General features: G+C 30.4%; 3 protein-coding genes across 6 annotated transcripts; 2 read left to right on the plus strand and 1 right to left on the minus strand.

Moving 5' to 3' along the window:
- Nucleotides 1-7079: 7079 nt before the first annotated feature.
- LOC122510545 lies at nt 7080-20604 on the minus strand. Its single transcript, XM_043625296.1, has 3 exons — nt 20336-20604; nt 19955-20056; nt 7080-8194 (listed from the first exon to the last, which is right to left on the minus strand). The coding sequence occupies exons 1-3, from the start codon at nt 20477-20479 to the stop codon at nt 7850-7852; spliced, it is 591 nt and encodes a 196-aa protein (XP_043481231.1). The 5' UTR covers nt 20480-20604; the 3' UTR covers nt 7080-7849.
- A 23270-nt stretch (nt 20605-43874) lies between these two features.
- On the plus strand, nt 43875-48093 carry LOC122510544. 3 transcript variants are annotated; one of them, XM_043625293.1, is made up of 3 exons: nt 43875-43971; nt 44070-44383; nt 44890-48093. In XM_043625293.1, the coding sequence occupies exon 3, from the start codon at nt 44936-44938 to the stop codon at nt 47402-47404; it is 2469 nt and encodes an 822-aa protein (XP_043481228.1). In that variant the 5' UTR covers nt 43875-43971; nt 44070-44383; nt 44890-44935; the 3' UTR covers nt 47405-48093. The 3 variants fall into 3 exon arrangements, with proteins under 3 accessions (XP_043481228.1, XP_043481229.1, XP_043481227.1); XM_043625294.1 differs by having other exon boundaries at nt 44895-48093; XM_043625292.1 differs by having other exon boundaries at nt 44070-48093.
- Nucleotides 48094-49475: 1382 nt separating this feature from the next.
- On the plus strand, nt 49476-53363 carry LOC122510547. 2 transcript variants are annotated; one of them, XM_043625298.1, is made up of 5 exons: nt 49476-49726; nt 49804-50510; nt 51701-51798; nt 51991-52926; nt 53235-53363. In XM_043625298.1, the coding sequence occupies exon 4, from the start codon at nt 51992-51994 to the stop codon at nt 52913-52915; it is 924 nt and encodes a 307-aa protein (XP_043481233.1). In that variant the 5' UTR covers nt 49476-49726; nt 49804-50510; nt 51701-51798; nt 51991; the 3' UTR covers nt 52916-52926; nt 53235-53363. The 2 variants fall into 2 exon arrangements, with proteins under 2 accessions (XP_043481233.1, XP_043481234.1); XM_043625299.1 differs by lacking the exons at nt 49476-49726; nt 49804-50510; nt 53235-53363 and having other exon boundaries at nt 51597-51798; nt 51991-53001.
- The last annotated feature ends 18726 nt before the right edge of the window (nt 53364-72089 follow it).

A 72089-nucleotide genomic window follows, 5' to 3' on the forward strand; every position in this document is an offset into this window, starting at 1 on the left:
GCGCGAACACGTGGTCAAGGCAAACTCTTTCACAACACAGAATAGAATATAATTAACGTTGGCCCCAGGGAGTAAGACTAAGGAGACTGAACTAATGCTATGGAAGTGAAACCATATTGAAACTATACGTAAGACTGAAAATTATGGTTTTCGCGCATGCGCACATGCAATATATTTGTCTCTGTCTTTCTCAGTAACTCAGATGCGACTGAGAAAATCATTATAAGCTACAAGTTGAGAAGGTTATGTTTAATGTTTGTGAATGTTGTGCGTTTCAGGAAATATTATTAATAATAACTATTAGTAAATTGAAAAAAAAATTAATTTAATGAATATAAATGTGCATACAAAAATATATACTAAAGAGTGTATATTTTTCAGTGATAAGTAATATATTAATAATATAATGAAATATTTATAAATGTTCAGAATCAATTTTTTTGGTATATAACTACAAAGTGTTTTATTCTTTGTCGAAACAATTGAACAATTCCTAAATAAATAATATTTACGAATTTGTAATTTACTTTAATTATATACTTTATAAATAAACAGCTTTAAATGTCACATAAAAGTTATCAATAAGTTAATTTATTCGTTTGTCGATCATTGTAATATGATGTTTTGCATCCTGGTATGCAACAAACCATAATTTTGAAATTTTATTTTAGGAATCATATGTCAAAACATAACCATAACCTATTGATAAGTTTTTGTTCTCTCACTTGCTTATATTTTACGATATAAAGAGAGAGAGCAATATGCGCATGTACTGCGCATGCGCGCGGAGCATAAGTTTTGTCATTCTGCGAGTATAGTTCCCCTACAGAAAAAGGTTTCATTTTTGAGAGACTTCACACAGTCAGTTCAGTCTCCTTAGTCTTACTCCCTGGTTGGCCCATACTGGCATTGCGCCTGTATATTTGGCCATGACCTGGTGTGTTTCACAACACAGCTGCAGGCAAACACTTTGCGCAGACGCAAGTATATCCTCATGGAGGCATATCCGTTTAAAGGCCTAAGCACAATAGATTAGAAAAGGACAGAGATATATTTGTGTCCTTGTCTATCTCATGCGTCTCGTTCGCGAACGACTTTCGCGAACCTATTGTGCGTTGGACTTTAGGGATGGGTAAGTCGACTCCGATTCTTATGAAGAATCGATTCTCGACGGCCTAAAGTCGATTTTTTAGAATCGAATCTTAAACAGGGATGGGTGCGTATAATACATGATGTATAATACGTGGTTTAAAGGCCTTTCTCCAATAGGTTTTAAAAAGTGTGCGAAGGACTGCGTCTGCGTCGGTTGCTATAGCAACACATGCTAAAATCAACGCAACGCAGTCATTCGCACACTTTTTAAAACCTATTGGAGAAAGGCCTTTATACATGTATAATAAATACTACGTATATTACGTCCTAGGTTTTCTACATTATGTATATTACATGTGATGACGTAACTCAGTAACTGAAAGGTGGTATTTTAAAATTTCTTTGTTTTTAAATTAAAAAAATTTTTATCGTTTTGTTAATAGTAAAATAAAATGTTTATTAATTAAAATCTTTACATATTTAATTTCTTTTATTTAGAAATTTAATCATAGCCGTCACAGTAATATATGTATATGATGTATATATAAGCATACAAAACGTATATTCACTGGTGTCATAGTAGTGCAAAACTTTTTTTATCAATTAAAATTTTGTTTTAAATTTAAATATAGGAATAATGGGAATATAAATAATAAATAACAAACATTTGAGGTTATGGTAAAGAGGGTAAATATGTCAAAATAAGTCTGCCATCATGATTATGTATTTTACCTAGTTTTATACAGTTTTATACGTATAATACGTCGAAAATGTATTATACGTATAAAACCTCGAGTGACGCGTCAAAACCCATCCCTGTTCTTAAATAGTAAAAGTCGATTAGGGATTCGATTCTTTGTAGAGAATCGAACATAGACGTACATATGTCGCTGATTGTCTTTGCCGATAGAAAAGTTTCAAAAAATTGGACGTCAACGAATCAAATATATTAACTCTAATGAAAATTAAAATTTTTTCAAAAGATCATACAAGGCGCTTCTTTAAATTATATTTTTCATTATTATAAAAAATATTATTTATATTATATTAATTTTATTAAAGTCAAGAGACTTACCCATCCTTAAAGGCCTAAGCACAACTACTTCGCGAATGTCGTTCGCGAACGCAATGCATGGGTTAGAAAAGGACAGAGATATATTTGTGTCCTTTTCTAACTCATGCTTTAGGCCGCAGTCCCATGGCAGCGTTTTGCGTTGCGTTGTAATGAGAGAGAATGCAGCAAACGTATATTTGCGTCTTTTTTTCTCCCATTACGACGCAACGCAAAACGCTGTCATGGGACTCCACCCTTACATTCGCGAACGACGTTCGCGAAGTAGTTGTGCGTTGGCCTTAATCCGTTTATGCTCGCGCGCGGAGGCTTATATAGTACTTATATAGTACGAAAGGACTTTATTAAGGATTAATAAAATAATTTTATATATAACTAATTTCTACTGAATGTTATTGACTTATTTATTCGTAATTATATTGACTTTCTTGTGTTGATATATTAATAAAACAAACGTGCTAGAATTTTCTGTACGTACAGCATACATAGTGGCATGAATCCAAATTTTTGTGGTCTAAACAATTTTTAACTCAGTATCTTTTAATAATTACAATAATTATTAATTGAGTTAGTAGAACATAATTTATATTAGACAGTTTTTGGTGAAATTCGGAATCATGGAAATTGAAAATTTTATAATTTCTTGTAATTGCGCATATTATTAATTAATCTAATTATATTATCTTATATATGCCTTTTTTCCCATTGGTAAAATTTTTATTTGGTGTATTTATATAGTATATAGATATGTTTGGAGAACTTTATTTTTCTTGAAAGCTATTATTTATGTTTTTCTAAACTAATTTTTAAACATTTTTTTTCATTGTGTGAGATTTTAAATATTAATTAAATAATTAGCACCAAGAGTCTTTAGTTTCTAGGTTTTTACTTCTCAAGATCTTGTAGTGCGAATTAATTAATTTCTCAAAAAATGAGGAATTATTCAATTTTATTTATATGTGTATCTATATATATAATGATCACAAATGTTATTTATTATAATCGTTAAATTGTAATCTTATACAATTGTGGGTATATTAATGCTTTAATTATTATATTATGTTTATCAACTTTATCTTTTGTTGATAATAAAATACAATTAGTTATTTTATTTTTTTAACGATATGCAAAAAAGTATTGGTAGCAAGAATAATTGTTCAATTATTTGGAAAAAGTTCAACAACATTTGTTTTCTTCTCTAATAATATTTAAGAATCGTTATTCTAAAATTAAATTTATTAGTCATTGATATTTAGTAGCTAAAACTAATTTTTCGAATTTGAATAAATAACTACAGACATTTTTTTAACGAACTTTGTTAAGGGTTACATCATTGATCACTTTGTAATTATTGTTCTTGGATTGCATTCAAATTGTCTTGGCGTAGGGGAGAATAGGTGCAGTTGTTACAATTTTGATAAAATCAGTTACAGTGATTAGAGCTTAACTCCAATTTGTTTGGTCATACAATTAAATCAAAGGTATATTATCTAGTTTTAAAAGGCCATAATTGATTTAGCTGCTCTATATCTCCCTACTAAAAATAAAATCAGGAATCGTCATGAATGGTCAGAATTTCTGAACATTCCTGAACAGTCTCACCACTTCTGACGTTTTCGAACGTTTCTCACCATTCCTAACCAAATACTTTCCAAGCTCCTCCCACTTTACTCCCACCATTTTCGAAGCTGTGACCATTTCTGAAATTCCTGACCATTTCTGAAATTCTTGACTATTTCTGAAATGTGTTAACACATAACCTATAAAAATTTTGGTACATCTTTCTAATTTTGGTAAAGTCTCATGAAAATTTATATATACATATAAAATCTTTCAAATTTATTTTTTACATTTCAGAATACATTATTCTATTATAAAAATTGTTCTTTTAACTTAACAAAAGCTCTCATTTTTCAAATTGGTATAATTATTGAATTAATTATACAGCAAAAGTAGGTAAATAAATCAAAACATTCGGACCATTCTTTTAACATTATTTAATATATTTATTTAATGTATATTTATAATATATTAATTTAATATATGTATATTTACTTGTAATTATTTAATATAGTTAATTAATAATAAATTTTGTTTCATAATATTAGTAATTTACTATACCAGTCAGTACTTATTATGAGAAGTATTTGCATTATAATTGAAATACATACAGTTATATTTAAATTATTATTAATCATTAATAGAATAATTTCTTACTATAATGATTATTAATAATTTAAATTTAAAATATATAAAAATTTCAATATTGCATTAATAATTCATTATTATTATAAATTATAATGTTAAATTAAATTAATATTAAATACTAAATTCATTTTAAATGCAGATATAATAATAATTATTATTAATCTGTATTCGTATTATAGTTTATGAAACATTCCAAATTGTAAAGTTAAGACTTAATTTATTATTGTTCCGTATGTAAACAAACTGATATTAATTAATAAAATATATTTTTTAAAATTAATTTGTTGCAACTTTTTGGATATTGTTTAAATAAATAAAACAGAAGTGGCTTAAAAATATGGTCAAAAATGAGATACAAATGGTCTCAAATAGTCACCAATTATGGGCGGGGTCAACAAAGAGGAGGGGATAGTAGCAAACTTGTGACCACTTTAAACTTCCTCCTGATCAGTTGTGATAGATTTCTGACGAGATCCATTCAGAATCGTAAGAAAACTGGATTAAAGTGGTCAGGCGGCCTGACCATTTGTCTGACCATTCCTGATTTTATTTTTAGTAGGGCTATTATTTAATCAACTAGAAGCATTTGAGTGACAGCGTGTAAATTGTAACAACTGCACAAAGTGAATGTCGGTTGTTGCAATACCAAGAATCATCTATAACATTTCTAAATTAAATACAAATAATTTTTTATATCAATTTTTATTATTTAATCATAATTTTTGGCTCAACGTAATACAGTACGTGACAGTTCCATAGAGATGGCAGCACTAATATTGTTTCTGTGACGCGCCGAGTCTGATTCGCGCGGTAAAACTCTCAAAATTCAAATTTCAATTGTGAATTTAATATACTTTAGAGTTAATTTTTAGAATTAAATTCTAAGCGGAATCCTCGACGATGAATGTTCGTTTTCCACAACAAAGAGCTAGGAAGCTCAACTCCCGCGGTGAAATATTTGATCTACTGTTTTATCAAATGAAAATGCAAGTTAAAATTAAGGATGATTTGTTTAAAATGAAACTTCTAAGTTCTTATAAATTTATCTTTATTATTATTATCTCAAAGTTAACGTTCTTCCAATTCCGAAGTCGAACAGTATCTGACTTCTCGTTTTCCTCCGAGACCCTACGGTCCCATCCTGGGGGCCTCCGCCCCCATCCCCGAGTGCCAGGAAGGAAGGCGAAAGTACGCCTCCTTTACTCTAATTCGTTAAAAAGAGGAAAAACCCAAAAAGGCGGAAAAAGAAGGTGTTTCAGATTTTTTCTAACTAGTCCATGCAGCAGGGATGACGAAACAAAAGCATCCCCTTTTTATTACTCAGGCAAAAAGGGTCTTGAAATTTTATGGTAACCAGATGAGCGATTTACTCGAATTTCTTTAAGAAGCAATATAACCATAAAAGTGAATTTCTAAAACGTGACAATTAAATAAAACGTGTATTTATTTTTGGTGTTATACCCAAAAATATTCCCAAAAATAATCCCAAAAATATTTATTGGGAAGGATTAAGTTTCGTCACTGCATATGCTCCATTGTATCAGAGTTTATGATTTTTTCCACTTAAAGTTTTACTGTGGGAAAGTAATTTTTTGTCGATTTACCCATGTTGCTTGCCAATATATTTTAGTTAAGGAAAACCCAATAATTTAAATGTTTTATGTTAAATTATTATTTGAATCAAACCGCGCATTCAGTGCTGCCTCTATAGAGAGAGGAGCGTATCACACACATACGTCACAGTTTCGAAATGAAAAAAATTTTAAAAAGTTTTTTTTTATTAATTTTGAAGTCGAATTTAGAAGAAACATGAGAGTTTTCATAAATAATGAGTGTGATTACATTTTTGACAAATATTTTACATTTCAAACGAATCTGCTGAATTTTGGAAAAAATATCCGTTGTCATCAACAGGTACATTTTTTACAAATAATCACTTTATTTTAAAAGAGTATACATTAAATGTGGACAACCAAGGCAGTTTGTTAAAGCTTAATCCTCATAGAAATTGATATTAAAAAATTTACCTACTTTGTTAAGTATAAAGGTCTATTAATTATTTAAAAAATATCAAGCAGAGAAAAATTTACTTTTAGTCTCCAAAAACCAATGTACCTAATTTTTTAATTGTAAAACTTGCATATAATTTTTAAACATATTGCAACAAGTTCATACAAAAAAACTAAACATTTTTCCCTTTGGAGCCCCGTCTCTATAATTTACTGTTTTTGAGATATTCCATTTGTAACAACTGCACAGAGTAACAACAGCACCTGGTCTCCCCTATTTTATAGATTTTTTTAATTATTTAATATCACCATATTTGAAAAAAATTTTATTTGATTCAAATAAACGATTTTTTGTCTGTTATCAAATAAATTATTTCTTGTAGTAAATCATTTTTATTTCAGTCAATTAAATAGTTCAATTCATGTTTGCTTCAAATACTGAAATTATTTCTGTTCAAATACAATTTATTTGATTTCAATAAAAATTATTTGATTATAGTAAATATTTGGAAAGTAAAATAAATATAATTATTTCATAGTAGACAAGTAGTCGATTATTTAAATCAAATAAATTTTTTTACAGTGTATTATATTTTACATATAGGAAAGGATTGTGATTTTCCTTTCTTGTTAACTTGTGTATATATACGAAAATATTCATTCAGCGTACGCAAAAAATATTCTTATGCAACAATATCTATTTTTATAACATTACACACATATTATATAGCGAATTTAAATAATCACGCGAAACGATTTAGGAAACTTGTCATAATTGTCATTCAATATAGCAAACAGTAAGAGAAATCTTAATAATCTTCTGTTATAATACTGTTTTTTAAATTTTTGCATCTGGTTAACTACAGTATTTTTAATTTTTTATAAAAGGTTGAAGCGAAAGGTTGAAAATATTTCACTGTAACAATATTTTACCTGAATCAGCGATAAGTTTCTCTAGAATAGCGAAAGTCTTAACTGATACACTTATAAAAATTTCGCTAATTTGTATAGTTGTTTGAAATAAAACTGTTTTTGCTTGTTAAGCAAAAAAAAATTTGTTAAATTGAATTTTCCAAATTTCATGAAAATAAAAAAAAAATTATTGAATTAATGCAGATAATGTGGCATCGATTTTCTTCTGCTAATTAAGTAAAATAATTTTAGAAGAACAAATAGTATACACTGACCATTTTGGTGGAAGGCTACAGAACTTTACTTTTGGGTTGCTGCGGTACAATTTTGGGTGCGTGACAGTCCAAAAGTTGTTTAGCTGCAAACCAAAGGCGGCATCCCCACTACTTCGGTGAGCTGCTTACCAACATTTTGGACAGTCACGCTCCCAAAATTGTATCACAGCGCACCAGAATCATAGTCACATACGTTGTTCCGCTACAGTTCCAAATGTCTCTCAGTGTAGAAATGTAAAAAAAATTGTATTCGCATTCTTACTTGTCAATGAAACTGCTATTTATTTCAGAATTTTTTTCATTTGTTTCGTCTGATGTTGCATACAAAATTGGGCATTTTCCGCTTTATTGATGAGGGAATCTAATTTATCAATGTGTGATCCAATTTTCTGATTGATATCAATTTTTTTCTGTGACATTGAACTTATTCTTCCACCCTCCCCTAAAGTTGGATCATCTTCAGGATTTTGAGCCGTTGTTTTAGTTTTGTGATTCTTTTCATCGTCTCCTTCCCTTTCCTCTGAATTGCTTGTTTCTTTGTTGGATTTACGAGTTTTGTGCTCAGGTGTGCCTGGTTGTGATTTTGAGCGAACTTTTAATAGTGTCCCCAAACTTCCACACACTGTCTATAATTTAAATTTAGTTTGTATATAATGGGGCAAAATTTCTCAAGATAAAGGTACCAATTTTAAATATATATAAAGATTGTCAAAACAGTGGATATTTGAAAATTTGTTGCTATTGTACAACAGCATTAAACAAACTTTTGATCTCTACACAGAATGCAAGTAATTTCGTAACAATCTTGCAACGAGTTTACCGAGTAAATTTGCTGCAAGCTTTAAATGTCCAATCTATACGAAGCAAGAAGCAAAAATTTACGTTTTCAACTTTCTTAAAATAAGTGGTACGAATCCGACCCCCCATTTTTTGGGGAAAATCACAATAATAAATGAGATATCAAATTATGATAGTAATTTAAAATAAAAATCAACAGTCTGTAATGAACTGTTAAATTATTTTGACTTAATTTAAATACATTTTAGGGCCTTTTTCTAAACATAAAAGAATTAATCATTGGTAACTTTACTCTAAGATTATTTATGTCCAAAAGTTATGTTGAATAGTTCAACTTGAATTAATATTATTACTTTATTTAAATAAATTTTAAGGCCTTTTTTCAAATGGTAATAAATAATTGTTAAAAATTGTTAAACAGTGTCTAAATTTCCAATGTAATAGAAATTGTTTCTATTACAGGTTTTGCCTGTTTCAATTTTCGTCCCATTTCTAATAAAATACAGTCGACATTAAGAAATTAAATTATTTTCACGTTTTATTCAAATGTAAGTTTTCCAAATGAGAAATGATGTCTTTAGTCAAATTATTTAAACTATAAAACTAAAAAAAAAATTTGCAGTCTCTCATTTGGAACTTTTATTGCTCCCCAATTGTCGGCACTGACAGTTGATCACGTGAGCTGACGTCATCTTGCAATGATGAGAGGGTGCCGCCATACAAGCGCTTGCAATATTGAGAGTCTACGAATTCCGAATACATATTGCAAAAACGAGACATGACTGTATATACAAATTTCGTTATTAATTTTTGTCGTCCTTGTACTTAAATACTTCAAAAGATGACGAAAAGTGCACCTTTTCTCAATTCAGTCAGTGTGTGATATGCTTCAAGCTTTAGTTATTTTCGGTTTTGTGCTTAACCCTTTCAGTCCCAGTGGTCGATATATCGACCACCTTTTAAGCCACCGATTTTATTAACATAACTTAAAGGAAAACTTAAAATAATTGCATACTTCTTATTTTTATGCTTCTACAAATAGGGTTTAGTAGTTTTTTTTAACAAATTAATCTATATTATTTATGTTTTTTTGTTATTAACAAACTTATACACGGAAACGCATTATTTCAGGTTAAAATTGACTGTAATCAAATTAAATCAGTAACATATACTTTAAATTATGTTTGTTTTCTAAATTCTCGGGGTTTGCTGAATATTAATCTAAAATTAGATATGCAAATTCAAAATTATGTATCCAATATTACGGACAAAAATTAAAAATTAAACAAAATTTGCTTGAAAATTGTCTCTCGGGGGTTTATGGGGTCGCTGATTACGAATCTAAAGTCAGTTTTTTTAAAATGTCAAAATAGTGGATCCATAAATCCATATGGCGGACATAAAAAGATACGAATTTGGAAACACCCTCCTTTTTTTAAAGTTAGAAAAACTAACTTCAGATTCGTAATCAGTGATCCCAAAAACCCCCGAGTGACAACTTTCAAGTAAAATCAAATAATTTTTAATTTTATAGTCCGCCATATTGAATCCGCCATTTTGAATTTTGAAAAACTGACTCCAGATTTGTAATCAGCGACCCCAAAAACTACCGAGTGACAATTTTCAAGTAAATTTGTGTTATTTTTAAATTTTGTCGGCCATATTGGATCTGCAATTTTGATTTTTGAAAAACTGACTCCAGATTTGTAATCAGCGACCCCATAAAACCCCCGAGTGACAACTTTCAAGTAAAATCAAATAATTTTTAATTTTATAGTCCGCCATATTGACTCCGCCATTATGAATTTTCAAAATTTTGAAAATCTGATTCCAGATTCGTAATCAGCGATCCCAAAAACCATAGGTACTATACCTATTGTAGATATTTTTCAATTGTCCTAATTATGGGACTTAAAGGGTTAAAGGACTTCAGCTAAATATCAATCCTTTCGCCGAAAGTAAAGTAAACGGGACTCGACAAATATATTGTAAACTTAAGACTGAACTTCTGTGAAATTTCCGATTTTCCTCACATTTTCCTCACTTAGATTTTAACACGTGCCTCGTGTCTGAAATTTTAATTGATTCTTTATGTTTAATTGATAAAACTAAAGATAACTCCCTGTGGAATTCTGGAGTGAGTGTTAGTGAATTTTTCTGTGATTTGTTTTCCCATCGATTCCCTATAAGTGAAAAAAAAGATAAAGTAACCAATTCAAATAGAAAATTTGCATATGGAGGATTTTTGGTGACGCTGAATTAATTCCCAAAAGTGAACACACCGTGGTGCTAAAATCGTGAAGATCAAGAGAAATTGTTCTAAGTACCTCACAGTGCGCAAGATCAGTTTACCCTTCTATCAAAATTGTCAACGTCCCAAGACTTGAAGTAAGCCCCAAAAATGGATGGAGGGGCAGTGTTGGACCCCACCACTTTGAAGGTGTCAATCCTTAAAGAGGTAGCAAGAAAGTTAGGGGTAGCGACTTATGGAACAAAGGCGGAAATAATCAGAAGACTACAGGAGGCCGATCCAGTTGACCAGTGTTATGAACATGCTGTTCGACTCTTGAACAACAGTCATGAGACAGAGTATGATGATGAAGAAGATAGAAACAACGGAGATGCTTTAATTAATACTATTGAAGCAGGGGGGTCGACTATTACGGAAAAAAACACTCATTTCAGAATAAAGGGATAACTCGAATGATCGAGATAGATACCCACATAGCACAATAGTATGAGGTAAGGTTATGTTGAGTACTAATCGTAAGGCTCATAAGGTTACACGATATTGCTGTGGTAGACCTGAGGTGAACTAAAAACTTCCGCCATGGAGGTAAGGTTACATGTTAGGGTGTGGTAAGTATATATGATAAGGCTATGGTAACCTTACACGTTAAGGTTGAGATAACCTTACACGTTAAGGTTGATGTAACCTTACACGTTAAGGTTGAGGTAATCTTACACGTTAAGGTTGAGGTAACGTTACATGTTAAGGTTGAGGTAAGGTTATATGTCAAGGTTAAGGTAAGGTAATTAATAAGTTGTAAGGTTAAGGTAAGGTTGTGATAAGTTTACCAGTTATGGAAAATATTGACAAAATAATTAATAATATAATAAATAAATATTAAATTAAAAAGTTAAGTTTGTTACCTACTCTTCTCTATTTTGGAAACCTGACATGAAGCAGAAAATTTTGAAAACAAATTTGGGGGGACTGGGATTCGAACCCGGGATCGACGCGCATAAACCAATCATTCTAACTAACTGAGCTAAGTACAGAACTGTCAGAAGGAAAATCAATTTTGCCTTTAAGGTGAACCAAGAATATGATTAACTCCTTAAAGGAAAATTAATTTTCTTGCTACCAGTTCTCCACTTAGCTCAGTTAGTTAGGATGTTAGGTTTATGCGCGTCGATCCCGGGTTCGAATCCCAGTCCCCCCAAATTTGTTTTCAAAATTTTCTGCTTCTTGCCAGGTTTCCAAAATAGAGAAGAGCAACAAACTTAACTTTCTAATTTAATATTTATTTATTATATTATTAATTATTTTGTCAATATTTTCCATAACTGGTAAACTTATCACAACCTTACCTTAACCTTACCTCAACCTTACAACTTAATAATTACCTTACCTCAACCTTGACATATAACCTTAACTCAACCTTAACGTGTAAGGATACCTCAACCATAACGTGTAAGGTTACATCAACCTTAACGTGTAAGGTTACCCCTATTGAAAATCCCCATATGGGAAACCACATGGGAAACCACATGGGATCCTATGTCAAAAACCATGTAAAACCCTACTTTCATGAAGGAAACCACGTGGTTTACCATGTGGTTTCCCATGTCAAACCATATGGGAAATTGAGACAGGATTTTAGTTAGGAATAGACATGGGGAATTTGAACAGTTCATCTATGCATAAAACCATATCAAATCCCACATGTTTTTCCCAGTCAAATCCTAAACCGAATCCCATGTGAAAAACAGTATCATTTATTTATAATTATTTTCCCAAGTCAATCCCCAAGTGAAAAACAGTATCATTTATTTATAATGATTTTCCCATGTCAAATCCTAAACCAAATCCCATGTGAAAAACATTATCCGCCTTATTGAATATCCCTACATGGGAATCCACTTGGGATTTTACAAGGGATTTCACATAGGATTTTATATGGGAATTGACATAGCATTTCATGCAAGATTTCACCTAGGATTTAATGAGATATCACATAGTATTTTATTAAAGATCCAATGAAGAAATTTTCAAAGGATTAAAAATTATTTAATAAAAAATTAAATAATAAATAGTATTAGTGTTACAAATCATCAAAAAAGTAAAAAAACGATCATTTGAAACACGTCCTCTCTGCTACAGGTTCTCAGCTTTTATATACTTCCAGAATCGTCTCAACAGCGAGAGAAGTCACTTTCGCCACCTAGCGGTGAAAGTATAGGAGCGACAGTAATCTTTAACATTACTAAGGAAACCATGTGGAATACCACGTAGGATTCCATGTGGTTTCCTACGTGGGGATTTACATGGGATTTTACTTAGGAATTCATTTGGGAATTTATTTCTACTTAAATTCCTAAGTAAAATCCCATGTAAATCCCCACGTAGGAAACCACATGGAATCCTACGTGGTATTCCACATGGTTTCCTTAGTAATGTTAAAGATTACTGTCGCTCCTATACTTTCACCGCTAGGTGGCGAAAGTGACTTCTCTCGCTGTTGAGACGATTCTGGAAGTATATAAAAGCTGAGAACCTGTAGCAGAGAGGACGTGTTTCAAATGATCGTTTTTTTACTTTTTTGATGACTTGTAACACTAATACTATTTATTATTTAATTTTTTATTAAATAATTTTTAATCGTTTGTAAATTTCTTTATTGGATCTTTATTAAAATACTATGTGATATCTCATTAAATCCTAGGTGAAATATTGCATGAAATGCTATGTCAATTCCCATATAAAATCCTATGTGAAATCCCTTGTAAAATCCCAAGTGGATTCCCATGTAGGGATATTCAATAAGGCGGATAATGTTTTTCACATGGGATTTGGTTTAGGATTTGACATGGGAAAATCATTATAAATAAATGATACTGTTTTTCACTTGGGGATTGACTTGGAAAAACAATTATAAATAAATGATACTGTTTTTCACATGGGATTCGGTTTAGGATTTGACTGGGAAAAACATGTGGGATTTGATATGGTTTTATGCATAGATGAACTGTTCAAATTCCCCATGTCTATTCCTAACTAAAATCCTGTCTCAATTTCCCATATGGTTTGACATGGGAAACCACATGGTAAACCACGTGGTTTCCTTCATGAAAGTAGGGTTTTACATGGTTTTTGACATAGGATCCCATGTGGTTTCCCATATGGGGATTTTTAATAGGGACATCAACCTTAACGTGTAAGGTTACCATAGCCTTATCATATATACTTACCACACTCTAACATGTAACCTTACCTCCATGGCGGAAGTTTTTTGTTCACCTCAGGTCTACCACAGCAATATCGTGTAACCTTATGAGCCTTACGATTAGTACTCAACATAACCTTACCTCATACTATTGTGTTATGTGGGTAGAATATGGAACGAGAAATTGATCTACTGAATCGGGAACGCAACTTACTGTCAAGGGAACTGGAGCTCGCCAGACGTGAATTGGCACTCGCACGAGATGAATCTTCTCGGTCAGAGATACCTCAACTCGTGCGTCATGTCAGTGTTAATTCTCTTAAGGACCTTATAAGCGATATCGAAGAGCAATACTTACTTCTCTGTAGAACTTACGAATTGGACGACGCTCACAAGAGACTCCTCATGGGAACCAAGCTTAAAGGAAAAGCCTTAAAATGGCTTCATTCGAGAGTGGAATTTATAAATATACCAATGAAGAATCTGCTTATGGAGATGTCAGCCATGTTTGACAATCGACGGAGTCGATTGCTTCTTCGAAAAAAATTGAGAGTAGGACATGGAAGCCTTCTTAAACTTTTAACAACTACTTTCATGAGAAGTTGATTCTCGCCAATGCAGTACCCATAGATAAAGATGATCTAACAAAATATATTATTGATGGGGCCGATTTTTGGGAAAATTAAATATTAATTATCAAAAAATTAGGGTCAATTTTTAAAATAGTAAAAAATAAAATTTACCATTGGAAAGAGGACGAAAAAACCTTTCAGAAACATATTCTACAAAATTTTTCCCAATACAAATATGTTCAGAAAAAATTCACAAATTAGCCGGTGTTAACAAAATTGGTAAAATTGACCCCCCCTCTACCCCCTCAAAATTTTCGAAAAAGTTCAACTTGATAGAACAACTGAATCTAATGTTTTTGTAGCGTAATGTCCCTTTCGACGTGAAGAATCACACTCATATAAGCAAATAAGCACACCCCACACGAATTTTCATAAAACAGACAACTTTAACCCTTCTCAGGGTAGTTAGGAAGTTTAAGGGGGGAAGAAGAAGATAAATTTATTTTTTGTATTGTTTTTCAGTTTCAGTGCCTCACAAAACAGAGGATCAGACACCGCACTCGAATTTTCGTGAAAATGCGAATTTCAACCCACACCCTGGGGGTGTTAAGGGGGCTTTAGGGGGTTAAGGGAGGGAAGAATTGGTTTTTGGTAGTCCTTTTTGGTTTCAGCGACCCAGAAAACGTAGGTTTAGACAGCACTCGACTTTTCGTGAAAAATCGAATTTCATCCCCCACCCTGGGGGTGCTGAGGGAGGGAAGAATTTGTTTTTGGTAGTCTTTTTTGGTTTTAGCGACCCAAAAGACATAGGAATAAACACTCTACTCGACTTTTTTTTAAACTGAAATTCCAACCCCAAGGAGCAGGTGTAAGGGGGTGGTAGTGGGAAAATGGCCGATGAAAAAAAATTTTCATGGTCATATTCGGTTTCAGCGATCCCAAAAACATGGGGATAGGGGGGTGTGACCTCTGGGTTTTGACTTTTTTTTGTGTGCCTGTATGCTTTTAATCCACAAAGATTTATATAGTTTATAATTTTTTTTTGGAACGTAACGCAATATTGTTATAACAAAATTTGAATTTAAACAATAAATAAATAAATTTCTTTCATTCAAATGTTAAAAAATTTGCAAAAATAAATCGCCCCGTATTTCAAAGATTTTAAATATCATTCTATTTTTTAATCCTTACCCGAGTCGAACTTTTAGACCTGCTTACCTCCTGGTAAGTATAATTTAACCCTAACCTGCACCAAAGAAACCCTTGGTGTTCTTTTTCCTCCTGCGTAAGTTCTATTTAACTCTGACAACTCCTTTTTAAGTCCTAATTGAACCTTAAACTCTGTATTGCTTCTACTACATTCTTACAATAGCAAATGTTACGCGCGGAACGAGATATTCAACTTATTATTGTTATGGAAATTACAAATTTTTTTATTTTGAAAATTTTACGAAAGAATTCAATTATTTTCTAAAACGTTTATAACTCCTTCCGAAAAATTCAATTATTTTTATAAATAGTAAAATTCTCCGCAAGAATTCAATTCATTTTATAAATACAGTCGAACCTGGATAAGTGAACATGCACTTTTTTATTATTATATTGTTTATTTACTCTCCCTGCATCCGCAGGGTTCGAGACTCCCAAAAACATACATTAATCAACTTAGTCTATTTTTACAAATATTCTTACAACTGAAATACAACTCATACAACTTAACCTATCGCAACTTAACATATCCTCAACTTAACCTACTCGCATCTCTCTCAACCTCTCAATTCGCCAGTGCCGGGCTTCCGTTTCCAGATCCTTTTATGCCCATGCTGGATCGTCTCATCTCGCCCACCCCTCTTTTTTACTTTAACCCTATTTCCACCTTCAACCAATCCATTCGATACCATACTCTCTCCATTTACTCTATCATGCTCCTTATGCTTCAATCACTCCACCCGTATCCTCCCTCACACAATACCTTACACCATCCACCCAAATACAATATTTACTCATTTTACCTGCTTCCCATTCACTCTCTCAATCCACGCTCTTTCTCTCAATAACCACATCATTCTTCTCTCTCTCCAGCTTCTATCCTCATCTATTCTTATCACACTTCCTTTCAGTCTTCCTTTAACACTTATCACATCCATTTTCTCTTTCTCACTACCCAACTCCACCAGCCATAACTTTGGTACACCATTCTCACCCATTCCTATCGCTTTCACTGTTTTAACACTTACACTGACTCCCACCCGCGCCAACACTTTTTCCACCTCTCTCTTACCCTCAAACACCTCTACATTCATGCCTCTGATCACTACATTCTTTTTCCTTTTTTTCTGCTCCACTACATCCACTCGTCTTAATAAATCTCCCATTTTCCACTTCAACCTGTCATAATCACTTCCATCAACTTTCTCTATTCCATTCGCTTCCCTTACAAATTTTTCTAATCCATTCATTCTTCTCCACATACTCTCCTTTTCCTTTTTCCATTTACTATCCCATTCATTCCACATTTCCTGCAATTTCTCCAACCTCTCTTCAATATCCACTATCTCTTTGTCCCTTGATTTCCCATCCTCACATATATCCATCAAATTTCCCTTCACTCTCTTAGCTCCTTCATCCATCGCATTCTTCAACATCCATACTAATTCTAACAAATCCATACAATCCTCACACGTCATCTTTTTTCCATTCTTTCCTATTCCTCGCGCCTCTTTCTCCCTCTCACTTCCACTACTTGAGTCAGACTCAGCCATTCCAGAAACCTACCTTATCACTCAAAATTTTCTACTGTCTCTCTCTCCTCTCTCACTTCATGCAACCTAACCTCACAATACACACTTCTCTTTTTTACTTTTTTTATCACTCACACAGTCACTGCTCTATGCAAACACACTTTTCCTTTACACTATCGTAAAATCCACTACACGCTTAACACTCTACACTACCCACCCTTCCCCAGTGAGAAATTTCTCACCGGTCCAATATCGGTCCAATATTGGGAGCCAAGAGACCGATCATCGGTCCAATAAAGGCTTCCAATATTGGACCAATATGGGCTGATGCTTGGGATGTAACGGCATCGCCAATCATCGGTTGTCAATATTGGTCCAATATTGGCCGAATATTGGCAACCAAGAGAAAAAAATTTTTTTAAATAAATTTTTTTTAATTAAATAATAATAATAAAAAATTAATGTTTATAATTTTTGTTTAATATATTTATTTGTTTAATTATTTATTTTTAATAATTCATGTAAATAATAAATAATTTATTATTTATAAATTATAATTATTTAAAAATGCAGCAGCTATTAGAAAATAGCATTCTGCAAAAAAATTCTATCATTGAAAAATCAATGATAGGCGAGAGAAATCCGCGTCTTTAAATAGATTCGCAGATGATAGACAAGAGATATCCGCGTCATTAAACGGATTCGCAGATATACTCTGGTCTCGCGACGAATCTCTCGATACTTATATACACTGGAGTCGCCGTGTCAGTTGCGAGAACGGTTACAGCGTCCCTCTTGCGGCAGAGATAAGAATTGTCACGTAAACTGCTAAATCGCTTTACCGACCGCCTTATTATACCCGCAGTTTACGTGACAATTCTTATCTCCGCCGAAAGAGGGACGCTGTAACCGTTCTCGCAACTGACACGGCGACTCGAGTGTATATAAGTATCGAGAGATTCGTCGCGAGACCAGAGTATATCTGCGAATCCGTTTAATGACGCGGATATCTCTTGTCTATCATCTGCGAATCTATTTAAAGACGCGGATTTCTCTCGCCTATCATTGATTTTTCAATGATAGAATTTTTTTGCAGAATGCTATTTTCTAATAGCTGCTGCATTTTTAAATAATTATAATTTATAAATAATAAATTATTTATTATTTACATGAATTATTAAAAATAAATAATTAAACAAATAAATATATTAAACAAAAATTATAAACATTAATTTTTTATTATTATTATTTAATTAAAAAAAATTTATTTAAAAAAATTTTTTTCTCTTGGTTGCCAATATTCGGCCAATATTGGACCAATATTGACAACCGATGATTGCCGATGCCGTTACATCCCAAGCATCAGCCCATATTGGTCCAATATTGGGAGTCAATCGGCGCCCAGCACGGCAACCAATATTGGACCGATATTGGACCGATTAAAGTCTATTGGCAATTTCTCACTGGGTCTTTTCATCACCAAAATTTGTTTGAAAACTCTTTACTCTTTTTAAACGCGTGTATACCGAAACGGTTCCGGAAGCCACTTTTTTATTATTAATTTATAAATATTATTTTTAACTGAAATGTTTTGACATTTTTTTAAATAATAAAAATATTAATTTATGAATATTTATAGGTTATTATTATATTATTAATATTGTTCATATTATTATTAAACAATTTATATATTTGATGTATTAGTGTCAATAAATGCTTTATTGAATCACTCAACAAGTCACTGAAAATAAAGCGTCTGTGTTCAGTTAGGTTCCGTAGCATAGTGGTTAGGGCGTTAGTTTCGTAGGTCGCAGGGTCAAGTCTCGCGTGCGTTAGATTTTATTTATTTCGAAGGTTTGCGTTTATTCCGATTTTTCTATATTGTATAGGTATAAGTATGCAATTTAATGATTATATACACCGTTAAATAATTTAATTAACAAATATTTAATTTAAATTTTTTTTTTATTTATATATGAACTCTCTAAATCTGAATATGTGAAAATTCACATATTTGTACGTTATAAGTCGTCTTCTCGATCAATAAGTGCATATACACTTATAATAAGTGAAATTTCACTCAGAATAAGTGAAAAATTCACTTATTTATAAGTGTATATGCACTTATTGATCGAGAGGACGACTTATAACGTACAATAAGTGAAATTTCACATATTCAGATTTAGAGAGAAGGGATATGTATTAATACCCACATATATATACTAACATTATTTATGAATTCGCTATTGGTCACGATTAAATTAAAAAAATGTAAAATCATTAAATAATAATGTCATTTATTAATAATTAAACTTATTATAAAAATTAGTTAAAAATGATCTCAAATATGCAATGAGCAGTTTTTCCAGGGTTTTGGGAGAGGGAAGAATTCTGTAAGTAAGGGTTAAGCAGTATTTAATAAGGTTCTAGGAACACCTGCTTTCCCCCTTTTACCATCTAAATTTGTCGCTAACCAGGGGTTTGCAGGAGGTAATCAGAGTTAACTTGCAATGCAAATAAACTCTGTTTTCATCCTATTACGTCCTTAAAAACCCTCAGTTTTAAGGATGTAAGCAGGTCTAAAAGTTCGACTTCTTGTCACCTATTTTTAGAAAATATCTCACCTTTTCACCTATATTTCAAAGAAAAAATTTACTGTCATTCCTGTTTACTTTAAGACTAAAGAAAAGAAAAAATGTCAGGAATATTTTTAATTTTAAAAAAGGGTTAAATTTTGAAGATTTCAAATATTTTTTGTCAGAAATTATTTAAAATATTAAAATTTTTTGTGATATTACTTTGACATTTAGTAATATAGAAATTACCTTGAACCTGTTGATTTTTTTCTGTGTGGCTGAAAGAATACTATTTAATTCATCTAATCCACCGCCTACTCGTTTCGTACTCTCATCCGTTTCATCCAATTCCTGATTTCAAAAATTCATATGCAAAAAAAGAGAGAAAAACGATATTTAATGAAATAATATGTACTTATAAATTTAAAAAAAATTTTTTGTCAATAATATTTGTTTAAAAATGAAATTGAAACATTGATTTCAAATCTAAAAAATTTTATAATTTATAAGAGATGATGAAAATCTTGAATTATTTGGTTATTTGTTTTTATCGATTTTAAATTTTAAATGATTATTTTTGGGTAATTTTTTCAGTTGCAGAAGGGTATTGATAAAAATTGAATAATTTACATGTGCTTTTGCAATATCTGAATTTTCTTCTTGTTCGTTATTTCTTTTTTGAGCCTCTTCACTATTGGCCCATTCTTCTTGAGATGGGGTTGGTAATCCTAGTAATTCGGCTCTTTGACATGCATATTGATAATCTTCGGACATGTTCTTTATTTCACTAATTGATAATTATATCTAAAAATTAAATTCTAAGGGAGAATTTTGTTTAGAGACGAAAATAATTTAATCACACTTGATGAATTTCTTTGAATTAGCACTACACGACGATTGCAAAAAGAATCCATATTGAAGTCACTTTTGCGCAAACTCTAGTTGAAAACGTGCTTACGCACAGATTCAATACCGATAATCTTCTTAATTGAGCTGATATGGTGAAATTTATATGATTTCTGACACTAGTGAAAACCTATTAAAATAGGAAAAAACATTTCATGCAGATTTTTAAATTTTCTATTTATTAAGAATTTTTAAAATTTTTTTTCATTTGTACGTCTTTTTTACTACTTTTTGAGATTAAAAAACTTTCACGAATTAAAAAAAAATTTTATTAACTTCAAAAAACATGTAAATATGTTTTTATTATTCACTTAATTTGAAAAATTATTTGTATTTCTCTGTTGAATTTATATAGTATATTACATAATATCTTCAGGTACAAAAAAAAAAATCTTTTAATAAAAATAAATTACTTCAAAATTAAATTGATCTTAGTAATGATTCTTTCAGAAAATTTATCATCAAATATTAAATTAAAATAGTTAATACTTAATACAGACTAAAGCACAAGAGGGGGAGGGATATAAAAGGCTTTACACGCGGTACTAGTATAGTACGAATACAGTAACCGTACGATAAACTAAATTACAAAAACCTTCAGTACACCATACTATTATCGTGCTCGTATTATAAGAGCATAAGCATACTGGTACGACATACTAGTACAGTACCAGTACGACTAATACGCCATAGTCGTATTGTACATGCATCGTACTAGTACGCTGGTTATCTGTATATATATATATAGGGAAGAGTGGTCCTAAGTTGGCCGTGGGCCTAAGTTGGCCACCCTGCATTTCTCAGAGATGGTATACTGGACGAATCTATAATTTTGTGGTATGATAAATTAATAAACCATGATATAATTTATGGACCTAATTATAATCTAAGATTCTTCTACGGATTATGAGGACAATAATATTGTTTAAGATCAAAAAAATTTAATTTTTCTTGTTTTTTCGAAAGCAGCTACAAGAGATAAATAATTAAAAATTTGTAAATAAGTGTGTGCGCTAGTTCCTTTATTTAATGTTGTAATAAGAGGTTCTGTTGATTTTTTAATTAAATTTTTTTTATTAGGGTAAGGGAGGGTGGTCCCATACCGACCCCCTAAAGTGCAAAGGCTAAAAATGTGCCAAAAATGTGTTTCTTTGTCTTCGTCAAAATTTTTTTGAGTAAAGGAACTATTTTTCAATGTTTTCTGACGATTGCCGAGGTTTCTGATTGTCATTAATAAAAGATCTAAAGAAAAAGCGAAAATTTACGTTTTTAACTTTTTCAAAATGGGTGGTCCGAAACCGACCCCCCATTTCTTTGGGGGAAATCTCAAGAATAATCAAGATATCAAATTCTGATAGTAATTAAAATAAAATTCAACAGTCTTTAATGAACTGTTAAATTATTTTTACTTCATTTAAATACATTTTTGGACCTTTTTCTGAACAAAAAGGAAAATAAATGAATCATTAGTAACTTTACTCTGAGATTATTTATGTCTTTAAGTTATGTTGACATAGTTAAACTTGAATTAATATTATTACTTTATTTAAATAAATTTTAAGGCCTTTTTTAAAATGATAATAAATATAAATTGTCAAACAGTGTCTAAATTTCCAATATAATAGCAGCAATGGTTTTGCCTGTTTTAATTTTCGCCCTATTTCTAGTAAAATCTATACGAATTTTGTTATTAATTTTTTTTTCGTTTTTGTATTTAACTGCTTCCAAAGATGTCGAAAAGTACACCTTTTCTTAATTCATATCGCCTTGTCAAGAACATTTTACAACTGACAATGAATAAAATATTTAACCAAAAGAGAATTAAAGTTAAGTAATAAGTGCTGTGATTGTTAGTAAAATATTTTATAAATTCCTAAAAAATAAAAGTAAATATGCAAAACCTATCCCCACTTCATGTAAACAATAAGGAAGAAGAGAATAAACAATTACAATGTAAAAATATGGGGGTCGGGTTGGGACCACCCCTTGGGGGTCGGTTTCGGACCACCCCCACTATTTTCACAAAATATTTTGCCAATCACTTATATCAATGGAATCAATTTAATTTGAATGTTGTGCGTTGAAGTTAAGGTCATACACAATCAAAATTAATTTCGTAAAAATTTTCCTGTATTCAAAAAACACTGTTAGCTCGAATTCCGTATAGGTCAAAAATTAATTTAAACAATGCTAAAAACTAATATTGCTTGAATCTTCAAAATGAAATCAAACGCATTGATAAAACCTGTGGCCCAGTTGTTGGTGTTGTGAAAGTGTTCGACTGATGGTACTGACGAATTTTTTAGTGGTACCATCTTCAAGAAACATAGGGGGGTCGGTATGATACGAAGGGTCGGTATGAGACCACCCTCCCCTAATAATTTGAAACTTGTAAAAATCTACAGTAGTCCTAAGTTGGCCACCTATTGTTTTTGTTTGTTTTTATTTCTTTTACTTCTTTTTTGTGTTTTTTTTTGAGAAAGACGTAAAAACATTAGAAAAGACATAGTACAAAAACGCCTGTCTCCACAGCCATCCACCACTGCAAATAAATGAAATAAAATAATGCTTCATTTTCTAAACAAAAATAGTTAAATAATGCGTTTTTATTCTCCTAAATGTATCAAATTTGTAAAATTTCTGCGTAATTCAAAAGAATATGCATTTCTTCCTTATACACAAGCAAAAAAAGTGGTGGCCAACTTAGGACCGCTATTTCTGAAATGTCCAAAAATGCAGCTTTTAACTATTTATTGTATTAAGACTACAAAAGCCATTCTATAACGTTCTAAATACCACAAAATTATAGCAAAACGATCTCTGAACACTAATATATACTTGCCGAGGTGATTAAATTTCATTTTGTTACTATTTTCGACCAATTTGCTTAGGCGGTCAACTTAGGACCACTCTCCCCTATATATATATATATATATATATATATATATATATATATATATATATATATATATATATATATATATATATATATATATATATATATATACTAGGGGGGCTTCGCCCCCCTGCGCGTCAACCCCCTATCTCTATTTTTATATTTATTTTAATTTTTATAAATTTAAAGTAATTTTTTCTTAATATCAATGCATCTTAATAAATTGCATACAATACATGACAAAATACACATAGATAGATATATATACATAGATATACACATAGACCTTTTTTATCTATATGTCAAAAATTAGATTAAACTTTGACATATATTTTGACCCATTTTAACCTATAGGTTAAAAAGACGTTAAATTTTAAATAGATTTTGACGTATCGTAGATACGTTTATTGTCCTTTATTGTCCCTTTTTAAGTTGTAGTTAAATAAAAGTCAAATTACACATAGATTATGACGTAACTAAATGAGGGAGTAAAAATAAAACGTCAAAATTAGGTCAAAATTATAGGTGTAAGAGCAAACACAATTTTAAAATTACCTTACATTGTTAGGTCAGATGCCAAACTTCACCTCATCATTAAGTCTGTGCGCAGAAATTGTTTGACAAATTTTGACGTCTATGTCAAAGCTGCCCTCAAACTTGACCTAAATTTTGAGGGTAGCGGGAATTCTTTGTCAAATTTTGATGTGTAGGTCAAAACTGCCCTCAAAATTGACCTAAATTTTGAGGGTAGCGGAAATTGTTTGTCAAACTTTCACGTCTAGCTCAAAACTGCCCTCAAAATTGACCTAAATTTTGAGGGTAGCGGGAATTCTTTGTCAATTTTTGATGCGTAGGTCAAAACTGCCCTTAAAATTCACCTAAATTTTGAGGGTAGCGGAAATTGTTTGTCAAATTTTGACGTCTAGGTCAAAACTGCCCTCAAAATTGAATTCTTTGTCAAATTTTGACGCCTAGGTCAAAACTGCCCTCAAAATTGACCTATATTAACCACGGTGAGCTTGGATTGACTTGAACCCAAAAGTCCGCCCACCTTACCGTTTTCTTTTGGAATGACTTTGGTTATGTCTTCTGATTATTTTAAGACCAAAATGAAAATATTTGGTGGAAGGAAACTAAAATTATATTGATTTTTTTGCTTTTTTGTTGGTTATTCTGTGTTATTTTTTTTTAAAAGATTAAACTAAATTTTTTATGCAAAAGATATAGTTTGTATAAATTTTTTTTAAAAAAGTAGTTTTTTTAATCTACTGCGCATGCGTTTTGAAATATCTCGAAAATTGCAACGGCATTGGATTCTTTGGAAAATTTCCCATCGACTAGTACTTTTCCGAATTTTTTTTAGGCCAAAATTGACATTTTTTCAAGCAAAAATGGATTTTTTAATTTTAGTTTTTAAAAATGTCACTTTTCATGAAATTGAAGATTGTGAGTGATCTTTATGAGATACGCACTTAAAATTTTGGCTAGATCACAATTTTTGAAGGTAGAATACGCCTAAAAACTTTGAGACAAATCGATAACTTGTCACGTACAACTGTTTGATTTACCCGTGGAATCCCCCATGAAAATTACAGAATTTTGATTATTTGAATCTTTGTTTCCTTGATTACTTATAATTGTTTATTTTCGCTTTTGTTTTTTAACATGCCAGTGATCCATAGTTTTTCAGATAAGTTTTTGTATTAATTAAAATGCGAAAGGCAGGAACACATAATAAAAATCGTTCAAAAGTTTGATTATTGTGTTTTGGAAGGTCAAAAATTATTATGCGAGTGCAAGGAAAGTTAAATAATTACTTTAAGAAGATGTATGACTACAACCCTTGTGATAAAAGGTTACCTAATACTTTGTGCACGAATTGTCAAATAAAACTATGTAAAGTCAAAAGTGGTAGAGAAATCAATCTCAAATTATAATTTTCTTCTATTCTTAAACCACTCAACAAAATTAATACTCGTTTGAACAGCAAAGCTTTGAGTCTCTGTTATGTTTGCCAACATGTAAGGAATTCTGTACCCATAAATATTCGATCTTCGAGTTCAAAAATTGTTACTTCCAAGGGATTTCTTACAGATATAACAAAAAAAGCAATTTCAGGTAAGATATTTTATAACTTTTGTGTAAATTTATTACTTTCTACATCTGTACACCTGACTTCCGAAACTCTTTAAAATTTTCATTAAAATCTAATTTTAGGAAAAATCAATACTTTTTCAGAAAAACGTTGCTATTACTGTTTTTCATCAATTGGCAAATGATACTGATAGCATTAGAACTAATTGTTTCTTTAACTCCAAAAAATCACGCAGTATTATTCTATTATGTACTTGAATTCTGTTCAAAAGTACAAACCGGCCTCAGATTTTACAGTGAGCAATTGAGTCTGTATATTCTGACTTTAGAACCATTTGAAAAAAGTATAAAGTTTCCAATGATCTTTCGGATTATCCAAACCGACTCTTAAGAGCTGTATGTGAATACAATAATTTACATATCCTATGATACAGGATATAGGAATTTGAAAAAAATAATTTTACAAATAATAGGCTCAAAAGTCAAAAGTTTGATTTTTCCATTAAATATAAACTTAAACGAGTCATATTAAAACGTTTAACAGTTTTACATAAGATTTAATGTACTCTAATTCATATGTGGGTGATTTTATTGTTAAAAGGAATAATAGACAAGCTAATTTAAGAAAACTGAGAAAAATCCGTCTTTTCCCCTCAATTTTCAACAAATTTAATAATTTTAAATGTTTAAATATATTATATATTGTAGAGGGTGCTTTATTGATGCCAAAATATTTTTTTTGCATAAAAACAATTTAGATTAACCTTTTTAAAAAAATAAATAACACAAAATAACCAACAAAAAAGGAAAAAATCAATATAATTTTAGTTTCCTTCCACCAATTATTTTCATTTTAGTCTTAAAATAATCCGAAGACATTACCAAAGTCATTCCAAAAGAAAACGGTAAGGTGGGCGGACTTTTGGGTTGAAGTCAATCCAAGCTCACCGTGTAACGTAATGTGAGGCCGTTATTTATCCTCTTTTTGACCTACAGGTCAAAAAATAGGTCAAATTAGACATAGATTTTGACGTAATGTGAGGCCGTTATCCTCTTTTTGACCTATAGGTAAAAAAAATTGGTCAATTTTGACATAAGTTTTGACGGCCCCTTTGGGATAGGGCGCCCTTACAGGATCTTGAAACAGCGGCGGCGGCGATATCTTTTTGTAATATAGTAATATATATATACATATATTCTGTTTTCCCTGTGACCTATGAGTAGGGAGGAGGTTTTGAGGTTATTTTTGCCATGTGACCTGCGAGTAGGAAGGGGGTTTTGAGGTTATGTTTGCCATGTGACCTGTGAGTGGGAAGGGGGTTTTGAGGTTATGTTTGCCCTTTAACCTGTGAGTGGGAAGGGGGTTATGAGGTTATGTTTTCCCTGTGACCTATGAATAGGGGGGGGGGTTTGAGGTTATGTTTGCCAAGGAACCTGTGAGTAGGAAGGGGGTTTTAAGGTTATGTTTGCCCTTTGACCTTTGAATCTTGAAACAGCGGCGGCGGCGGCGATATCTTTTTATAAGATAGACAGATATATAGGGGGGGGTGTTAAAGCAAATGTCAACGTGGACATATAATCAAAGATATTTCCAAAAAAGATATCTTAAGCTTAATCAGGATGATCATAAGTTTCAGTTAGTCAATTTCCCTGACAAAATTCTTTTTACAGGAAAATATGAATGTTTACGGAAAATGAGTAAAATTTATGATTTTAATTATTTTTTAAAAGACAATTATAACCCTTCCTGAATTCAATTATTTTCTACAATTTCCACCCAGTAAAAAAAAAGTATTGGAAGAGAGCGAATAGTATTGTCGGTGAGTTTCTGCCAATACGGTTTTCACGCGAAAACATATTGGCAGAAACTCACCGCCAATACTATTCGCTCTCTTCCAATACTTTTTTTTTACTGGGCAACTAAACCTTCGTCTCTGAATCAATTAATTTAAATAATTTTCCGAAAGTTCTTCTAAAATTCTGTTATATTTTAAAATTATTTTTGAATTTGATTGATAAATTTTAATTAAAAATTTTTAACACAATTGTTTCCTCTAAAATGTTAAAAATAATTTTAAAATGTTATTTTTTTGTATATATTTGAATTTTTGAAAATATGTAATTGATAATATTGAATTTTAAAAAATTAGAAGCTAATTTTCATTAATTTTCATTTTTAAATTTACCTTTAAAGATTTTTTATTCTACAAAAATTGTAACAAAAGACTTGAAATAAATTAATTATTTTCAATTAAATTTTACAAAAGGACCCCGCACCAAATACATGGGAAAAAAGATCCCGGTGAAATTTTGTTATACTTCGCAATTTTGTAGTTTATGACCTTCTGATTAAGAAATGTAAATGCCAAAACTCAAAATAATGGACAGTTTTTTTGTTATATAACATTAAAGACATAAAAGGTACTGTACAAACTACAGCTTAAAAAGGGTAAAGCGCGCAACATAGAAAATGATAAACAGAATGAAATAAATATTATGCAGCTCTCCAAAGCAAAGAACATTTATTTAAAAGGGTTTAAAGTTCATGTATGGTAAATATTACTGCAACCAACAACCATAAAACAACCATTGTTGATAAAAAGTCACACGCTTTTATTTTAGAAGAGTAGAAAGATTTTTTGATATTCCTACAACAATTATACTCCTAGATTGTGTAGTCGAAAGTGTTAAAAAAATATTATAGTAGCTACCAACAACCATACAACAACCATTGTTCATTAAAAGTTACACACAATCATTTAAACTAACTTTTAAAGACTCTTATTTTTTTCAAATATTATACGCCTATATTGTGCAGTCTAATGTGTTAAAACAATATTATAGTTGCTACAAACAACCATACAACAACCATTGTTGAATTAATGTCATGCAGAATTGACTAAAGTAACTTAGAAGCCTCCGACATTTTTCTCCAACAATTATATGCCCAGATTGTGTGGCGGGATGTGTTAAAACAATATTGAAGTTGCTACCAACAACCATAAAACGATTATGGTTGAATCAAAGTCGCACACATTTATTGAAAGTACCTTAAAATAATCCCTTATTTTCTTCTAACTATTATTCGCCCAGATTGTGTAATCCGATGTGTTAAAAGAATATTATAGTTGCTATCAACAACCATACATCAACCATTGTTGAATGAAAGTCACTCACAATCATTTTAAGTATACATAAAAAGCCTTTCTTATTTTCTTTTAACACAGATAGCCTTAGATTGTTTAGCCGAATGTGGTAAAATAATACAGTTACTATCAACAACCATTCAGCAACCACTGTTGATTCAAAGTCACATACAATCATTTAAAGTTCCTAAAAAGTCTCCCTTATTTTTTTAATTATTTCTTTTTTTATTTTGATTACTTTCTTATCATATGAGAAGGTATTAGTTTTGTGCCAATTTTTTTGGTATGTTTTTTTACATTTTTTTATTTTATTTCAGACAATTATACTCCCAGATTATGAAGACTTTTAGCCAATAAAAAAATATTAAACTCCTCCTTTTCCTAAAATGCTGATTTCTTATTCGTTTTTCAATTTAAAAATGGCGAGAATATTTAATTTTTAAAGATGCAACATTTAGTCTAAACCTCTAAAAAAATAAAGACTTTTACCCAATTAAAAACTATTAAACTCCTCCTTTTTTTAAAATGCTGATTTCTTATTCGGTTTTCAATTTAAAAATGGCGAGAATATTCAATTCTTAAAAATATAACATTTAGTCTAAACCTCTAAAAAAATAAAGACTTTTAGCCAATAAAAAAATATTAAACTCCTCCTTTTCCTAAAATGCTGATTTCTTATTCGTTTTTCAATTTAAAAATGGCGAAAATATTTAATTTTTAAAGATGCAACATTTAGTCTAAACCTCTAAAAAAAATAAAGACTTTTACCCAATTAAAAACTATTAAACTCCTCCTTTTTCTAAAATGCTGATTTCTTATTCGTTTTTCAATTAAAAAATGTCGAGAATATTTAATTTTTAAAAATATAACATTTAGTCTCAACCCCTAAAAAAATAAGGACTTTTAGCTAATAAAAAAATATTAAACTCCTCCTTTTTCTAAAATGCTGATTTCTTTTTCGTTTTTCAATTTAAAAATGGCGAGAATATTCAATTTTTAAAAATATAACATTTAAGTCTCAACCTCTAAAAAAAATTAAGACTTTTGGCCAATAAAAACAATTAAACTCCTCCTTTTTTTAAAATGCTGATTTCATATTCGTTTTTCAATTTAAAAATAACAAGAGTATTTCATTTTTAAAAATGTAACATTTAGTCTCAACCTATAAAAAAATAAAGACTTTTAGCTAATAAGAAAATATTAAACTCCTCCTTTTTCTAAAATGCTGATTTCTTATTCGTTTTTCAATTAAAAAATGGCGAGAATATTTAATTTTTAAAGATGCAACATTTAGTCTAAACCTCTAAAAAAATAAAGACTTTTACCCAATTAAAAACTATTAAACTCCTCCTTTTTCTAAAATGCTGATTTCTTTTTTTTTTTTTTTTTTGCTTAGGGAATTTTGGGAAATCTGTTTACAGATACCTTGGATTCCGCACTCCAAGGTTATGTGGGGTTGGTAAAATAAAAAAAAGGGAATTTAAAAAAAAGGATAAATAAATAAATGTTATAATAAATTTAATAAACTGGCGACCTACTACCAGCCCGACCCACTAAAACCCGTAACCCTTCTTTTGGAGCCCTTTACCCTCCCTCGGAACTGTCGTAAGACTTTAGCCTTCGAGGGAGGCGCTCCAACTCTATCGCTGCTGCGACTTTGTTCTGTGTCTGCGGTTCTCCTGCGTCAATAGTTAAAAAATTTAAAACTATTTCAATATAAAAGCGGAATTAACAGCACAACAACAATAAAAAACAAAAATTTTAAGAAGTTTAAAAAGTCAAAAGATAAAATTATAAACGGATATATAAAAAAAAATAAAAATAAACGCGTATAAAATATTGAAAACATAAAATTGTACAAAGATGAATAAAAAAAAACAAAACAAATTAAAAAAAATGTATAGGGACAAATAAATCACAAAATAAATTAATAAAAAACAAACGAACAAAATTAAAAGCTGTTTAAATTACGCTTTTTGGCGGCCGTCGAGATCCTTCCTCGACATAACCGAGATTATGAAGTTCTCGACTTGCCGCCAATTCTCTTCCGACTGGGTCATCAGCGATACCATGTTCTCCGGTGTAACTTGACTGTTTACACCTTCGAACATGGCCCGCCTCTCCAAGTCCCAATTCTTGCATGAGAAGAGGGTGTGCTCCGCGTTGTCCTCAGGGAACTGGCAATATGCACACACCTCGTCCTCGCGTAATTTAAAGCGACACAGGTACGAGTTAAAACACCCGTGACCTGTGAGCGCCTGAGTCATATAATAGGAAACCTGACCGTGTTTCCTATTTATCCAGGTGGCGAGTGCCGGGATAAGGCGATAAGTCCATCGACCTTTTTCCTCACCATCCCATCTTTCTTGCCATCTTTCTATGAGCCTGTGCCTCGCTTCTTTGCGAATCAGGCCCTTGCTTGGTCTTAACTCCTCATCCAAGGAACTTCTTTCTTTAGAAAAGAGAAACATTTCTTCCCTTTCCCTCGCTAAAAGATCTGCTGGCGGGACACTTGCAAGGACCTGCACAGCACTCGTAGATACCGTCTTATATGCAGAGATGATACGCGTTGTTATCGATCTCTGCGCCGACAGTATCTTTTCACAGATGGTAACACATCTTTTGCTCCTCAGGGATGGGGCCCATGCTGGTGCTGCATAGAGCATTTTAGCGTGGGCGACACTCGCCACCAGTCTTCTTTTTTGTTCACGGGGTCCGCCAACATTTGGCATTAACCGTGAAAGATTAGCCGCACACTCGATCGCCTTATTCGACGCCGTAGCCATGTGGTGGTGGAAGTTTAACCTTCCATCCAACTCCACACCAAGGTATTTAATTTGTTTACTCCACTTGACCTCGAATCCGTCCATCACGATTCGTGGGAGCTCATAACCACGTCTGTCTGTGACTAGCAGTGCCTCGGTCTTTTCCAGGGCCATTTCAAGACCTCTGGTATCCAGCCAGCTTTTTGCTAGTCGCAGACATTCGTTCACCAATGTCCCAAGAGCCTCCTCACTCTCGGCAGTGCACACGAACAACGCGTCGTCCGCAAAGCCGATGATCATCGCACCTTCGGGCAGATCCATTCGCAGAAAATCATCGTAAGATACATTCCATACAAATGGACCCACCCTCGAGCCTTGAGGAGCCCCACGCTGCATCTCTTCCCTGAGAGTGCAGGTGTCTCCCTCATATATAACCCACCTGTCGCTAAGATAATTATCCATTATCCGCAACAAGTAGGGCGGCATGTTTTTCTTTTCCATCGACTCGATGAGATCTTTCCATCTTGCGGAATTAAACGCGTTGCGTATGTCAATTGCTACCAACGCGCAGAAGCTCTTCTTTTTCCCAGGTCCCAATTTGTTTTTTCCTGCTTTGGCTATGTCCACAACTGCCTGGATGGCATCAACTGTGGACTTGCCTTTACGGAAACCAAATTGGTAATCGGATAGACGATTCTCTTCGGTCAAGTGGCCCTGCATTCTCTGGAGAACCATATCCTCTAGAAGTTTACCCATCGTATCTAGCAGGCATATAGGCCTGTACGATGAAACCTTATCTAGAGGTTTTTCACCTTTCCTTAGGAGGACTAACCTCTGTCGCTTCCAGTCGCGGAAGAACTCTCCTCTCTCAAGGCAAAGATTGAAGCATCGAAGCAGAATCTGGGGTGAAGTGTCGATTACCAACTTTAGGATCTCGTTACTTATCCCATCGATTCCAGGCGCCTTGCCTGTTTTTAATCTTTTGCCTGCTTTTTTCAGTTCACTAAGTGTGAAGAGTTCTTCCTCTTCGACTTTGCAAAATCTCCAGTCCCTTCTAAGGTGAAGATGTGTTAAAAGAATATTATAGTTGCTATCAACAACCATACATCAACCATTGTTGAATGAAAGTCACTCACAATCATTTTAAGTATACATAAAAAGCCTTTCTTATTTTCTTTTAACACAGATAGCCTTAGATTGTTTAGCCGAATGTGGTAAAAAAATACAGTTACTATCAACAACCATTCAGCAACCACTGTTGATTCAAAGTCACATACAATCATTTAAAGTTCCTAAAAAGTCTCCCTTATTTTTTTAATTATTTCTTTTTTTATTTTGATTACTTTCTTATCATATGAGAAGGTATTAGTTTTGTGCCAATTTTTTTGGTATGTTTTTTTACATTTTTTTATTTTATTTCAGACAATTATACTCCCAGATTATGAAGACTTTTAGCCAATAAAAAAATATTAAACTCCTCCTTTTCCTAAAATGCTGATTTCTTATTCGTTTTTCAATTTAAAAATGGCGAGAATATTTAATTTTTAAAGATGCAACATTTAGTCTAAACCTCTAAAAAAATAAAGACTTTTACCCAATTAAAAACTATTAAACTCCTCCTTTTTTTAAAATGCTGATTTCTTATTCGGTTTTCAATTTAAAAATGGCGAGAATATTCAATTCTTAAAAATATAACATTTAGTCTAAACCTCTAAAAAAATAAAGACTTTTAGCCAATAAAAAAATATTAAACTCCTCCTTTTCCTAAAATGCTGATTTCTTATTCGTTTTTCAATTTAAAAATGGCGAAAATATTTAATTTTTAAAGATGCAACATTTAGTCTAAACCTCTAAAAAAAATAAAGACTTTTACCCAATTAAAAACTATTAAACTCCTCCTTTTTCTAAAATGCTGATTTCTTATTCGTTTTTCAATTAAAAAATGTCGAGAATATTTAATTTTTAAAAATATAACATTTAGTCTCAACCCCTAAAAAAATAAGGACTTTTAGCTAATAAAAAAATATTAAACTCCTCCTTTTTCTAAAATGCTGATTTCTTTTTCGTTTTTCAATTTAAAAATGGCGAGAATATTCAATTTTTAAAAATATAACATTTAAGTCTCAACCTCTAAAAAAATTAAGACTTTTGGCCAATAAAAACAATTAAACTCCTCCTTTTTTTAAAATGCTGATTTCATATTCGTTTTTCAATTTAAAAATAACAAGAGTATTTCATTTTTAAAAATGTAACATTTAGTCTCAACCTATAAAAAAATAAAGACTTTTAGCTAATAAGAAAATATTAAACTCCTCCTTTTTCTAAAATGCTGATTTCTTATTCGTTTTTCAATTAAAAAATGGCGAGAATATTTAATTTTTAAAGATGCAACATTTAGTCTAAACCTCTAAAAAAATAAAGACTTTTACCCAATTAAAAACTATTAAACTCCTCCTTTTTCTAAAATGCTGATTTCTTTTTTTTTTTTTTTTTTGCTTAGGGAATTTTGGGAAATCTGTTTACAGATACCTTGGATTCCGCACTCCAAGGTTATGTGGGGTTGGTAAAATAAAAAAAAGGGAATTTAAAAAAAAGGATAAATAAATAAATGTTATAATAAATTTAATAAACTGGCGACCTACTACCAGCCCGACCCACTAAAACCCGTAACCCTTCTTTTGGAGCCCTTTACCCTCCCTCGGAACTGTCGTAAGACTTTAGCCTTCGAGGGAGGCGCTCCAACTCTATCGCTGCTGCGACTTTGTTCTGTGTCTGCGGTTCTCCTGCGTCAATAGTTAAAAAATTTAAAACTATTTCAATATAAAAGCGGAATTAACAGCACAACAACAATAAAAAACAAAAATTTTAAGAAGTTTAAAAAGTCAAAAGATAAAATTATAAACGGATATATAAAAAAAAATAAAAATAAACGCGTATAAAATATTGAAAACATAAAATTGTACAAAGATGAATAAAAAAAAACAAAACAAATTAAAAAAAATGTATAGGGACAAATAAATCACAAAATAAATTAATAAAAAACAAACGAACAAAATTAAAAGCTGTTTAAATTACGCTTTTTGGCGGCCGTCGAGATCCTTCCTCGACATAACCGAGATTATGAAGTTCTCGACTTGCCGCCAATTCTCTTCCGACTGGGTCATCAGCGATACCATGTTCTCCGGTGTAACTTGACTGTTTACACCTTCGAACATGGCCCGCCTCTCCAAGTCCCAATTCTTGCATGAGAAGAGGGTGTGCTCCGCGTTGTCCTCAGGGAACTGGCAATATGCACACACCTCGTCCTCGCGTAATTTAAAGCGACACAGGTACGAGTTAAAACACCCGTGACCTGTGAGCGCCTGAGTCATATAATAGGAAACCTGACCGTGTTTCCTATTTATCCAGGTGGCGAGTGCCGGGATAAGGCGATAAGTCCATCGACCTTTTTCCTCACCATCCCATCTTTCTTGCCATCTTTCTATGAGCCTGTGCCTCGCTTCTTTGCGAATCAGGCCCTTGCTTGGTCTTAACTCCTCATCCAAGGAACTTCTTTCTTTAGAAAAGAGAAACATTTCTTCCCTTTCCCTCGCTAAAAGATCTGCTGGCGGGACACTTGCAAGGACCTGCACAGCACTCGTAGATACCGTCTTATATGCAGAGATGATACGCGTTGTTATCGATCTCTGCGCCGACAGTATCTTTTCACAGATGGTAACACATCTTTTGCTCCTCAGGGATGGGGCCCATGCTGGTGCTGCATAGAGCATTTTAGCGTGGGCGACACTCGCCACCAGTCTTCTTTTTTGTTCACGGGGTCCGCCAACATTTGGCATTAACCGTGAAAGATTAGCCGCACACTCGATCGCCTTATTCGACGCCGTAGCCATGTGGTGGTGGAAGTTTAACCTTCCATCCAACTCCACACCAAGGTATTTAATTTGTTTACTCCACTTGACCTCGAATCCGTCCATCACGATTCGTGGGAGCTCATAACCACGTCTGTCTGTGACTAGCAGTGCCTCGGTCTTTTCCAGGGCCATTTCAAGACCTCTGGTATCCAGCCAGCTTTTTGCTAGTCGCAGACATTCGTTCACCAATGTCCCAAGAGCCTCCTCACTCTCGGCAGTGCACACGAACAACGCGTCGTCCGCAAAGCCGATGATCATCGCACCTTCGGGCAGATCCATTCGCAGAAAATCATCGTAAGATACATTCCATACAAATGGACCCACCCTCGAGCCTTGAGGAGCCCCACGCTGCATCTCTTCCCTGAGAGTGCAGGTGTCTCCCTCATATATAACCCACCTGTCGCTAAGATAATTATCCATTATCCGCAACAAGTAGGGCGGCATGTTTTTCTTTTCCATCGACTCGATGAGATCTTTCCATCTTGCGGAATTAAACGCGTTGCGTATGTCAATTGCTACCAACGCGCAGAAGCTCTTCTTTTTCCCAGGTCCCAATTTGTTTTTTCCTGCTTTGGCTATGTCCACAACTGCCTGGATGGCATCAACTGTGGACTTGCCTTTACGGAAACCAAATTGGTAATCGGATAGACGATTCTCTTCGGTCAAGTGGCCCTGCATTCTCTGGAGAACCATATCCTCTAGAAGTTTACCCATCGTATCTAGCAGGCATATAGGCCTGTACGATGAAACCTTATCTAGAGGTTTTTCACCTTTCCTTAGGAGGACTAACCTCTGTCGCTTCCAGTCGCGGAAGAACTCTCCTCTCTCAAGGCAAAGATTGAAGCATCGAAGCAGAATCTGGGGTGAAGTGTCGATTACCAACTTTAGGATCTCGTTACTTATCCCATCGATTCCAGGCGCCTTGCCTGTTTTTAATCTTTTGCCTGCTTTTTTCAGTTCACTAAGTGTGAAGAGTTCTTCCTCTTCGACTTTGCAAAATCTCCAGTCCCTTCTAAGGTGAAGATGTGTTAAAAGAATATTATAGTTGCTATCAACAACCATACATCAACCATTGTTGAATGAAAGTCACTCACAATCATTTTAAGTATACATAAAAAGCCTTTCTTATTTTCTTTTAACACAGATAGCCTTAGATTGTTTAGCCGAATGTGGTAAAAAAATACAGTTACTATCAACAACCATTCAGCAACCACTGTTGATTCAAAGTCACATACAATCATTTAAAGTTCCTAAAAAGTCTCCCTTATTTTTTTAATTATTTCTTTTTTTATTTTGATTACTTTCTTATCATATGAGAAGGTATTAGTTTTGTGCCAATTTTTTTGGTATGTTTTTTTACATTTTTTTATTTTATTTCAGACAATTATACTCCCAGATTATGAAGACTTTTAGCCAATAAAAAAATATTAAACTCCTCCTTTTCCTAAAATGCTGATTTCTTATTCGTTTTTCAATTTAAAAATGGCGAGAATATTTAATTTTTAAAGATGCAACATTTAGTCTAAACCTCTAAAAAAATAAAGACTTTTACCCAATTAAAAACTATTAAACTCCTCCTTTTTTTAAAATGCTGATTTCTTATTCGGTTTTCAATTTAAAAATGGCGAGAATATTCAATTCTTAAAAATATAACATTTAGTCTAAACCTCTAAAAAAATAAAGACTTTTAGCCAATAAAAAAATATTAAACTCCTCCTTTTCCTAAAATGCTGATTTCTTATTCGTTTTTCAATTTAAAAATGGCGAAAATATTTAATTTTTAAAGATGCAACATTTAGTCTAAACCTCTAAAAAAAATAAAGACTTTTACCCAATTAAAAACTATTAAACTCCTCCTTTTTCTAAAATGCTGATTTCTTATTCGTTTTTCAATTAAAAAATGTCGAGAATATTTAATTTTTAAAAATATAACATTTAGTCTCAACCCCTAAAAAAATAAGGACTTTTAGCTAATAAAAAAATATTAAACTCCTCCTTTTTCTAAAATGCTGATTTCTTTTTCGTTTTTCAATTTAAAAATGGCGAGAATATTCAATTTTTAAAAATATAACATTTAAGTCTCAACCTCTAAAAAAAATTAAGACTTTTGGCCAATAAAAACAATTAAACTCCTCCTTTTTTTAAAATGCTGATTTCATATTCGTTTTTCAATTTAAAAATAACAAGAGTATTTCATTTTTAAAAATGTAACATTTAGTCTCAACCTATAAAAAAATAAAGACTTTTAGCTAATAAGAAAATATTAAACTCCTCCTTTTTCTAAAATGCTGATTTCTTTTTCGTTTTTTAATTTAAAAATAGCGAGAATATTTAATTTTTAAAAATGTAACATTTAGTCTCAACCTATAAAAAAATAAAGACTTTTAGCTAATAAGAAAATATTAAACTCCTCCTTTTTCTAAAATGCTGATTTCTTATTCGTTTTTCAATTAAAAAATGGCGAGAATATTTAATTTTTAAAAATATAACATTTAGTCTCAACCCCTAAAAAAATAAAGACTTTTAGCTAATAAAAAAATATTAAACTCCTCCTTTTTCTAAAATGCTGATTTCTTTTTCGTTTTTCAATTTAAAAATGGCGAGAATATTCAATTTTTAAAAATATAACATTTAAGTCTCAACCTTTTAAAAAAAATTAAGACTTTTAGCCAATAAAAAAATATTAAACTCCTCCTATTTCTAAAATGCACTTTTTCTCAACACATAAAAAGATAATGATCGTGTGCGGCTTTGAATCAAGAATGGTTGTTGTATGGTAGCAACTATAATATTTTTTAACACATACGGCTACAGAATCTAGGCCTGTCAGTGTTAACAAAAAATTAGGTAGACTTTTTTATGTACTTTAATCAATTCTGAGTGACATTGATTCAACAATGGTTGTTGTATGGTTGTTTGTAGCAACTATAATATTGTTTTAACACATTCGACTGCACATTATAGGCGTACAATATTTGAAAAAAATAAGAGTCTTTAAAAGTTAGTTTAAATGATTGTGTGTAACTTTTAATGAACAATGGTTGTTGTATGGTTGTTGGTAGCTACTATAATATTTTTTTAACACTTTCGACTACACAATCTAGGAGTATAATTGTTGTAGGAATATCAAAAAATCTTTCTACTCTTCTAAAATAAAAGCGTGTGACTTTTTATCAACAATGGTTGTTTTATGGTTGTTGGTTGCAGTAATATTTACCATACATGAACTTAAAACGCTTTTAAATAAATGTTCTTTGCTTTGGAGAGCTGCATAATATTTATTTCATTCTGTTTATCATTTTCTATGTTGCGCGCTTTACCCTTTTTAAGCTGTAGTTTGTACAGTACCTTTTATGTCTTTAATGTTATATAACAAAAAAACTGTCCATTATTTTGAGTTTTGGCATTTACATTTCTTAATCAGAAGGTCATAAACTACAAAATTGCGAAGTATAACAAAATTTCACCGGGATCTTTTTTCCCATGTATTTGGTGCGGGGTCCTTTCAACTATTCAAAAAGATTTGTTTATAGTTATTTTTCACATTATAAAAATCAAAATAACTTGTACTTTTTTTTTACTAAAAATTGTGGTATTTTGTCGCAATTATTTTAAATGAGTCGAAAAAAGTCACAATTTTCTTAATTTCCCTGACAAAAAAATTTTTCCAGACATTTCCCTGACTTTACTGACATTCTTGCTTTGAAATATGTTCAAAAATAATCTTTTTTATTTTTTAACATACAGGAGTAAAAAAAACTTATTTTTTTAATTTGCAATATCCACGTGGACAACTGTATAGGGGTCAAAAATTGGTGAAAAATTGTCCACGTGGTTTATGGACGACCCCTTAATAACAACATCGCTTGATTTATTAAATATTAAAATATTTTCCAAGATTTTTAAAAACATTATTCATCAACAATAACATCAAACACTTAATTATTATATTATTAAATATTAATTAATAGGTATATCATAATAATAATAAATTATTAAAAAATAAATTCAAAGCTATGAAAAAATGTGAGACTAACTCTGCTGGGGCTCGAAAAAAAAAATTAGTGAAAAATTCTGGGAAAATTCAAATAATAAATTATTATTTATTAATTATTATTTTAATAAATAATTAAATTATAAATAATTAAATAATTTAAAAATAATAAATAATAATTAATAAATAATTAAATTAATAATTTTTACCATATTTTTATGCTATACCTATTAATTAATATATAATGTCTTGTTAAAATGTATATAAATATCTATCCCTATAATATGAAATAATTTCGCCGCCGCCGCCGCTGATTCAGTCATTTCTAAGGGCCCCTTAGAAAGGGCACATAGTCAAGGTTGGCCCACTGTTAAGGTAGGCCCATCGTCAGAAACAAGTTACATTTGACCTATATTCAGGTCAATTTTAAGGGCAGTTTTAACCTACAGGTCAAAAATTGATAAACTAATCCCTCTGCCCTTAAAATTTAGGTCAATTTGAAGGGCAGTTTTAACCTACAGGTAAAAAATTGACAAACAATTCCCTCTGCTCTCAAAATTTAGCTCAATTTTAAAGGCAGATTTAACCTACAGGTCAAAAATTGACAAACTAATCCCTCTGCCCTTAAAATGTATGTCAATTTGAAGGGCAGTTTTAACCTACAGGTAAAAAATTGACAAGCAATTCCCTCTGCCCTCAAAATGTAGGTCAATTTTAAGGGCAGTTTTGACCTAAACGTCAAAAATTCACAAACAATTCTCTCTGACCTTAAAATGTAGGTCAATTTTAAGGGTTGTTTTAATCCACAGGTTAAAAATTGACAAACAACTCCCTCTGCTCGAAAAATTTAGTTTAATTTTAAAGGCAGATTCAACATGCAGGTCAAAAAATGACAAACTAATCCCTCTGTCCTTAATATTCATGTCAATTTGAAGGGTAGTTTTAACCTACAGGTAAAAAATTGACAAACAATTCCCTCTGCTCTCAAAATGTAGGTCAATTTTAAAAGATTTTGACCGAAACGGAGAAAATTGACGAACAATTCCCTCTGTCCTCAAAATTTAGGTCAATTTTAAGAGCAGTTTTTATCTACACCGCAAAAATTGTCGAGAAAACTCCTTCTGACCTGACCTTCCCTCATAATTTAGGTCAAATTTGACATATTTTTTAACCTACTTATCAAAAAAGCAAATTAATTAGGATACTTTAAGAGGTCGTTACCTTATATAAAAATTTGACAAAATTTTTGACCTATAGGTTAAAAGAAGCTTGATTTACATTTTAATAGTATTTTTAAAAATTTTATTAAAATTTATTTTCCTTTAGAGGAAAACATAACCTCAAACTTAGTTTAAAAGTTATAGGTGAGAGAGTAAAAATAAAACACCAAAATTAGGTCAAAATAATAGGTGGGAAAGCAAACATAACTTTAAAATTAAATAGAGTCAAAATATAAGTCAAAATTTAATCTAATTTTTCACATATAGGGGAGACTGGGGTAAACCCGCTCACTTTTTTTCAGGTCGGTAAAAATCTAGGAAATTATTCTCTAAATCCAAGTTAATTTATATCATTTGAAAGCTTATGATTTCTACTAAAAAAATAAAAAAGAGTTTTTGATTTATCTTTTTTAGTTTTACTTAGAGAAACTTTTTAATACACATATACCAAATTTCGAAATCACAATTTTCCAGGGTAAACCCGCTCACTTTATCTTTTCAAGACGGAACAGTTTTATTTTTTAAATATTAAAATTCGTCTTATTCCCGTCTTAAGTATGATTTATTATTGATAATTTATGAGTTATATAAACATTTCTATAAACAACAAATTGGTTTAATAAATAATGAACATAGATTTTATGAATTACAACTATGGATTTAAATAGTGTTATATTTTATTAAGAGAAAGTGAAATGTAGTTACAATTTTGGTTTTAATAAGTCATAAATTGTGTTATTGTTGAAATATAATACGCGAAATTATTTTATTCTAAATTTTAAATTAAAAACTAAGTGAGCGGGTTTACCCCGACTTCACGTGAGCGACTTTACCCCGAGTGTATTCCTCACATTTCAGAATAAATTTAATTAAATCTTTTTGAAATAAGATAAAACTATACATGTACTTCAAAAAAGGACATCCAATAGCAACAAAAAAAAATTTGCCAAATAAATTAAGACTCAAAAATAATGATCGAAAAACTTAAAAATCCAAAAAACGTTTTTTTTTCTGATACCTCTAAAAACATTTGATTGCCTCTGATTCTATGTTGAATTCATGAAACTAAACGAAAGTTCGTTAATATAAGTTGAATGGTAAGTACTATTCACAGTATCAATATCTCCATCTTAAGTTGAGTTCATCGCGTTAAATCGCTGGTGAGCGGGTTTACCCTGTGCGCGGGTTTACCCCAGTCTCCCCTAGGTTAAAAAAAGGTCAATAACGATTGTTTCATTACTTCAAAATCCATGTGTACTTTGTCATATACTTATTGTAATTTATTATGATGCATTTATATTAAAAAAACATTATTTGAAATTTATAAAAATTAAAATAAATATAAAAAATACAGATAGGGGGTTGTATGTAGTTTATTATGATGCATTCATATACACGGAAAAAACTGCATGGTTGGGACAACCATATATATTGAAAAATACGGAATATCCATTTTTAAGGTTATCACATCCATATACCACATCCATTTCTTTAGTTGACACATCCATAGAAAAAAATGGATATCCCGTATCTTTCAATATATATATATGGTTGTCCCAACCATGCAGTTTTTTCCATGTAAGAAAAAATTATTTTAAATTTATAAAAATTTAAATTAAAATAAATATAAAAATAGAGATAGGGGGTTGGCGCGCGAAGCGCGCAGGGGGGCGAAGCCCCCCTAGTATAAGATATATATTTATAATAATTTTTTTTTAAAGAACTATAATATACAGTGAATTCATTATTATAGCACTGTATATATCCTTCCCATAATTCAAAAGGAAGTTTAAGTAAAATCACTTCCAAGCTTACGTGGCATGCAGCTCACCTCAAAAAAGCGAGCATCTACTCCCGAAAGGTGAGCAGCTGCCCCTGAGGAGTTGCTGCTTACCTTTCGGGAGTAGATTCTCGCCTTATTGAGGTTAACTGCGAGCTTGAGGCAGCGAGCTCTAGCGGCACTCATGTAAAGCCTGCAGCCTGCCCAAAATTTTTTCAGTGTGCCAGTGATATTTTAATACTGCCGGTAAAAAACCAGTACTGGACAGCGTTACCAGCCAGGAATTTCCCAGTACTGGTGTCAGTACTGCTATACTGTCAGTCAGTACTGTGTCAGTACTATGCCAGTATTACATTTCTACTTGGGAATTGTAGAGCATTAAAAAACGCTTCGATTGACCTATTTTTGAACCTAATTCAATAATAAATTTCGAAATTATTGGTATTTTAAAAACAAAAATTGTGAAAAATGACATTTTCTCAACTTTTTTGTTTGAAACTTTTTATTTAACTATTAAATTATTGTAACTATCTTGTAGAGTATTTAAAAATATATTGATTGACTCAAAATTCAATCACTTTTACCATATTTATAAAAAGTTATTCATATACTTCTATTACTTCCTCATAGAGGAAGTATTGTAATACCAAAATTTTTCGAGTTCGATTTTTTGACATATCTTTATGTTATTTTACCTCAGAAGTTCAAAAATGACATTTTTAAAAAATGTCATTCCATATGTGTGTGTGTGTGTGTGTAAACATCACATTTTCATAAATATCTCGAAATCATGAAGAGCTTTTGGGTTGCATTGTTTTTAAATTGTATATCTCACCTGCGGACATAAAGTGAGAGTACTTTCTGATATATTAATAAAGTTTAACTAAATTTTTTTTGATTTTTAATTTTGCAAAAAAACGTTTTTTGCCCATAACTTTAAAAAAATGTTAGGACACCTATAAATGTTTTTCCATAATTTTGTAGAGTTTTTTTAGGCGCATCTTTTGAGAACTAATTGAACATTTTTCGTCCATATTAACCAGAGTTATTAAACTTTTAAAAATCAAAAATTTTGGAAAATAAGACTTTTTTAAAAATTTTGTTGAAAATTGTATAAGTAACTTTAAAATTATCGTTACCAACTTGTAGAGCATTAAAAAACGCTTCGATTGACCTGTTTTTAAATCTAATTCGTAATAAATTTCGAAATTATTAGTATTTTAAAAATCAAAAATTGTGAAAAATGACATTTTCTCAACTTTTTTGTTTGAAAATTTTTATTTAACTATTAAATTATTGTAACTATCTTGTAGGGTATTTAAATATACATTGTGAGGAATTGTGTGCGAGTTGACGTATGGTATAAGTGAAGATGTGTGCTGTGAGTAAAATGTGATATGGAAGTGGAAGTAGGAGGGGGCTACCATGCCTAGGTCTAATTGTCGAATTTCTCAAAAGTCGTGTAGTGGTCAGGGACCATCATCACGCATTGCGTGCAATCGTGACAAACAGCGGGTGCTTTGCTCCCTAAGTGTGTCATAACGCCCAATCGGGGTATGTATTATTTTTGAATCTCTGAAGTTGTATAAAAAAAATGGATTTGTTAGTAAATTCAGTTATTGTAACAAAAGAAAATGAATTTATAATTGTAGCGGTTGGTGCGAGAAGCATTGTAGCATCTATGATTTGGAGGTAAAGTCTCACTCTTTACAACTGGCCGAGCGTCTGGGAAATTAATTTGTTCTGTGCCGACATCACAATAAATTGTTGGATAAATCGCCGAACTTTATTGTACAATACACTCCAGGATAAAAAGAAAATATCTTCCTAAAAAACATCCTTACGTTTAACATCGGGACTTGGCCGATCCTACACTTGAACGTGAAGGAGGGATTTGCATTTGCCGCCAACTGCAATCATCTATGAGTGTTTGTATCTACCCATAATTGTAATCACCGACGCTGTGGTAAGTCCACGAAATAATTATTTGTCACATTTGGTCCTTGATCCATTCTATTTGATATTACGTTATTTGCAAAGAGTTAATTTCTTTCGACTCCATTTTTATTTATATAAAAATTATTTGACAAACGTTGCGACGATTATATTTTGGTGTGCGTAAGTGTATGTGTCGTATGAATGATTATCTGATTATAAAGTGTTAGTTTTGTTTTAAATTTCGAATCGTATCGCGAGATAAATTATATTGTAAATTATATTGATTTAATTGTCGACGGAAATAAATTTCATACATCATTAAACTTAGGCATAATTTCTTTTTCGTAACTTTAACATTAACTTATCTTTTATTTCAATTTTGTTTAAAACTAAGAGGATAAGAATAAATGAGTAAAAAAGATTTGTTACAATTGGCGCCCAACTAGAGGCAATTAATTCTTTGCAAAAATAAAACTGTATAATATTTTTAAATTCTAATTCGATATTTTATTTTTATGTAATGGCGAATACGAGGTCAGCGGCTAAAGATAAAATCAATGACAACGACGAAGGCTTTCAAATGTGTTTACAACTACAAGCCGAATTGAGGGAAATGAAGGATGAGTTGACGCGAGTCCAAACACAACGGACTGAATCTGATAAGGAAAACGAGACCTTGCGAAATGAAATTCGAAGAATGAAGGTCGATTTTGAACAACAATGGAATAATAAATTTGCTGAAATGGGCAAAGGTGGATTAAAAACAGACGTAGGTGCTCAAACCGATAATTTTGAAATTTATGTAAGTAATAATATTGAAAATAATATAGTCGACAGAACGGAGGATAATGGTGTTACTGAATTTGAGGGACAGTCAAGTTATTCTGATAAACAAGATGATAGTCGATATAAAAGGCGGGAAGAATATAGTAAAAAACCGCGTGAGGGGATTTGTGGGAATAACGAACGGCACGGTGACCAAAATGATTTTATGAGGGGTATCGTGTCATATTTTGATTCGTTGCAAGTAACTATTCCTTTACCAAAGTTTGACGGATTAAATAAAAATCCGATTGAGTTTATCAGTGACATAGAAAAATATTTTACTAGAAAAAATATTTCCGAAAATTTACAACTCGTAATAATAGAAGAGGCGTTAATCGGTAAGGCGAGAATGTGGCATGATGCTCGTTCTTTCCCATTTATTAATTACCAACACTTTAAAAATAAATTCCTCGAAGAATTTTATTCGATTGAAGCTCGTATGATGGCAAAATCCGAATGGGAAAGTCGACGTTATAAATCGAATGAAAATTCTTTACAAGGGTATTACGTGGAGCAGTTAAGTCGCGCTAAATTTTGTTTATCGTCATTAAAAGAATTCGAAGTTAATTACCTAATAATTAAACAATTGCCGCAAAGGGTCAGGGAAGTACTTTCTACCATTGATTACAATGACACGTCAAGAATAATGCAAGCGTTAAATCGGCTGGATGCAACTCGTCGTGACATTGAAGGGGGAATTTCCTCGAAAAATAAAAATAATACGGAATCGACAATTAATAATTCGAATCATAATAAATTCTATAAACAAAATAATCAAAATGAGGGGAATACCATTGCGAAGAACAATGGTGAACCGACGGGTCAACAGCAAAGTAGGTCGCGAAATTTTGAAAGCGATCGACAGAAAAATTGGAGACAACCGGGACAATCATCGAATAACAACGGACGCGCTCAATACGTAAATACAAATGATAAAAATGAGGACCGTAGTGGGGGAAATAATATTAAACCGAGTTCAAGTATTAATGCCATGTGGAATTCTAATATATCGGAATTTATTGACGATCTATGTTGGGACGTAGTACCGGGGGTGAATGAGATAAGTAGTGAAATCGAGACAAAAATAGTTAGCCCGAGAATCCGTGCAACAATTGAAAATCATGAAGTCGCTGTTTTAGTAGATAGTGGGAGCGAGGTAACCGCGATATCCGAAAATTTTTATAATTCGTTAAAAAAGCATACTAAAATCATAGAATTGCCAGTGAGTAATATAACAGTTAGTGTTGCGGTGGGAAAAAAATCGACGACAATTCGAAGACAAGTGCAATTAACACTTAAAATCGAGAATAACAATTTCGTAGCTCCATTTTTAATAGTACCGGGATTGGCGACGAATGTATTAGTTGGAATTAATTGGTTGTTAAAATTTAAATGTATGATAGATATCGAAAATCAAAAAATTCAAATAGCCGGAAATTTTTTGCCGGAATCATTAGTTACATTTAAAATGTCCGAGAAAAGAGAAATTAATTGTCGTATCGTAACTGCAACAAATGAATATAATAATGATCGAGAGAATTCGAATAGCGAACAGGAAATCGACGGATATAATATTCAAGAGAGATCGAGTAATGATATCGAGTCAGAACAAGTTTCGTACAATATGGAAGAGTTTGCTCAGGAAATTGACGAATATTTGTTTAAATTAAAGTCATTTGATAAAGCTAGTAAACAAAAGATTAAAGACATCTTAATTAAATATCGTCGCGTATTTTCAAAGCGTCCAGGTTGCACGAATGTCTATGAACATCGGATTACTCTCGAGAAACAAAAAACTATTGTGAGAAAATCATACCCTGTCGCGTTAAGTCGTCGAGATGCGGTACGTAAGGCGATTCACTATATGCTGGGTTTGGGAATTCTAGAAATTTCATATAGCGATTGTTGTAATCCCCTACGTATAGTATTTAAAAAAAACGGGGATGTACGCCTTTGTTTAGACGCACGATTTATAAACGTATGTATCAAATCAGATAATGAAAGTCCGCCGATTATGGAGGAGCTGCTCCAGAAATTTGAGGGGGCAAAATTCCTTTCGACAACGGATCTGGTAATGGGATATTGGCAGATACCTTTGGAAGAAGAATCGCGAAAGTACACTGCTTTTTTGTTTAAAGGTCACCTGTATCAATTCACGCGTGTGCCCTTTGGCCTAAAAACGGCAGAAAGCGGATTTATACGCGCGTTGAATATCGCATTATGACAGGAATTGTCTGAATTTATTTCAGTTTATATCGACGATATTTTAGTAGCGTCGCGAAGTTTCGATGAGCACTTAGATCATTTGTCGAGATTATTTAAAAAATTAATAGACAGTGGATTTACGTTGAGTCTTGAAAAATCGGCTTTTTTTGCGAGGAAGTATCTTTTTTGGGATTTAAACTCTCGTCAGAAGGAATTAGGCCAGATGAGGATAAATTATCGGTAATTAATGATTTCCCGTGTCCCAAGGACAAAAAGCAACTGCAGGCATTTCTCGGGGTATGCGGTTACTACCGAAGGTTTAGCATAAGGCATGCCGATTTTGTGGGACCGTTTCGAGATCTGTTAAGTAGTTCAGGGGAATGGAGATGGTTAGAAAAGCATTCTATCGCGTTTCAAGAAATGAAAAACAATTTTGTTCGGTCCGTTACGCTTAGTCACTATATGCCAAATAGAAGTTTCAAATTGCAAACTGACGCAAGTGATGTGGGAATAAGCGGGATACTGTACAGTACTTTTCAATTATGCCTTCTAAAATGGAAGGCACTAGTTTCAAGAGGTTTGCCTACTATCTATGTTGTTTCTGCGCCTTGGCGTATTAGACGAGTGGAATGTCGAACTGGACTGTCAAAACATTGAAAAGAGGTTTTGTTTACGTTTTAAAAATGTAGTTATATTATGTGAGAAAGTAAGTGAAATATATTAAAATAATAATGTATTGCTTTAATTTACTAAATTTTAAACATAATTTAAATTAAGTCTTAGTTAGTGCAAAAAAAATGTGACAAAAAATTGTAATTTTTGGATTTTTGTAATCGCAAGTTTTACAAATTATCGAATTTGCTTTTGTAAAAATTTCATTTTCTGGACTATTTAATTTAATTATAAGACAAATTTAATAATAGCATTTAATGATAATGTAACAGAATGATCAAATTTTTTTATGATATTGGAATTTTTTATTGAATTTGCTTTTCGCAAGAATTAAATTATTTTCATAAATAACAGAATTCTTTGGAAGGATTCAATTACTTTTATAAATACTAAAATTCTTTGCAGAAATTCTATTATTATTAATATGATTTTAATAAAATTTAAAATTCTAATTTCCAATTGTAATTATAAACAGACGAGATTATTTTCTTAAAAAATTTTAAATTCTTTGTTTAATTAAATTATTTTTCAAATTTTCAATTAAAATTTATTTAAAAAATTTTATATAAAAAAAAATAGGTCGAATTAATAAATTTTCAAGATTTAACAAAAAACGTTTTTCAAGGTCTAATGTGGTCGTCGCCGGAAAATCCTGGAACCACACAAAAAACACTAAGAGAGGAGTCGCTGGAAATTACTAATGCATGCAGTTCTACGTCTTCTCTGTATCTTCTAAGTGGGCAAACCGTCAAGTATTTACTGGGAAAAACCGATAATGAGCCAGGAATTTTATGCCAAACCGGGAATTTTTTCACAAAATTAAAAAAAGTTTTATTATTTTTATTTGTTTCTAAAGAATTGATTTTTATTTCAATTTTTATAGATATTTATACTCTTCTCTAAATTTGAAATAACTAAAAATAATTAATTTGATAATAAAACTTGTTTTAAAATTGATCAAATTAATAGAAACTTTGTGAAATTAAACTGAAAATTATTTAATTTTTTAAAGAAGTTAGTGACCGTAATAATAATATTATTTTTAAAATTATTAATTATTACTAATTATTTTCAAGAAATTTAATACAATTTTTCTCAAGAATTACATTATTTTCATATAAATAATAGAATTCTTTGGAAGGATTCAATTACTTTCATAAATAGTAAAAATCTTTGCAGATATTCTATTATTATTAATATGATTTTAATAAAATTGAAAAATCTAATTTTCAATTGGAATTATAAACAGAAGAGATTATTTCTTTTTAATTTTTAAATTTGTTTAATTAAATTGTTTTTCAAATTTTCAATTAAAATTATTTTAAAAAAACCTTTTTTTAAAAAAAAAATTTACAAAAACTCGCAAAAGAATTTAATTATTCATGAAATTTTGATTATGTTCGAAGTCAAATAAATTTAAAGTTGATGTGAAAAAAACTGGGAAAAATTATTTCAATGCCGGAAAAAATTTCTCTAATTTATAATGTTAAAAAGGTGACCTGGAAATTTATCAGATTTGATACAGGAAAACCTAGGAAAAGTCATGAAAATTTAAAAACAGGCTTCTGTATTAACCCTGAAATCGTAATTTTGGTTATTTGCGACGTCATGAGATGATTTCCTGATTTTCAAAATATTGGATACATTACTATTGATGTATTATTTACAGGTAATAAATTTCTTTTGAATAAAACATTATTTAATTTTATGAAAAAAGATTATTTACAATTAATTTTTTATTTTCAGACCAATAACGCCTTTGTAACTCCTGCACTGGAATAATAGACTCGCTGTCGTTTTCCGGAAAATGAGGAAGAATTATTCTTTCTTCAAATTTTATTCGGATTTTTAACACTAATATCAATTATTTTATAATTCAAGGCTGTTCTTATTTTTTACTGATACTCAAGAAACGACTAAAAATGAATTAAAATAAAAAAAGGAAAATTTATTTACAATTCTGACTTCGAATTTGGATTCAAGGAGAAGAAATGCATTAAGAATATGTAAAAGCTAAACAAATTTGTCTCTTTTGAATTTAATTCCTTTTTTTAGCAGTTTTCTTTAGATTTTCTTAAAATTTCCATACAATCTGACAAAATTATCATCGAATTCGTCTGCAGCGGGGAAAAATACATTGAAGTACACTAACGTCGCCAAAAATTTGACTTTTTCTTATTTTACTTCGTACTTTTTATCAGATCGCTTAGTTTATTGCAAAATATTGAGCCACTTACACAATTCTAGCTTCAAATTTGAATTTTTTATTTCTCTTTTTTTAATCGTCTTTTGACTATAATTCAAAAACAAGAACCAATCAAATAATTCTGACTTCAGATTTGGATTCAGCGGAGGAAAATATATGGGGAATATACTAGTCTAGTGTCTTGGCTAAATCACTTTTTTGTGCTTCTGTGTAATTAAAGCCCCTTTGAACTTTTACCAAATATTAGGTAACATATAAATGTAATTTGCTTTATTAAATTTCGAGTAAAAATAAAAAGTTTTTAATTTATTACACGTTCGTTTCAATATGGCTTCTTATAACGCAATACGTTTTTCTGGACAATTTACAAAAGTTTTGCGGAGTTTGATTCAAAATTGTTGTGAAAAATTTTGCAAAATCCATTCGAAAATGCTACATATTTTAATTCACAAAATTTTAAACATCTTTTAAATTCCATACGAAATCTTGTAGGTATGTAAATTTCTAAAGGGACTTCTGTATTATTGTATTCGTAAAATTGTTTTTTTGGAACAGGTCTATTATGTAATTTTTTTAATTTGTTAATGTAGGAAATTATTTGCTGATGAAGAATTTTAATTAAGGAAGATTTCGACTATATCAGCAATTAGTGACATCTATTAGAAGTCAATTGAACTCTTTGGTTTAGAGTCAGGTGTTATTCTTAAGATAATTATTCCGATATGGTTGTCGGTAAATAATTATATTTTTTGAATTTTAATTTTTGATCTGAAAAAATAAGCTGCGTGAACGACTGCACTGTGCATCTGTGAGGACTCGAACCCCAGTTAATAGCTGCCTTTCGCGGGACTAACGCCTACCAATGCACCATGCCAACACAGCATAGTCGAAATCTTCCTTAATTAAAATTCTTCATCAGCAAATAATTTCCTACATTAACTATACAGCTCTTCGACTAGTGTATGGGCTTGATCTGAGATTATAAGAAACGTGAACGTCCAGGCTGTGTTGGCATGGTGCATTGGTAGGCGTTAGTCCCGCGAAAGGCAGCTATTAACTGGGGTTCGAGTCCTCACAGATGCACAGTGCAGTCGTTCACGCAGCTTATTTTTTCAGATCAAAAATTAAAATTCAAAAAATATAATTATTTACCGACAACCATATCGGAATAATTATCTTAAGAATAACACCTGACTCTAAACCAAAGAGTTCAATTGACTTCTAATAAATGTCACTAATTGCTGATATAGTCGACATCTTCCTTAATTTTTTAATTTGTTTTCAAATTTTATAACTTTTTGCTTTTATTCTGAAAATAACAGGACTTGTCGAAATGTGAGAAGGCATTGTTTAATTTTTTATATTTCTACTATGATTTTCTTAATTATTTTACAAATTTTATTAAAATTTTCATTTATTCTTTTTTAATGTGTTAAGTGAAAAAACAAATGGAAATCGCCTCTCAAAATATTGCAAATTCTCGTTTGCAAATTAGACGTTTGGAAATTCCTTGTATAGAAGCTTACAAATTTAAGGTAAATATACAAAAAATGTAATTGTTTTTATTGAAAAACAAATTTGTTTTATTAACAAGACTTGTTCAATTTTTCAGTAATGAAATTAATTTTATACATAATTGATAAAATTATTTATTGAATTTGGCATTAAATTCTAACCCTAAACATAAAAGTTTCAGAATTTTATTAATTTTTAATTTTCGTTTTAAGCATGAGCCTAAAGTACCCTGAAGCTTTTTACGAAGATCATGTGGAGAGGATTTTGAAATTATCTACATCATTGAATCCACAAGCAATCAATAATTACTTAATGGAAAACAGCGACGTAATTGTTGATGATTATAACATTGTTACTCTTGCAATTTATCTTGTCATCAAACGTGATCTGCCTTTCGGTTGTCTTCAAACACTGCTTCAAACTTTCTGCGGAGATTTAGGTATTTTAGTTAATGGCTATACTCTATTGCAAACCATGATATTTTGCAAGAAATCGTATCATTTCATCAAAAATGCAATCGAGTGTGGTTTATTCACTAATGGCTTAAGTGAGTCTACAAATGACAAAGTCCTTACAATATTGTGCGGTGAAACAATAAAACTAGATAAGAATAATTTGAAAATCTTGATTAATAATTTCGACTTAATGGAGTATCTTCTAAGCATCGACGAGGAATCTAGCATTAATGATATGATTCATTTGTCCTTTTTATGGTTAAAATTTGACGATTTAATATCCAAACATCCTCTGATGAAGCAACTTCAAAATTTAAAAGAAAATCGAGAAATTTTTGAAAATTTAGTACTTACATTGGATATTTTTGGAAATAAAAATATTCTTGAAGGAAACGAGTACAGTATTCGTTCTCTTTTACATATTAATGCTAGACAAGTGGCGAAGATTTTAATTGATGACAACTTCAGAGAAGCACTGAATTTAAAACTCTCTAATCTGGCTTTGTTTAAATCCTTGTTAGCAGAAAAATTTAACGATGCAAATAGTTTGGCTAATCAAATAAAAAATGCCTTTAAATGTTTCCAAAAATTGCCCTCTTTCAACCTTGATTCCAGCTGTCAAATCATAGATTATTTATCGTATGAGGACTTGAAGAACTTCAATAATGCTTTGCTTGTTTAAGAGATAAAAAGGTATAGTTATTTTCATTTGTTGAAAATGCTGCAGTACTTTGTTACAAATGTTGATCCAAGTCAGATAAAAATATAATTTCAGTCGATTTTCTTTAGAAGAAGAGATCTATTATTTAAATTTATATTTTCATTAAATTTTAATATAAATCAATAATATATATTAAACTTTTAATTTAATAAATAAAATTAATAAATAAATAAAAATTCAGGGAATTTTAATCTGCTCTGAAATTAAATAATCCAAAGTTTAAATAATATAAATTAAAAGTTTTTTTTCTAATCTATTATATTTCTTATTTTATTTATAGATCTAATTCAACTTCGTAGTGGTTTCGAAATGGCTCCAGAGTATAATAATGCAAGCTGATATCCGCTAGTGGTTCACTCCAAAAGATTTTTTTTCTGAAATAAAAATTAAATTTTTTAATACATCCACATTACTGTTCACATTAAAATATGTAAAGTAAATTTAAATTGTAAAGTTTTATATAATAATAATTCATTGAAATCAAATGTATGTCTCGTTGAATATTATTATTTTAATTCAAAATGTTTCGATGAATTAAAAAAACATTTTTATCTGCATTCGAAAGAAAGAACTTAAATATCACTTACATATTGTTTAAAATATTTAAATTTTACTATTTAAGTAATATTAAATTCAATTTAAAAGCTATAGTATTAAAACGTAATTTTTTCTGAAGGTAAAATTTTTTAAAATTCAATAATTTCACAGGAACAAATGGTTATATAAAAACAGATTTATTTTCTGAATCTATATATTCTTATTAAACCTCTGTTAAATCAATGAAATGTCACTAATTCAGAGCATTTACAGTACGGAAAGACATCAAAAAGTGGAAATAGATATTAACCGGCGTATAAGTAAGGAATTTTAAGACTAAGACACTTGATCTCACGTGAAAGTGAGGTTATGTAAGTTTGTTTACAGACTGTCGTAATTTTAATTAATTAATTGTTTAATATTATTTAAAAAATTATTTTAAAAGAGGCAATGAAAACTAATTTATTAAGAGAAAAAATTAATGTAAATGAGAATGGATGAAAAGATGTCTTCTGTTCATGATAATTTCTTTTCTGGTTAAAGTAAAGTTTTATAGTTGTAAATTTCACGGTAAATTTAATAGAAATACTTGACAACACATTACTATAATTTTCTATTCACAATTACATTTTTATTTCTTTATAAATCACTTTTTATTGTTTTTTTAAATAATTAATCAACCAATTAATTAAAATTACGACGCATGTAAACGATGGCTGTTTTCGGCACTCACCCAGGGTTAACCCTGAGTTAAATATTATCCAATCAAGAAAAACATTCTGTTGGTCTAACCAATCACCATTAACCCGGAGTTAACTCGGGGCGAGTGCCGAAAACAGTCGATGTAAACAAACCGACATAACCTCGCTGTCGCACCAATATGAATATTTTCACAATATCATAACAACGGAGGATAATAAAACTTTCACTCATTTCTTTTTTCTATTCTTCTCAATAAAATTAAAACTATGTTTCTTGTTGTTAATGTTTTGTTGAATTTATTAATTAAAATTTATCACAACAAGTAGCTAAAATCCTAAAATTCCTTACTTACACCTATTGTCATGCGCGGCAACCATTTTTACGTTCGAAATTTAAAAATTGCTCCTGATTAATATCAATTTCCACTTTTTGACGTCAGTCTGATTGCAATAAGTTTTTATTATGATTGATATGTAGCTTTCCCTACTGTATATACATACTCTCAATTAGTGACATTTCACTGATTTAACATAGGGTTAACAAGAATTCAGATTTATAAACTAGACCTATTTGTTACTGTGAAATTATTGAATTTCAAAAAATTTTACCTATAGAAAAAAATTACGTTTTTAATACTATAGTTTTTTATTTAAATTAAATATTATTTAAATAGTAAAATCTGAATATTTTAAACAATATGTAAGTAATATTTAAGTTCTTCCTTTCAAATGTAGCTGAAAATGTATTTTTTAATTTGTTGAAAAATTTTGAATTAAAATAGTAATATTCAACAACATACATTTGATTTGAATGAATTATTTTTATATTAAACTTTATAATTTATATATATTTTACATATTTTGTAATGTGAATAGTAATGTAGGTGTGATAAAAAAATTTAATTTTTATTTTAGAGAAAGAATCATTTTGAGTAAACCACTAGCAGATATCAGCTTGCATTATTATATTCTGGAGCCATTTCGAAACCACTACGATGTTGAATTGAAATCTATAAAATAAGAAATATCATAGATTAAAAAAAATTTTTAATTAATTCGTTTAGACTTTGGATTAATTAATTTCAGAGCAGATTAAAATTCCCTGTATTTTTTTTTATTTATTAATTTTATTTATTAAATTATATAAAAGTTTAATATTTATTATTGAATCGAGGTTAAAAGATGTTAATTTTTGTAAATTTTTAATAGCATTTTTTATTCGATGAGCATTTCAGAATTTGTGGTAAACACGTCGCTACTTCAGATTTAAATTATACTTTTAAAAGTGCAGAAATTAAAAAATTTGTAACTCGAAAATTTGGCTATTTATAAATAAATATGAAAAATTGTTTTAAAAAACATATATTTTACTGAATTTAAAAGCTCTACTAAAATGAACATTATCTTAATGGAATTAATAAATTAAATTGAAACTAAACATACTCTTTTTAATTATCTCTTCTATTGAGATATTCTCTGTAAAAGGAAAATATCTTTAAAAATTCTTCATCTTCCTTACTCCTCTTCTCTTTCGGCTTCCGCAAAATACCAAAATATTTTACTTTTCCAGAAGTCCACAACATGCTAACTGTTTTTCCTATAAGTATATACGAATTATTAATTTTAAAAACTTAATTAATATAGATTAGACATTATGAATAACTATTTCTTTACCTGTTATGTAGAAATAGTTTTTATTTTTTCGAATTATTTCTGTTGCTATTTCTGTAAATGTATTCAATATGTGCTGTTTTCCTTTCTTGTTTTTATAATTTACACTTTTTGTATTGTATAAAAACAAAAATTTTTCTATTTCTTTTAGAATTAATTTTAAAGAGCTTTAAATCCATTTTGATTACTTTTTAGACTGTCAATTCGTCAGTTTAAAAACATACCACTCCAGAAATGCCGTTTTGTTTTTTATTTAAGTTGTTAGTTTCCATGGGGAAACAAAAAATATCATTTCTCGATTGTCTAATTTTTTTAAACGTCACGTTTTCCAAAACTAGTGTGAAGTGATGCGTTTCTGCATTTAACGGATGAAATATCTTACAATATTGCTTCTGAAATTATTTCTTTAAATAAAAAAGTTAAAATTTGTTTCATATCAATATAGATGTATAAATAAATATAAGTTTGCAAATTCTATTTACAAATGGAGGAACGACATCGGTTCGCGAACTTATCTGGTAAATATAAATTTTCTATTTTTGTCATTTCCAAGGAAAAAGTAGCCATTTTTGGTCCTTGCGTCACGACATAAAAAATAATATATCTTTGAAACATTTAGCTGTAAAATGGAAATTTAAATTGGCCATTTCCTTATATTTCTTTATGCATCATAGTTAAAAAATTGCCGATTAAGTCAGTAATTAATCAAATATTGAATTAAATTTAGAGTTTATTAAAATTTTAATTATTAAATATTTTGATTAATTAAAATTGAATAAACTTTTACTTTGATTAATTAATATTGAGAATTACTGAAATTTTTATAGAATTAGTTCTAATTTTATCGCAGAATTAGAAAACTGCTGTTTGCTTAAAATTTCAAACTAAATTGTTAAATGATTAAAATATTTAAATTGAATAAAATTTTTATTGAATATTTAAACTTTAGAATAATTCAATTAATTAATTAAATTTTTCATTGATGGAGTGTTAGAATTATTTTAAATAAATATATGTGGATCAATTGACTTATTAATTGCTTAATGTTTAGAATAATTAATTATAATATTAATCTTCGTATTTCATTCTTTCATTCATTCTGTCCACAATTTGAAGTTAGTTTTTGTGTTTGTTTGTTTAGAAAATATTGTTTGACAAATAGAAAATATGGAGGTTTTTTTATGATTTATAATAAAATAATATTTGAAATTAGAATATTAGAAAATTAAAAAAAATATTATTAACAAATAAATTTTATTTTGTATAACAAATTTCGCTTATGCAAATTTTTTTCCTTTATTATTTAGAAAAAATATTAGGAAATTGTTAATTGTTAAAAAATTATTATTAAGAAATAGGAAATATATCCATTTTATGTATAGGGGAGAGTGGGGCAAAATGGGGTACCTTTTTGAAATTGGCTGTTTACAGAGAACCAAACGAATAAATCGATTCAGCTATGCTTCAGAATTCTTCTTTGTACACTTAGCTCTGAGGAAATTATGATAATAGCGGAGAAAAAAATTTTTGAAAGAACTTATATCGTATTTTCGAAGAAAGTGCTAAAATCCCATTTTGCCCCACCCTTGGGGCAAAATGGGGTGGCATCAAATAACTATACAAAACATTGAGTATTTTTTCAAAATTCATTAAATTCTTGTTGTATGAGATTATAAATACGAACAAAAAGTAGGATTCTTTATTACTATGAAAAAACAAGTAATATTTATTAGAATTTAACAAAAAAAAACATGGATATTGCAAAATATCGATATATCGATAATGAAACATCGATAGTATAAATTCCTCGAAGCAAAAATATCGATTCTTCTGCAGGAAACCTTTAAATATGATATATGAATAATATTTTTAAATAGTTTTAATGAAACGGCGTAGCTTCCGGCATGCCCCACACTTAGGTACCCCATTCTGCCCCACACTGCATATTAAAACAAAATGCAATGTTTACAAGTTATTGTAAACAATTAAACAATCTATTCTATTGAAAATTACTCTAGAATAAGTACTGAAAAAGATCCCACACTTGCCAAATTAAATGCATTATCCCAAAAAGTTTGGAGAGCACTTTAATTTTGAAAAAAATTCATATTTTTTTTGCTTAAAACTTAAAAGTTGTATAACTTTCAAAAAAAAATTTCCTTTGGAGTGTCTTCATAATTAATAACAGTTTCTTATCAACATGAATGATATATGTCGAGAAAAAAAAAATTAAAAGTACCTATCATGGAAAAACAGAGGTACCCCATTTGACCCGCCTACCCCATTTTGCCCCACTCTCCCCTAATTTTTATTTTCCAATAACAATATTTTTTACAAAATTATTCTTTTCTTTACGAAAAAGACATTAATCCCGTTTCTTAATATGTTTGTAAAAAATTCACAATTTTCATAAGGAAATAATTTATAATATTTTTATTTTTTATCACAATTGATTTAATAAAATTCAAAGGTTTTTAAAAATAAAGGAAAAAATGGTTATAATTTCTATTTATATTGATAAATGGAGTTTATAAACATTTTTTTAACAATTGGACTGCAAATTTTAAATTGCAAATTATATTGATAATTTTTTAATTATTAGAAAATAATTTAAAAAATTTTACTTAAAAAATGTTCCGTTACATTTGTTTATAAATTTCATTAATTGTAAAATTATTCAAAAACTTCAACATTATTTTCATCATTTCAATTTAATTAGTATTTTCTACAATTTTTAACTAAAATTCTTCTCTAAACCAACTATTTTTAATAATTTTTGAAATAATTTAATTTTTTTGACAGATTTTAATCAAATTTTTAAGAATAATTACATTTTTCTACGAATTCGATTAAAATTGTACTAAAAATAATAAAAATTCTGCGATGAGCTTTAATTTATAAAAATAATTTAATTAGCTTTAATTTATAAAAATAATTTAATTAGCTTTAATTTATAAAAATAATTTAATTCTTAAAACAAAATAATTTATTATTCATAAAAAAATTGAATTCATTTCCCTACTGTTTATACTCTCAATTAGTAAAATTTCACTGATTTAATAGAGGGTTAACAAGAATTTATGAAATTTAATTGAATTATTGCGAAGAAATTTATAAAAAATTTGTTAATAATTGAATTTCTATGGAATTTGTATTATTTATGAAAATAATTGAATCGTGAATTTTAAAAAGGGCTCAACTCGGATTGAGCTCAAAAAAATTTTATTACATTTTAAAATTAAATAAAAATATAAAATAATTGTTTCTCGATAGTAAAACATTTAATTAATATATTTTTATGATTAAAACAATTTTCTCCAACTCTCTGTTATTAAGGATAATTCTTTTATCATTTTCTCATAAGAAATAGCATCTAGTTACTATGCTATTCAATTAAATGTTTGAGTACAATTTTAATCAAATTTTTTTTAAAAAAATTGAATTCTTTTGGGAAATTTATTAAAATAGTATAGAAATTGAAAATATCTGATGAGCAAAATATTTAAAAATAATTGCATTTTGGAAAAAAATATTTTTAACTAAAATTTTTCTATAAATCTATTATTTTTAGTAATTAAATAAATATAATCAGTTGAAAATAAAAATAATTTTTTTCAGTGGCAATTCGAAGTAAAATTGTGACTCTATATGGAAGAGGAGTAGAGATACCACAAATTGCGCTTGAAGCCCAATGCTCTGTTAAAACAGTAAAACATTGGGTGAAGGTTTCTCAACAAGGAGGATATGCTGCATTATCAGATCATCGTATTGGAAATAATAGGCCCAGGAGGACGACGGCGGAAGAGGACGATTTGATAAGAGACTCAGTGATAAATGACAATCCATTCCTTTCTTTCAAAGAAATTCGAAACAATCTACAGCTGGATATTTCTCTATCAACAATCAGAAGACGCCTGTTGGAAGTAGGAATCCGATCCTGCAGACCTGAAAAGAAAACACCCCTTACTGATGATCATCGAGAGGCAAGGATGGGGTACGCATTACAGTATTTTGCTGAACCAGAAGACTTTTGGAGGAACGTTGTCTGTATGGACGAAAAAACTTTTTGTTCGTCTGAAGATGGACGTTTATTAGTAAAAAGACCAAGATTGGTTGGACCCTCACTTTGTAGCTCCATTTCATCATAGTGGTCGCATCAGCTGCATGTTCTGGGGCTTTATTACCACTGATGGAGTAGGTGAAGTTGTCCAGGTAAATGGTCGAATGAACGCTGCTGACTACGTTTATATACTGGAAAATCACTTTCTTCCCAATGTTCGTCGATTACTTCCCAATGAAGAGGAGTATAAAGTAATCCAAGATCACAGTTCTGTCCACTCAGCTCGTTTGACAAATCAATGGTTTTAACGTCATCCAGAATTAACTTTAATACCACATACGGTAAAATCCCCAGACTTAAATCCAATTGAAAATGTATGGGGTTATATGACGCGCACTTGGGAATCAGGTGAAGATCGCACAAGGCAAACGCTAATTGACCATGTTCATAGATCTTGGAACGATTTAAGACAGAAGCCACAGATTATAGCGAATTGCATTTATTCCATGCCACGTCGCTTAAATAGCGTGATACAGAATAACGGTTATTGGACCAATTATTAGATGAATTTATTAAACATTCAACTTTTTAATTAATTAATTGAAGGTTAATTTTAAGCAAACTGCTTATTAAAACTGTAAAAAGTCAAAAAATAAAATTAATCAGTACCTTGTGAAAAATTAAAAGAAAATTCAGATTATTATAATAATAACAGTATGTTTTTTAAAATATTTTTAACCAAATATATTTATTGAAAATCACGAAATCTAGAAATCACCTCATGACTTCTTTTTCTTAGCTCCTTGAATAATCGCTGAATCCAAATCTGAAGAAAGAATAATTCTTCCTCAATTTGCGCAAAACGACAGCGAGTCTATTATTCCAGTGCAAGAGTTACAAAGGCGTTATTGGTCTGAAAATACAAATAAATTGTAAATAATCTTTTTTCATAAAAGTAAATAATGTTTTATTCAAAAAAAAATTATTACTTGTAAATAATACTTCAATAGAATTGTATCCAATATTTTGAAAATCATGAAATTTCTCCAAAACTTAAAAAAAAATATACTACGATTATTTACGAAACTGAAAAAATAAAGGTTCGAGAACAATTAGAATGTTTAAAAATGATAAAAGAAATTTTTTCAAAAAAATGAGAATGAAGGAAAATGGTTAAAAACGAAAATTAAAAATTAATAAAATTCTGAAACTTTTATGTTTGGGGTTAGAATTTAATGCCAAATTCAATAAATAATTTTATCAATTATGTATAAAATTAATTTCATTACTGAAAAATTGAACAAGTCTTGTTAATAAAACAAATTTGTTTTTCAATAAAAACAATTACATTTTTTGTATATTTACCTTAAATTTGTAAGCTTCTATACAAGGAATTTCCAAACGTCTAATTTGCAAACGAGAATTTGCAATATTTTGAGAGGCGATTTCCATTTGTTTTTTCACTTAACACATTAAAAAAGAATAAATGAAAATTTTAATAAAATTTGTAAAATAATTAAGAAAATCATAGTAGAAATATAAAAAATTAAACAATTCCTTCTAACATTTCGACAAGTCCTGTTATTTTCAGAATAAAAGCAAAAAGTTATAAAATTTGAAAACAAATTAAAAAAATTACATAATAGACCTGTTCCAAAAAAACAATTTTACGAATACAATAATACAGAAGTCCCTTTAGAAATTTATATACCTACAAGATTTCGTATGGAATTTAAAAGATGTTTAAAATTTTGTGAATTAAAATATGTAGCATTTTCGAATGGATTTTGCAAAATTTTTCACAACAATTTTGAATCAAACTCCGCAAAACTTTTGTAAATTGTCCAGAAAAACGTATTGCGTTATAAGAAGCCATATTGAAACGAACGTGTAATAAATTAAAAACTTTTTATTTTTACTCGAAATTTAATAAAGCAAATTACATTTATATGTTACCTAATATTTGGTAAAAGTTCAAAGGGGCTTTAATTACACAGAAGCACAAAAAAGTGATTTAGCCAAGACACTAGACTAGTATATTCCCCATATATCTTCCTCCGCTGAATCCAAATCTGAAGTCAGAATTATTTGATTGGTTCTTGTTTTTGAATTATAGTCAAAAGACGATTAAAAAAAGAGAAATAAAAAATTCAAATTTGAAGCTAGAATTGTGTGAGTGGCTCAATATTTTGCAGTAAACTAAGCGATCTGATAAAAAGTACGAAGTAAAATAAGAAAAAGTCAAATTTTTGGCGACGTTAGTGTACTTCAATGTATTTTTCCCCGCTGCAGACGAATTCGATGATAATTTTGTCAGATTGTATGGAAATTTTAAGAAAATCTAAAGAAAACTGCTAAAAAAAGGAATTAAATTCAAAAGAGACAAATTTGTTTAGCTTTTACATATTCTTTATGCATTTCTTCTCCTTGAATCCAAATTCGAAGTCAGAATTGTAAATAAATTTTCCTTTTTTTATTTTAATTCATTTTTAGTCGTTTCTTGAGTATCAGTAAAAAATAAGAACAGCATTGAGTTATAAAATAATGGATATTAGTGTTAAAAATCCGATTAAAATTTGAAGAAAGAATAATTCTTCCTCATTTTCCGGAAAACGACAGCGAGTCTATTATGCCAGTGCAGGAGTTACAAAGGCGTTATTGGTCTGAAAATAAAAAATTAATTGTAAATAATCTTTTTTCATAAAATTAAATAATGTTTTATTCAAAAGAAATTTATTACCTGTAAATAATACACCAATAGTAATGTATCCAATATTTTGAAAATCAGGAAATCATCTCATGACGTCGCAAATAACCAAAATTACGATTTCAGGGTTAATACAGAAGCCTGTTTTTAAATTTTCATGACTTTTCTAGGTTTTCCTGTATCAAATCTGATAAATTTCCAGGTCTCCTTTTAACATTATAAATTAGAGAAATTTTTTCCGGCATTGAAATAATTTTTCCCAGTTTTTTTCACATCAACTTTAAATTTATTTGACTTCGAACATAATCAAAATTTTATGAATAATTAAATTCTTTTGCGAGTTTTTGTAAATTTTTTTTTTTAAAAAAGGTTTTTTTAAAATAATTTTAATTGAAAATTTGAAAAACAATTTAATTAAACAAATTTAAAAATTAAAAAAAAATAATCTCGTCTGTTTATAATTCCAATTGAAAATTAGATTTTTCAATTTTATTAAAATCATATTAATAATAATAGAATATCTGCAAAGATTTTTACTATTTATGAAAGTAATTGAATCCTTTCAAAGAATTCTATTATTTATATGAAAATAATTTAATTCTTGAGAAAAATTGTATTAAATTTCTTGAAAATAATTAGTAATAATTAATAATTTTAAAAATAATATTATTATTACGGTCACAAACTTCTTTAAAAAATTTAATAATTTTCAGTTTAATTTCACAAAGTTTCTATTAATTTGATCAATTTTAAAACAAGTTTTATTATCAAATTAATTATTTTTAGTTATTTCAAATTTAGAGAAGAGTATAAATATCTATAAAAATTGTAATAAAAATTAATTCTTTAGAAACAAATAAAAATAATAAAACTTTTTTTAATTTGGTGAAAAAATTCCCGGTTTGGCATAAAATTCCTGGCTCATTATCGGTTTTTCCCAGTAAATACTTCACGGTTTGCCCACTTAGAAGATACAGAGAAGACGTAGAACTGCATCCATTAGTAATTTCCAGCGACTCCTCTCTTAATGTTTTTTGTGTGGTTCCTGGATGTTCCGGCGACGACCACATTAGACCTTGAAAAACGATTTTTGTTAAATCTTGAAAATTTATTAATTCGACCTATTTTTTTATATAAAATTTTTTAAATAAATTTTAATTGAAAATTTGAAAAATAATTTAATTAAACAAAGAATTTAAAATTTTTTAAGAAAATAATCTCGTCTGTTTATAATTACAATTGGAAATTAGAATTTTAAATTTTATTAAAATCATATTAATAATAATAGAATTTCTGCAAAGAATTTTAGTATTTATAAAAGTAATTGAATCCTTCCAAAGAATTCTGTTATTTATGAAAATAATTTAATTCTTGCGAAAAGCAAATTCAATAAAAAATTCCAATATCATAAAAAATTTGATCATTCTGTTACATTATCATTAAATGCTATTATTAAATTTGTCTTATAATTAAATTAAATAGTCCAGAAAATGAAATTTTTACAAAAGAAAATTCGATAATTTGTAAAACTTGCGATTACAAAAATCCAAAAATTACAATTTTTTGTCACATTTTTTTTGCACTAACTAAGACTTAATTTAAATAATGTTTAAAATTTAGTAAATTAAAGCAATACATTATTATTTTAATATATTTCACTTACTTTCTCACATAAAATAACTACATTTTTAAAACGTAAACAAAACCTCTTTTCAATGTTTTGACAGTCCAGTTCGACATTCCACTCGTCTAATACGCCAAGGCGCAGAAACAACATAGATAGTAGGCAAACCTCTTGAAACTAGTGCCTTCCATTTTAGAAGGCATAATTGAAAAGTACTGTACCAGGTGGATGAGGAGGGGGATGTGCGCATTATTTCGTTGAGTAGTCGAGTTTTAACCGATGCGGAAAGGCGCTATACGACTTGTGAAAAGGAATTATTAGCCATTATATACTCGCTTCTTAAATTTCGCTTGTATGTGATTGGTAATAAATTTGAAATTATTACTGATCACCAAGCTTTAACTTATCTCTTGTCAACTCCGTATCATAATGCCAGGCTTATGAGGTGGGTATTGTTCTTTCAGGAATATAATTTCGATATATTTCATTGTAAGGGGTCGGACAACCTCGTGGCTGATTTTTTTAGCAGAAATTTTTCGAGTGAAACAGAAATAGAGCGCGATAATGAGTTTTTATTGTGTACTATGATTCGAAGGGATCTTGAAATAAGGGCGTTAAATGAAGCAACGGGGTATGAACGACCTCCCTTTATTAGAATCGAAAGAGATTTGATAACGGAATTGCAAAACATTCATGACCTGCAGCAGGATTTATGTATACGGCAGTTGAGAGATAAAATCTCAACAAAATTTGAGTTATTCGAAGAATCTGGAATTTTGTACAAAAGAAATGCGGGTGATAACGTGGTGAAAATTATGTTGCCTAAATGTCTGGTTAGTAAAATAATTAAGTCGGTTCATGAGAAATTCGCACACGCCGGATGTTATAAAACATATAAATACATCGATAAGTATTTTTTTTGGAAGCACATGAGGCGTGATGTTAAAATATTTGTTCGTGGATGCGATCTTTGTCAGCGCACAAAACCTATTAATTATAAAATGGAAGGGGACATACGATTCGTATCTTCAACTGAGCCAAATGATTTGGTTGCAGTTGATTTTTATGGCCCGCTTCCAGCTTCTGTTGGAGGGGTTACTTACATCTTCGTGGTGCAGGATATTTTTTCTAAACTGGTTACTCTTTTTCCAATAAAAAAAAGCGAATACTAAAACTTGTTTATCTAAGTTAATTGATAGGTATTTTCCGCAAGTAGGGAAGCCTCGATGTATATTAAGCGATCATGGAACGCAATTCACGTCACCAGTTTGGAAATCGGGTTTAGAAGCACACGGGGTAAAAAGCATTTTTTCGTCCATCAGGCATCCACAGTCGAATCCGGTGGAGCGTACTATGCGAGAGTTGGGGCGTTGTTTCCGGATGTATTGTGCCGATAAGCACACTAGTTGGATGCGATATATTAATCTCGTTCAGGATTGTCTCAATCTCGTTTCTCATTTTAGTACGGGGGCGATACCATATGAGCTTCATTTCGGAAAAAGACCCCGGGATAAATTGACGGAAATTTTTCCCATGTTAAAAGAAATTGAGCCTGATAGAGAAATTCAAATACAGCTTGCTAGAGAAAATATGCAACGCGCTTTCGATCGTCGAGCAAAGAATAAAAAAGGTTCGAATATTGCGATAAGGGAGGGTGATTTAGTCCTTCTAAGGGTGCCTCACTTGTCTGATGCTGCCGAGCGTTTGACCCACAAGTTCTTTCATTTATACGAAGGTCCTTTTAAAATTGTAAAAATTCTGAACCATAATGCTGTTGTTCTGGTTGATGTTAAAGATGAAACGAAAGTTAAGGGTACATATAATAGAATCCACCTTTGCTTATATCATAAACAATGAAATAATCGTGTATATAATGTAATAAAAAAAAAAAAAACTTAAGTAACTATCAGTAAGGGTTTGGTCTCGTGTCGACTCATCTTTCAATTTCTGTAAATAAGATAGCGAAAGACTCAAGGTTTATGTTGTACATTATAATTGTAATAATGAATTTGTTCACTCGCAATATTTAGTATATAATTTTGATGTTCGCAAAAAATTGATCTTATCAAAAAGGGGAATAATTGTGAGGAATTGTGTGCGAGTTGACGTATGGTATAAGTGAAGATGTGTGCTGTGAGTAAAATGTGATATGGAAGTGGAAGTAGGAGGGGGCTACCATGCCTAGGTCTAATTGTCGAATTTCTCAAAAGTCGTTTAGTGGTCAGGGACCATCATCACGCATTGCGTGCAATCGTGACAAACAGCGGGTGCTTTGCTCCCTAAGTGTGTCATAACGCCCAATCGGGGTATGTATTATTTTTGAATCTCTGAAGTTGTATAAAAAAATGGATTTGTTAGTAAATTCAGTTATTGTTACAAAAGAAAATGAATTTATAATTGTAGCGGTTGGTGCGAGAAGCATTGTAGCATCTATGATTTGGAGGTAAAGCCTCACTCTTTACAACTGGCCGAGCGTCTGGGAAATTAATTTGTTCTGTGCCGACATCACAATAAATTGTTGGATAAATCGCCGAACTTTATTGTACAATACACTCCAGGATAAAAAGAAAATATCTTCCTAAAAAACATCCTTACGTTTAACATCGGGACTTGGCCGATCCTACACTTGAACGTGAAGGAGGGATTCGCATTTGCCGCCAACTGCAATCATCTATGAGTGTTTGTATCTACCCATAATTGTAATCACCGACGCTGTGGTAAGTCCACGAAATAATTATTTGTCACATTTGGTCCTTGATCCATTCTATTTGATATTACGTTATTTGCAAAGAGTTAAATTCTTTCGACTCCATTTTTATTTATATAAAAATTATTTGACAAACGTTGCGACGATTATATTTTGGTGTGCGTAAGTGTATGTGTCGTATGAATGATTATTTATCTGATTATAAAGTGTTAGTTTTGTTTTAAATTTCGAATCGTATCGCGAGATAAATTATATTGTAAATTATATTGATTTAATTGTCGACGGAAATAAATTTCATACATCATTAAACTTAGGCATAATTTCTTTTTCGTAACTTTAACATTAACTTATCTTTTATTTCAATTTTGTTTAAAACTAAGAGGAAAAGAATAAATGAGTAAAAAAGATTTGTTACAACATTCATTGACTTAAAATTCAATCACTTTTACCATATTTATAAAAAGTTATTTATATATTTCTATTATTTTTATCTCTATGAGGAAGTAAAGTGTTCATGAAATGAGCACCAAAATTATAAAAAAAATATACAACTTGGCAGCGGTTTATTTTTATCTCCATGAGGAAGTAAAGTGTTCATGAAATGAGCACCAAAATTATAAAAAAATATACATACAACTTGGCAGCGGTTTTATATTTATATAGTGAACAGTTATTTATTTATTAATTTATGTTGTATTTATTTATTGTTTCTATACGAAGACGGATTTATATACCACAAATATAAATATTTATGGTATGTTATTTATAATTTTCTCTTTATCCTATTACTGTATTACTAACTTATTTTATTCATTTTTAATGTTTGTTCATTTCATATTATTTATTTACTTTCTATTAGTTTTAAATTGAAATTCAATTTCATTTTTTAGGGTTCCATACAACGTATAGGTTAACCGACGAAACCCTATTGGTAAGACTCTTGCGTTCGTAGCCAAATCGTGCCCCCCTCCCTAGCGGCTAAACTATTTGACCTAGAGAGCTCAAATTTGGTACAGACATGCATTTTCACACGTAGATTACAGGAAAAATATAGCGAATGTGATTGGAGGTGATGGTCATAGCGTTGTCAAGGAAATAACACGATTTTTGGCCGAAAATGCATAAAAAGTGACCATTTCCCCCCTAAACTTATAAACTATTTAACCTTGGAGAGCTAAAATTTGCCATACTGGTGTATTTTAACGAGAATATTAGGGGAGAGTGGGGCAAGACGAATATATATCTTATTATTTTATTTAATAACCATCTTTGGGAATCAGTCTTTCGTAACAAAGGCGTACAAATAAGACCATCTGTTTCTTAATAAAATCGGACAAGTGCGAGTAGAACTCGTATTGAAACCGAGGGTTCTGTACCCTCGTTTAAAACTTCTACTTTTTTGCTGAAAAAAATATAAAGATCAAATCCAATCATGTTGGCTATATTTTTCCTGAAATCTACACACGAAAATACATAAAATAAGCAAAACTTCAGTCCAATAGGCCAAGAATTGTGAAAACCAAGGGGGGGAACACACTTTTTTTCTAAAACGAAAAATTTTTTTTAGTTTTTCGCAAAAAAAATATGAAGATGAAGTCCAATCATTTTTTCTGTATGTTTGTTGAAATCTGCACGAAAAAATAAATAAAAATGTATAACGCTAGTCCACTAGATTAAGAATTGTGAGAACCAGCAAGGGTTAAAGTATTTTCGAGCTTGCAAAAAGAGATTTTAGTTTTTCGATGGAAACACCATTAAGATCAATTTTAATCACTTCCGCTATAATTTTCCTGTAATCTACGCGAAAAAGTACATAAGTATGCCAATTTTCAGCTCTCTAGGTAAAAAACTGTGGGCGCCAGGGAGGGGGTACATTCATTTTTTCGAAATTTTCAAAATTTTTGAGTTTTTCGCTGCAAACACTATGAAGATCAATACCAAATATGTTCGCTATATTTTTCCTGTAATCCATTTTTTAAAATACATATGCATACCAATTTTTATCTTTCTAGGTAAAAAACTGTGAGCGCTAGAAGGGGGGGGGGGGTTACATGCCTTTTTTGCGAAAATCGGCCAAATTTGATGTTTTTCGCGGAAAACTCTATGAAGATCAACTCCAATCACGTTCGCTATATTTTTCGTGTAATCTACGCGTGAAAATACATACGTGTACCAATTTTTAGCTCACTAGATGAAAAACTGTGAGCGCTAGGGGGGGGTACATGGTCATTTTCCGTAACCATTTTAATAGGGTTCCTACCGGGTACGGAACCCTAAAAAGCATAAAATTAATAATATGGAAAAAATTTCAAATTTCCCTATCTTGCCCCACCGGCGGGCAAGATAGGGTACCCTCATGGATAAAATGGTGTACTCAAGAAAGCAACCTATTTCAGTCGCCAAATTTCACAAGTAAAGGTTGCATCTTTATCTTCAACATCGACACCAGAACAACTGCACAAATCCCATTGGCCGCAGACAGAACAAGCAGCCCAGCCTTGAATTCAGTCAAAATAATAACCATTACAATAGAAACAAGGTGTATTTTCCACTTTACCATCGCTAATTGATGATTTAACCTGACAAGCTTTTTTCTTTTTGGTCACTCTTATTTTATTCAGTCTTGATTTAAGTATTTTTCTTAACTCCTCTTATTTCTCTTTTCTTTTGCTTGATTAGTGTGCCCCGTCTTGTCCCACTCTCCCCTACCCTATCTTGCCCGCACCTACGAAATTGAATAAAACGATTAATAACTACAATTTACGATTCCACAAAGAAAAAAAACATATGCTTCCCTTCTTCTGTAACTCTTGCCAGTTATAAAAAATTTTATATAGTTCATTAACTGTTATTATTAAATAATGATTTGCTTTTTTATATAGATTGATACATGGCTCAATAAAATGTCCGGCGTTACTGTCAAAATTTTGTTTTTATGTTCTGATAAAACGCACTTGCAATACTCCTCTTTTTTATGAACGCATTCATAGGACAAATTATGGTTTTAATTCTTATGTTAGTAGAGTCTCTCGTAAGGCTAATTCTGTATTATCTATTGATTTCTTTGAAGCTTCGAGCACAAAATTTATTACTAAATTACGAGCACTAATATTACAAAACTATAGTGTCTACGAACATATTTCCTTATTCATTGTATTTAAAGGCTTTTTTCGGCCTGTTAATTTCTAAATAAATAAATAATAAACACCTCCTAAAAAAAGTGAAAAATCACAAGAAAATCGTCGAAAACAGATTTGTTCTCATGGCTTTTAGGTTTTGTAAACAAGAAACTATCGTCTCGGTGCAGTATTATGTAAAATATAATCGCTACTAGCAGAGATACGCGCGCTAAAGCGCGCTCGATATTTCTGCTTTTGTCTTATGATACTTAAGACCTTATTTCATTGTGTGTATATAAAAATGTGACTAAGACTTTAAGATGTTTTTTTCTTCTTCGGAAATATTAGAAAAAGATTACAAATTTCTTTGAAGAATTTTTAAAAAACATAAAACACGAAAACCAAAAATTAAATTTAACATACTGAGCAGTTTCACGACATAAATATAATATTTTTTTATTTTTATAATTATTTCCTTAAATTTTCAGTTTTTAGTTTAGTCAAGCGATAGAAAAACTTTATATAAATTCATTACACATTAGAAGAATTATTTTATTGAAGTATTCTTCCTTCTTTGTCACAAGATTGACACCGAGATTTATTGATAGTCATGATACAAGCCGCAGTATAAGCTTAGGGCCGTCCATAAACCACGAGGACAATTTTTCACCAATCTTTGATGGAACAAAAATTTTTACTTTATGCAATTGACCTTAATTTTGTCACTCGGTGGTTTTTAGGGTCACTGATTACGAATTTGATGTAAGTTTTCATAAATTTAAAATGGCGGAATTTTCTTTTTAAATGCAATTGACCTTAATTTTGTTATTTGGGAGTTCTAATACCAGTCAGGTAGGTATAAATGTCCTAGGAGCGCTCACTGACAATTGACTTCTGTTTTAGCACTTGCGCCGACTCACAACCAGCGAGCGTGGATAGAAATTTTTTAAAATTTCTCTTCCCCATATTATATTAGTCACTTTGAAATTTTAAAAACAAACATCGTATTCGTAATCAGCGACCTTAAAAACCACTGAGTGACAAAATTAGGATCAATTGCATAAAGTAAAATTTTGTTCCATATTGGATCCGCCATTTTGACTTATTGGAATCTAAAATCGAATCCGTAATCAGCGTAATAAAAATTTAAAAATTCAAAATGGCGGCTTTAAAATGGCGATCGACAAATTTCAAAGTTTACTGATTTAAAATTTTTTCGTTGGCCATTTTGGAACCGCTATTTATTGATATTCATATTTCATTTATTACAAAGATTTTCCTTTTAGATTTTCCTTTCTTTCTTTCACACTGGAATCGAAAAGCGCACACTCAATAAAATTTGATAAGAATTTTCTTTTTCAGGTGTTAATGAGTTAATCATTAACATAATAAATAAAAACTATAATTTAATTAAAATCTTTATTTTTTATAATTATTATAATATTATATTAACACCATAGTCAGGGAAATGTCAGGAAAATTTTTTTTCATTAAAATTAAGAAAATTGAGACAAAATATTTATGTAAATAAATATAGTAAAATTACAGTAATGTTAAAGTAAATTTTTCAGAGCAAAATTAATTTAAAATTACAGTAATATTACACGAGCATGTAAAGTAAATGAAAATGGCTGTGAAATGCATATCTAATGAATAAACAAGAATTTTTTTTTATCATTAGAAAATATTTAGGTTGCGTTAGATATAAGTTAGATAGGTTTCGAATCTGTATAGATGTTAAGATTTTCCGATATGTTATAAGTTGTTAAATGTAAGTATGAATATGATAAAAGAGTGAAGCGTATGAATAATGAATAATAATACACATGCAGAGTGTTAATTACTTGAAAAAATATTTTTTGAAAGCACTGATTATTTTATTCTAATTTATTAAAATAAAACGATACAATTTAGCTTTCTACACCAGCATTTTCTTCGTTACGACGTGGACAGGCGCGCAGGCGCGTCGGCATTCGTTTCAAGCAGAGTCTACAATGAGAGAAGGTGCG

The sequence above is a fragment of the Leptopilina heterotoma genome, unplaced genomic scaffold (assembly GCF_015476425.1).
Source record: "Leptopilina heterotoma isolate Lh14 unplaced genomic scaffold, ASM1547642v1 Lhet_70, whole genome shotgun sequence".
NCBI classification, from domain to species: domain Eukaryota; kingdom Metazoa; phylum Arthropoda; class Insecta; order Hymenoptera; family Figitidae; genus Leptopilina; species Leptopilina heterotoma.

Excerpts from the sequence above, each read along its gene's own strand:
- LOC122510545 (XM_043625296.1), bottom strand. The coding sequence starts at position 20,479 with ATGTCCGAAGATTATCAATATGCATGTCAAAGAGCCGAATTACTAGGA. Across the intron at positions 20,057-20,335 it reads CAGATATTGCAAAAGCACAT|GAATTGGATGAAACGGATGA; the intron begins GTAAATTATTCA and ends TTTTGAAATCAG. Across the intron at positions 8,195-19,954 it reads AAAAAATCAACAGGTTCAAG|ACAGTGTGTGGAAGTTTGGG; the intron begins GTAATTTCTATA and ends TTTAAATTATAG.
- LOC122510544 (XM_043625292.1), top strand. The coding sequence starts at position 44,876 with ATGGCGAATACGAGGTCAGCGGCTAAAGATAAAATCAATGACAACGAC.
- LOC122510547 (XM_043625298.1), top strand. The coding sequence starts at position 51,992 with ATGAGCCTAAAGTACCCTGAAGCTTTTTACGAAGATCATGTGGAGAGG.